This window comes from Nicotiana sylvestris, chromosome 3 (assembly GCF_000393655.2).
Source record: "Nicotiana sylvestris chromosome 3, ASM39365v2, whole genome shotgun sequence".
In the NCBI taxonomy this organism is placed as follows: domain Eukaryota; kingdom Viridiplantae; phylum Streptophyta; class Magnoliopsida; order Solanales; family Solanaceae; genus Nicotiana; species Nicotiana sylvestris.
Window position 1 is genome coordinate 70,683,935 of NC_091059.1, and position 72,089 is coordinate 70,756,023.

The 72,089-nt window shown below is 41.6% G+C and overlaps 2 protein-coding genes across 3 annotated transcripts; both read right to left on the reverse strand.

The window, feature by feature from the left end:
* Positions 1–18,258: 18,258 nt before the first annotated feature.
* On the reverse strand, positions 18,259–29,004 carry LOC104239922 (proline transporter 1-like). 2 transcript variants are annotated; one of them, XM_009794670.2, is made up of 7 exons: positions 28,690–29,004; positions 26,577–26,801; positions 26,374–26,468; positions 25,825–26,014; positions 19,588–19,712; positions 18,816–19,031; positions 18,259–18,661 (listed from the first exon to the last, which is right to left on the reverse strand). In XM_009794670.2, exons 2-7 carry the CDS (start codon positions 26,767–26,769, stop codon positions 18,284–18,286), a joined length of 1,197 nt encoding a protein of 398 aa, XP_009792972.1. In that variant the 5' UTR covers positions 26,770–26,801; positions 28,690–29,004; the 3' UTR covers positions 18,259–18,283. The 2 variants fall into 2 exon arrangements, with proteins under 2 accessions (XP_009792972.1, XP_070026910.1); XM_070170809.1 differs by having other exon boundaries at positions 28,680–29,003.
* A 38,183-nt stretch (positions 29,005–67,187) lies between these two features.
* Positions 67,188–67,727, reverse strand: LOC138887512 (uncharacterized). Its single transcript, XM_070169271.1, has one exon. The coding sequence runs from the start codon at positions 67,725–67,727 to the stop codon at positions 67,188–67,190; it is 540 nt and encodes a 179-aa protein (XP_070025372.1).
* Positions 67,728–72,089: the final 4,362 nt, after the last annotated feature.

Genomic DNA, 72,089 nt, shown 5'->3' on the forward strand with positions numbered 1-72,089 from the left:
TGGAATAATCCAGACAACAAAAGAAAATCAAAACCCACTACCAAGACTCCCTCCGGGTAAGAAGAGGAGTAGTTTCCCAGTTGTTGACTTTTGCACGTGGTCCCACGAATTGAACATCTTCCATGTTGGACCCTTCCCCAGCCTGAACCATGTTAACCTCGGCGAATAACCTTTCGAACCCCTTCTCCAAGTCTCCATCGGCACCAATCAGTGTTCCAGGAACTTTTGACAACAGTTGCTTTCTGATACCCGGCCTGACGAATGATCTAGACAGACGCGGGATTGGCTTTGGCAATGCCCATGCTTTCTGTTTCATTTTTATAGCTCTTCTCACGTCTGCAACGGTAGGCTTGAACCCCAGACCAAAAGTATCCAGATTCTTCGGAAGAGAAACTGGCTGCACAATACCTTGCATAGATGCACCCAAACCCTTGCCCAGTACGAAACCATTTTTCAACATTTCAACAACTACCATAACTGATGCCGCAACCATCTTTGGAGTTGGAACGCACTTTCCTTCCGAAATTTTCTCTATCGATACTGTGTCGAAAACTTGATAAACCTATGGTCCCTTGTCATCGTCAACCTCTATGAACGGAACAATGGCACCGTTGGGCACACACAAATTATCTTCGCTGTGTACAACAACTTCCTATCGCTCCCATTCAAACTTGACCATTTGATGCAGAGTAGATGGGAATGCTTTGGCAGCATGGATCCAGGGTCGTCCCAATAGCAGATTGTATGAAACAGCCACATCGAGCACCTGGAATTCCATAGTAAATTCAACTGGCCCTATTGTGAGCTCAAACACTATGTCCCCGACTGAATCCTTCCCTCCACCATCAAATCCCCGAACGCAAATATTGTTCTTGTAAATTCTCTTTTCCTCCACTTGTAGCGTGCTCAATGTGGAGAGAGGACAAATATTCGCGCTAGACCCATTGTCAACCAGTACCCGAGTAACCACGGAATCTTTGCATTTCACCATTAGATAGAGGGCTCTATTGTGCTCGGTACCCTCTACGGGCAACGCATCATCAGAAAATGTGACTCTGTTTACCTCAAATATCTTGTTAGATATCTTTTTCAAGTGGTTTACTGAGATTTTGTTAGGAACGTGAGCCTCGTTCAAGATCTTCATCAAAGCACGACGATGTTCGTCTGAATGGATCAATAATGTCAATAATGAAATCTGAGCCGGTGTTTTCCTCAACTGCTCCACAATGGAATAGTCTTGCACTTTCATCTTCCTCAGAAACTCTTCTGCTTCTTCCTCAGTCACTGCTTTCTTCACCAACACTGGATTATCTTTTGAGGTCTTAGCTTTTCTCAACTCTTCGGGGGCAAAGCATCTCCCCAATCGAGTCAAACCATGAGTCTCACACACTTCTTCTTTAACCTCTTTCCCTTTGTAAGTCACAGTCACTCGTTCATAATTCCATGGGACTGCCTTGCGGTTGACTATCGGTAATTGAGTTACCGGTTTGATAATGACAGGATCTGCGGGGGTGCCTTTCACAATTACCATAGGCTTGTCCGTCACTCCTGGAACAACCACTTTTTCTCTTTCATGTTTTCCTGCGACGTCACTGGAGGACCCCTTCTTGACCTCCACAGATTGTTCATTATTTGCCATGTTCAACTTGATCACATACTTCTCACTTGTTGACTTTTCAAATGGTCTGGCTTCACTAGCCCGAATCATCATGACGGTTTGTGAAGGCTTCTTAGGCTCCCCTCCCTTATGCACTATCTCAATCACATTTGTTTCATGATGGGCTGGCAAGGGATTCTGATTGATATTGGGCGCCTCCAGAGCTTGGACCTCAATCCGATTGGTGTCAATGAGTTCTTGGATGGCTGTTTTCAATTTCCAGCATTTCTCTATGTCATGTCCCGAGGCCCCTGAACAATACTCACAACTCACCGAGCGGTCAAGATTTCTGGGAGGGGGATTCGACAATTTAGCCTCGATCGGATTCAACATACCCAACTGTCTCAGTCTGTGGAACAGACTAGCATATGATTCTCCCAGTGGAGTGAAAGTCTTTTGCTTCTGCAACCTCTCATTCTTAAAGGCTTAGTTGGGTCGAAAACCCGTTTCAGGAGGATTTCTGTAGGCTTTTGGGGGTGGATGGTTATTTTGTGGAGCTTGGTATGGGTTTTGTTGAGCTGGCGCACACCATTGCGAGTGAGCGGGCGACTGGGTATAGGTTTGTGCGTGATGGACAGAAAAATGGGGATCTGGTGGTGGGTAATAGTGTTGTGGTGGGTTATATGGAGTGTGGGGGTAAGTTTGGAGATAGGGTCGCGACTGGTTGTAGTAACGGAGAAGGTTCCTGGATCCAACCCAAGCTCCTAACTCAATTGTCGTAACATCCTCCCCCTTCATCTTCCCAAGCACACCCCCAGTACCGTTTTGAATGGCCTGAGTGGTCGCCTTGATTGCTGAATAACTCATGATCTTGTTGGACTTGAGTCCCTCTCCAACCATGCCTCCTATTTTCATGACTTCATTAAAGGACTTACCTACTGCTGACACCAAGTGACCGAAATAAGTGGGTTCCAAAGCCTGTAAGAAATAATCAACCATCTCGCTTTCTTTCATCGGAGGGTCAACCCTCCCTGCTTGATCTCTCCAACGGAATCCATATTCCCTGAAGCTCTCACCAGGCTTCTTCTCAAGCTTTGTCAACGACAGACGATCTGGGATAATTTCGAGGTTGTACTGAAAATGGCAGGCGAAGGCTTGGGCCAAGTCGTCCCATGTGTACCACCTGTTGTGATCTTGTCTGGTGTACCATTCTAAGGCCGATCCACTCAGACTTTGGCTGAAATATGCCATTAGCAATTCATCTCTTCCACCTGCTCCTCTCATTTTGCTACAAAATCCTCTCAAGTGTGCTACTGGGTCACCATGCCCATCGTACAGATCAAACTTGGGCATTTTGAACCCTGCTAGCAACTGAACATCTGGGAACAGACATAAATCCTTATAGGCTACACTCACTTGACCTCCCAGCCCCCTCATAACTCAGAACGATTGCTCTAAGCTTTTGACCTTTCTGATCATCTCTTCATGCTCGGGATTTTTGGGCGGTTTCTCGTTCTCTACCGGGATATCAAGATGAAGGGTGTAAGGATATGGTTCTGGAACTTTGAAGGTGGGTTCAGGGGGATAGTACTGGTTGTCATGAGTTTGGAACAGGGGTTCACTAGAAGATCGGTGTAATGTAGCAGGTGGAGGTGCCACAAAAACAGGTGTAATTGGTGGGGGAGGGTATGGGACTTGTTTGGGTGGTGGAGCTTGAGAAGTATGGAAAGTGGCGTCATGGCATTGTTGGTAGAGGGTAAAGGCTAGAGATGAGTTCACAGTGGGAGGCTCCAGAGGTTGGGCTGATAGTGGGATATAAGCAGGGTTGGCGGGATAAACTGGTGGTGGATGCCCCTTCGCCCAGGCTTGGTACATTTCAGCCATCTGCTTCTTCAGCTTATACATTTCTTCCCTCATCGCATTAACGTCCATTTCTTCCACCTCTTTCGATGGGTCAACAATACTTGTTTCTGGTTCCTGGTTGGCCATATTCAGCCTGTCTTTCGATTGGGTATTGTATGAGTGAGTTGACAGAATGCCGATCAACTAACCACCTGCTTGGACTTAATACATCAAACAACAACCTTGTTAGCGATTAAGCTTTAACAGATTGGTAACCGCACATTGGGCATGAATGCACCTAAACAGTTAACTGACTCTATTATGTATTTGATTGGTTGCATGCATCATCCCGACCTTTTCTTTCTTTCGATTGCAAACTTCCCCTTTTCTTTCTTTTCTTTTCCTTCCTTTCGTTCTCTCTTTGTTTTTTATTCTCTCTTGATTTTTATTTTCTCTCTTTTCTTTTTTGTTTTTTCGCTCTTTCTGTCTCTCTTTTATTTGGTTACGGTCAAATCCTATGGAGATTGCCTACGTATCATAACCTCGCATGAATCAGATCAAGCGTAGTTCTTGGGGATGAGTGTGAAGTAAAACATTTTGGGATTTTCAATTTTCATATATATATATATAAAAACGCTATTACAAAGACTGAAACTAACAGACTCGAAAGAAACTAACAGACTCGAGATACAGACTCAAAAACAAACAACCCACATACTCTGATAACAAAAATACAGACTCTAAAACAACTGGCAGACTTTAATGGAAAGAAAATAAAGACTCAAGAAATCACGAATAAACAATGCCTCAATTGTCCCCAGGAACCGCGGGGTGTCATTCGGCCTTGCTGCGGGCTGACTCGCTAAATCCCTTTGAAGGTGGTAGAGATCTTCCATTACCCGGCGAACAAAAATCATCACAGTAGCGAAGAACATAGATCTCGTCATATCCTCACAGCTACTGCACTTCATTGCGATATAGTTGGCGACCTTTTTGACTCACTCTCTTATGACGCCCTTCTCTGGAAACAAACGCCCAATTTTTTCGGTTCTGGCTTCCAAAGTTCGTTCGGCTACCTGGTTCTGCTCTTGGAGTTGTTGCAAGTCTCTTTCTAGCCGTGCCATTAAAGCATAACAATGTTCTCTTTCAGCCTAAAATTTTTTGGCTTGTTTAGCCATTTCACCCTCGAGGTTGCCAATTGCCTTTTCCCAACCTGTGATCCCTCTTTCATATCTTTCTTTCATTTGTCGAACGAAAGTTGCACGCACTTCGGCGCTTTTAGCCAACCTTGCCCGTGCTTTTGCTAGTTCAGACTCAGCTTTCTGTAGGTCATCTTCATAGTCACGTACCTTTTGAGTGAGGTTGTAAATGAGCCTCTCATCTTTCCTGCTTCGGCCTAGGTTTTCGGCTTCAATTTTTATCTGTCAAACCTGAGCTCTAAGGGCTTCATATTCTCGCACCAATCTTTTCCTTTCACCTTCGGCCTCTTGTGCCTGCAAATCATTGTTGAAGGTAACATTTCTCAATTCTTCTCGTAGACCATAGATGATGGCCTTATATTCCTTTTCCACTTATCCCCCCAAGCTAACCTCTCTTGAATTTTATCATCAAAGGCTTGAACATGAGGCCTTTTGGTGGGCCTCTCGGGCTCTGGCTCATTGTTTACATAAGACATTTTCTCAAACAAAGCAGCATAATTTGGATCTACTTCCCCCTTGGCGATGTCTGGTACCTGGGTTCCATTTTTTAGATACCGACAGCTACTCCAATCCTGCTGAACTACAGCCTCAGGCAATGCAACTTCTAGATGTAACTCTATGACCTGGGTGCTAAGATCTTCATCTTCAGGCACAATCTGATACCTTCCTAATTGCCTCAAGACCCTCTGCGGCGCATATGGCTGAATACTCGTTACGCCCATTATCCTCAAGTATCCTTGGGTAGCAGTCATATAGATGGCCTCTGTCCTTGGAAGCCATCTTATAGTCCACTCGACCTGACATGCGTCAAGAACTTTCAAATGAGAAACACATGCTTCAAATCCTTCTGGTGTGTTCTAATCTTTTATCCTCTTCTCATAACTAATGATGAAGTTATTTGGGCTTTAATCGTAACTTATGAATCTAGGATGATGGCGAAGATGCTCGATCAACCACATTTGCAGAATGATGCTGCAACCCTCAAAAAATTGAGCCCCTGCTTTGCATAAAGTCAATGCGCAATAGATATCTGCTAGCACCAACGGGGCAAGTGTATGATCTTCCTTGGTAATAAGGATTTGTGCAATTCTAGCCATATGAATATCCACCGTTCCTTTCTCATTTGGAAAAACCATGATCCCCAAGAATGCCACAATAAATGCGAACCGACGATGAATTTGCCAAACGCCCTTGTTTTGTTTGTTGCTCAGACCCTTTTCATGCGTTTCAAAACCAGCAGAATGCCCGAACCTGAAGTATAAGAAATGGAAATCACAACACCCGTTGCTCACACGTTCCTTATTTGTCTGTTTACTAATATTCAGGAGGTTAATGAACTTGTGCACTGATGGAGCCCTTGGAAATATAAGTTGTTGCTTCCTCAAATCCTGTCCGAATTCAATGTACCCGGCTATCTCCTCCAAAGTAGGGGTGATCTCGAAATTTGAGAAACGAAAGACATTGTGGATAGGATCCGAGAAAGTTACCAAAGCTTTGATCAGATCTTCCCGGGGTTTGATTTCAAAGATGTCTATAAGAGCACCCAAGTGCTTTTTCACCCATTTCTGACCATCTTCGTCTAGATCATTCCACCACATACGCAAGTGTAGCCGAGCCTATTCCCTAACCACTTCTGGCAGTTCCTGGATGGTATTCATTTGTTCCTGTGGAAGATTAAGGTTAGGGTTGACTCGAGTTGACCCTTTTGTAAACAGTTTTTTGAAGCAGAAAAGAAAAAAGAGAAAATAAAAGAAGAAAAAAACCATAATCTCTTCCCCTATATGCCAACTTTAGCCAAATGCCTATTTTTGCAAATGCGGCGCCTTTCCAATTTCACGCGAATTTTGAGGCCGGTGGGAATTATTTTATGACCCCTCACAAACTTGTCCATTCTTTTACGAAAATAGCCTTTCGACAACTGAAACATACTCTGAGGCTACCTCGGCAAGAACGGTTTAAGACATAGCCGAAGCTAGATCGGCTTGTTTTGACCAAAAATCAAGATTGCATTCACTCGATCACCGACTCTCTTTTCTTGTTTTTCTTTTCTTCTTTTTTTTTCAAAAATAAGGCCGAACCTTATGAAGGTTGCCTACGTATCCCACATCCGGTGAGAATCAGACCTGCGTAGTTCAGTCAATTTTGACACATTTGAAAGAACACAGTGTTTGACTCTTTTAAAATAACTCTTTTTTGAAAAATTTTGGGCAGAGTTTTAGGACGCTTTTCAAATACCGGGATGTTTAGAACCGGGTTTATTTCCTTCCCTATATCACTCTTTGTTTTCCCCTTTTTTGCTTTTTTTTTTCTTGGCCGGTCAGCATGCAAGCCAAAATAAATGTTCACATAGCACATAGAATGCATCAGGATGGTCTGTTATTTCGGGCATACCTGTCCTAGACGGACCCAACCTCTGTGTTGAGTCCCCTAAGTCAAATGCACATGATACAAACAAACATTCCTACTAGAGATCCGGCATGAGGCTGTGTTTTTCTAGGTTTAAATCCTGGGGTTTTGGTCTAGACTTGGGGTACCCGAGCGGACAACTGGGGCCGAGGAGGGGGCGACGTATCGGGAGCACTGAAGTCTACCCGGCCTTGTCGCTTGCCCAGCCTCGTTCTACTTGGTATAATTTCTATAGAAAAAGTGGGCTACGCGAACGTATACACTATTTCCAGAAGACTCAGATGGGTGGCGTAAGAAGACAGTTATATACAATTCAGATAATATTAAAGAGGTAAACAGGTAGCATTTAGCACAAAAGATTCACAGAATACAGTAATATTAACAATAAATAAAGCCAAGTAAAAATCATGTTAACAAGATTGAATTCTTGAACCCTGAACTAGAGATTCTAGGTTCGTTCCCCAGTAGAGTCGCCAGAGCTGTCACACCTCCTTTTTACCCACACCCCGTGAAGGGTATAAATATAAGGGAGTTTTTCCAATTAAAGGACAATCGAAACGGGATTGTTTATTTATTAAAAATCAGAGTCGCCACTTGGGAGGTTTATGGTATCCCAAGTCACTGGTTAAAATCCCGAATCGAGGAAGTTGACTCTTATTTATGGTCCGCGAACACAGAAATCCGGGTAAGGAATTCTGTTAACCCGAGAGAAGGTGTTAGGCATTCCCGAGTTCCGTGGTTCTAGCACGGTCGCTTTGATCATACTTGGCTTATTAAAATGGTTTAATTACTGATTTTAGATCCTATGTGCTTTTATCTATTAACCGTTTTTAAATCACTCGATTATTCGTAGTTAAAGAATTGAGTTACGTGTACGTATACTCTTTTCCTTTGGCGCGTCAAAAATCATGTCACGCGAACGTGTCCATAATTAATAACGCTTTATTTATTTATTAATAAAGTTTAGCCGAAGTTACGCGAACGTATACTCCGATTTATTTTTAAAGAAATCGTAATCGTGTCACGCAAACGTGTCCACAATCACGATAATATTTTAAACGGCTCTAAAGGTTTCTCTACGAACATTTATTATTTTACCTCTACATTATGAAATTAACACAAGAGTCATTTGTTACTAAATGTCTAATTATGGCTTGCCTCAATTTCCTTTTCAAGACCCTAATTATTTAAACAATAAAGTACTTGACGCCTACTTTAGGTGAATAACTCAAACAAATCCCTTCCAATCAACAAGGCTTCATTAAACCATTTTATTAGCAAAAGGGCCTGAATTAAACAGGCCCAAATTTCTGAGAAACACACTTGTCTCAACGAGAGGAAACTCTTTTGACTTAAGAAACTCCAATAATATTCAGGCCCAAGTAGTTTGGCAACGCTGGCTGCAGGCAAGGGCTTCAGGATCGAATCCCCAAAGCCAACATCTAACAGTGACCTTACTCATAACCTTTTTTGACCATTGAGGAGGGGGGGGGAACGAGTTGGGGGCATGGATAAGAACCCTATACAGCAATCAATAATGATCCTTGTTAAACTGAGGCGTAAACTGTACAGAACATCAATTGGCCATAGTTAAAATCAAGCAAACTATACATACATAGCTTAACACATGAATTATAATAAGAACACAAAGGTATAAATAGCAGAAGCTAATAGAACCTAACATTTAAACAAGATTTCTATTCGGATTCCAATTTGAACATCGAAATCTGCATACAAATTCAGTCTGGCTCCAACTTGTGGCACTTCATATGTTAGCAAAGGGGATAAGGAAATACCTGAGAGCACAAATAAGAGAAATGTGGTAAGATCAGCAAAGAGCAGTAGAAAGAGCAAAGGTCAACAGCAAAACCCAATCAACAGAACCAACCATCTGCTCTAAAATTAAGTTTCAAACCCAGAATTTGAAGTAAACATCCAGAAACTACTTCAACCCAAACAAGGACTAGGCAGAACTTCAGCCAAGCTGATTTTAGTTCATTTCTAAGGTCAGCTAGTTAGAAATTGTTGCACCACCAGGAAAATTGCAGAAATTAATAGAAGACTCAATGAAACAGTAAAATTTCTGGCATTTTTTGTATTTTTCTGAGCTTTTCTTCTTTTCAGCTCTTGGGTCTCTTCCTTGAAAGGCAAGAAATGATGTCTTTATAGGCAAGAAACAGGGCAGCCTAAAAGAATTCAGATTTGCACTTCTACCATTTTGATATTTTCATTCTTGCTTAGATATCCCTAAGTTAAAAAACAGATTTTCACATTAATCCCCACCCCAGCTTCCAAGAAGCTTCCTCAATCAGTTATTCAGAGATTCTCTACCTAGACTTCCTAATTTACCCTTCAATACCCCGGTTATTACCCCTGAAGCAAGATAGAATATGGGTCAAATTGACCCAACTCAATTTGGTGTGGGTCTGTATAACCCAGGTCGAATCCCCTCTTGGACTCTCTGACTTCAAAACATAATTCGAGCCCCAATCAACAATCAAAATTTAATGGGCTAAACAGAATTTCCAACAAGAAAAACCAGCAATGCGTTTTTTTTTTAAAAAAAAAATAGACCAAAACAAAAGAAAAAGGGACATAAACTGATTAACAAAACCATTAGGCTAAGCTCGTCATTAAGCTAATTATGCAACCAAAACAAACGAAAGATGAACACATAAGAAAAGAAAAGAGAAAGCAGAAAAAAAGATGAAAATGATCTTAAAAGAAAGAAGAAGAAACATGCAAGAAAAATGATAAGAGACTGAGAAGTACCTAAAGAACTGGACGGGCGTAAACTTGAATTCAATCCTTGAACTTTCGATTTTGACCGAAATGGTTTTAATCATGTGTTCTCAAATGAAAACACATGAATAAAACCAATTTCGACTTCAAATCCTCAAAAAGGTACACTGATTAGGTTTTGGAATTTTGGGGTTCGGATCTTTGATTTGAGATTCGAAGAATTTGGGACAGATTCGAGGGAAAAGAAGTGAAGATTTAGAATGAGGAGATGAAGGGGAGTTTGGGGTGTTAATTTAGGGTGGTTTGGTGGTGGCGCCGCTGGGCAGGGGTTGGGAATTCTAGGGTGGCGGTTAGGGTTTGAGGTTTCAAATCGAGATTCGAATAGTTGGGGTTCGATTTGAGGGAAAAGGGGTGCGGATCTAGGATGTGGAGATGGAAGAGGGTATTTTGTGTAAGTTTGGGGTCGATCGGAGCACCGCCGCCGGCGGAGACGATTTCCGGCTGGCGGTTCCGACGGGGATGATGAGAGGGGTGAAAGAGATTAAAGGGGGGTAGGGTCACGTTTGGACACTTAAATATCACATGACCCGAGCTTCAGGACCGTCCGATCAAGAAACCTCGACGGTCCTGATCTGTTGCCCATGAAACGGCGTCGTTTGGTTTACTGGGAGGGATCAGACCGGGTCGAGACGTGGGTTTGGACTGGGTTTCGGGTACTTTCCGTTTGGGCTGGGGAAATTTGGATTGGTTTCAGCCCAAATTCCCTTTCCTTTATTTTGATTTTTTCCAATTTCCTAATTTCTTCTAAATTAAAATTAAAATTAAAATAAACCTAAATTGATTTCTAATCAAATTATCCTACCAAATTAAATTAACATACTCTAAATAATAATTACCACAACTAATTAAATACCAAATTAAATAAAAATCACCAAAATTCGAAATTAAAATTAAAAAGTGCAAAATAAACTATTTTTGTGATTTTCCCATTTTTTATAAAACATTAAATTACTAATTAATTCAAGAATGAAAAATTAGATCCTAAATGCAAATGCAGTGTATTTTTGTATTTTCATGAATTAAATAAAACAAACATGCACAGACAAATGCAAACAATTATCAGAAAATGCCACAAAATCCACAAAAATTGTAAATACTGAAAGAAATTATTTTATTTTGAATTTGTTGGAATATTTCGTATAGGGCAAAAATCACGTGCTCACATGGGGAACATAATCAGTTCATACAAGAATCTACTAAGTCATCCACCTTACCTTGCATTTATTTGATTCATCATCACATGACCGTCATTGGTTAAAATTTTAACCTCACATCAGTGCATAGGGACTATTGACGCGATGCAAATCATAATAGAGGTCTAAGCGATACTCATTAGCATCGGGGCAGTGCCAATTATAAAATGAATCTTACATAAATGTCCCCAAAAAATTCTAACGTACCAACCTCTAGCCATTAATCATAAACTTACCAAAAACTAACCAAGCACATATAAAAATTGAAAACCCAAATAAATAAGGTTATTTCTCTCCAAGAATCACACATAAAGATCTCCTTCCATATTTCTAAGCGTGATTAGCAACATTAGATGTAAAACAGAAAGGAAATATTATGGATGCGGTAGCAAATAAGGTGATGAAATACAAAAAAAATATCTATAAAAGATTTCAAAAATCTAAGCAAAAAAAGACTTTTTTCAATGGGTATGGTTGAGATTCATTGAAAACATATAGATGAGTCAATATACAAAATTTGAGGAAGATCGAAGGTGATTTGGACTGATTTGATATCAAAATTCGTAGTTAAAATTGAGTTTAATTTTTTTATCTGCGACACTATTATCAAATATGTATCACGCAGGTATACATGGATATACATGTGATACATATTTGATACAAATATGATACATAAGTGTTACACAAGTGATACACCTATCATTTTTTTCATGTTCATCTTCTACATCGAATTTTCAATTCAACTCACCTCAAAACTCTACAAAATCATCCCAAAACTGATATTCAAGCTCCTTAAAGTGTACCCAATCTATTCTAATAATACTCACTCAAAGAAAGCAAAAATTTGATAATTTTTTGTTACAAATAGCTAATTGGCTAATATTGGTAATATTTTATGAATTGACCAATTTTTGTAATAAGTTACTTATAATTGAACATAGCTGATATTTTCCCATTAAAAACAAATAGAAAATTTTATATAGTATATGACATTGAAGTGATACGTTAATGTCATGAAATTCCTAAATCAAGGGTCTTGGGAATCATTAATGCATCTTAGAACAATAAGGCACTAGATCGATTTTGAAACATTCTATCATGGGTATGACGTTGAACGTTAAATCATGAATACCAAGCATTACATCATAACAACAACAACAACAACAACCCAGTATAATCCCACAAGTGGGGTCTGGGAAGGGTAATATGTACGCAGACCTTACCCCTACCCCGAGGGGCAGAGAGGCTGTTTCCAGGAGACTCTCGGCTCAAGAAAGCGACAAAGACGATATATTAGTACTATCAATAGACTCATACTAAAATAGCATAACATAACATAAAATAAAATAACAACAATATAAGAAAATATAGGAAATAAGAAAAAGATGGAAGATATAATAATATCCAGCAGATAAAGCCCTACATTAGTAGCTGACCAGTAGCATCCTAAGACTAACTCCTAACTGGCTAGTCTCACTCTAGTGCGCTGTAGAAATACTCACAACTTCCCCTAGCCTACAACATTAATGCTCGACCTCCACAATTCCCTGTCAAGGGCCATGTCCTCAGTAATCCTAAGTTGCGCCATGTCCTGCCTGATCACATCTCCCTAATACTTCTAAGGTCTTCCTCTACCTCTCCTCGTGCCCACCACAGCCAGTCGTTCACACCTCCTCACCGGTGCATCAATGCTCCTCCTCTGAATGTGCCCAAACCATCTGAGTCTTGCTTCCCGTATCTTGTCCTCCATGGGAGCCACGCCCACCATCTCTCGAATATCTTCATTCCTAATCTTATCCATCCTTGTATGCCCGCACATCCACCTCAACATCCTCATCTCTGCTACTTTCATCTTCTGGATGTGTGAGTTCTTAACCGGCCAACACTCAGTCCCATACAATATGGCAGGCCTAACCACTGCTCTATAAAACTTACCTTTTAGTAACGTTGGCACTTTCTTGTCATACAGGACTCCCGACGCTAACCTCCACTTCAACCACCCTACCCCTATACGGTGTGTGACATCCTCGTCAATCTTCCCAATCCCCTGAATAACTGACCCAAGGTACTTGAAACTACTCCTAGGAATGACTTGAGAGTCAAGCCTCACTTCCACTCCCGCTTCCGTCGGCTCGGCCCCAAATTTGCACTCGAGGTATTCCGTCTTCGTCCTGCTCAACCTGAAGCCTTTAGACTCAAGGGCCTGTCTCCAAACCTCTAACCTCTCGTCGACGCCACCTCGTGTCTCGTCAATTAGAACTATGTCATCAACAAATAGCATGCACCATGGCACCTCTCCTTGAATATGATGAGTTAGTGCATCCATCACCAGGATAAATAGGAAAGGGCTGAATGCAAACCCTTGGTGTAACCCCGTAACAACCGGAAAATGCTCGGAGTCGCCTCCTACTGTCCTAACCCGAGTCTTAGCTCCATCATACATGTCTTTAATCACCCTAGTGTAGGCCACCGGGACCCCTTTAACCTCTAAGCAGCTCCATAAGACCTCCCTAGGAACTCTGTCGTACGCTTTATCTAGATCAATAAACACTATGTGGAGATCCTTCTTCTTATCCCTATATTGTTCCACCATCCTCCTAATAAAGTGGATAGCTTCTGTGGTAGATCGCCCCGGCATAAACCCGAACTGGTTGTCTGAAATAGACACCGTCTGTCGCACTCTCATTTCTACCACTCTCTCCCAGACTTTCATGGTATGACTCAGTAATTTGATACCCCTATAGTTGTTACAGCTCTGGATATCGCCTTTGTTCTTATACAACGGAACTATTATACTCCACCTCCACTCTTCAGGCATCCTATTAGTCTTGAATATAACATTAAACAACCCAGTAAGCCATTCCAAGCCTACTCTACCCACACGCCTCCAAAGTTCAACCGGAATTTCGTCTGGCACAGTAGCTCTTGCCCTCCTCATCTTACGCATTGCCTCCATGACCTCATCGACCTCAATGTCCCTACAATAACTTAATTTATGGGGACTGTCGGCATTCCTCAATTCACCTAGTATAATATCCTGATCCCTTTCTTCATTTAGAAGTTTATGAAAGTAGGTCTGCCATCTCCTCTTAATCTGGTCATCCCCCATCAAAACTTTACCGTTATCATCTTTTATGCACCTCACTTGGTCCAGATCCCGAGCTATCATCTCTCTCACCTTAACGATTCAGAATAACTTCTTATCCCCGCCTTTGTTCCCTAGTTCCTCATACAGACGAGCAAAAGCTGCCGTCTTAGCCTCCGTTACTGCCATCTTCGCCTCCTTCCTAGCTACCTTATACCTCTCATTGTTCGCTATCTTCTCCTCCTCACCAGTGCTCCCTATTAACCATAGGTAAGACACCTTCTTTGCTTCCACTTTACCTTGGACAACTGCATTCCACCACTAGTCTCCTTTGTGGGCACCGGTGCGGCCCGAAGATATCCCTAACACCTCTCTCGCTGTCTTCCTTATACAGTTCGCCGTCGTCGAACACATAGTGTTTGCGTCCCCACTACTTCTCCAAGCTCCCATTACTGATAACCTTCCTTCCAACTCTTGAGCTTTATCCTTAGTCAAGGCGCCCCACCTAATCCTCGGGCGACCTCGTACTGCCCGAGGATTACATCATACATATCTATAAATTTTGGAGTAGCCAAAGTATCTTAAGTTTGACAGTCAATATGTGTTAACCTTGTAAAGATGTACTTAAACATCTTTCTCTTAATATCTTTTAGATACGAGAGACTTTGCGGTCAATATGTCTAGATTCATTTTATTAACATTTAGTGTTTTTATTATCTCATGCAATAATGGATCATTAATTTATATTTGTAATCATTGGACCATTACTCATCCATTATAACCACTTGATTCAACCCACCTATATACACACATATATATATATATATATATATATATATATATATATATATATATATATATATATATATATATATTCTTTCCGGTGTGGTAGATACTAAATATACAGAAAATACTCTCCTTCCTTTTGCTGTATTTTCTACCAAGCTGAATAAATCTTTGTTAATTTATGCTCCTAGTTTTATACTAGAAAGGTTTGTTGAATTCTGGGGGATACATCCAAATTGGGTGAAATATCCTTAAGGATGGTGTCTTTGACACGCCTCAAGCTTTGAAAAATTCCCTACAGATTTCGTGATGAAGTATTTTCCGTAAGATTTAAAGCAATACTATGTTCGCAAACTATTATTCATGTTCTAAAAGGATTGTAGGATCTCTATAATTTTTAAGGACTCAGTAGATAACTATCTTGAGGAATAAGAAAGTGAACCACTAAAGTTGCTTGACATTTTAAAATCAAAATTGGATTGTTGCCAATAAAATAATTTTTGATCCATGTTGTAATTAAGTAAGAAATAGTTCCTAAAGGCCATTAGATAGCTGCAAAGGTCACATATTAATTGTAAGGATCTAAAGATTAGTGATAGACCTTCATGAGTAATCCACTGAAGTTGATTAAATATTTAGATTCTGGCTTTGATTCACGTACTAAATAGTCCATTTCAGAATCATCTATCATGGAAGTACAATTATTATGTGCTATGAGTTTTTTTTTTGTTTTTTTTTGTATAGGCTATTTGATTTTGGACTATTGATCATTGTCGACTCCATTGCTAGGCTTATTTTTGGTGAAAATAGTACGGGTTGGTCAGTTTTCTGACTAGTAATTAAAAAATAGTCAGCATTTGTAAAGTCATTGAAAAATAGCTACTATTTTGCTACTGGACCAGTATATTATGCTAGCAGTGCCGGACCTACATTGTGACTTGTGGGTGCTCAAGCACCCATTATCTTTGACCAAATTTAGTAAATTTGCATAGGCAATTATAAAAATATTTAGATAAATATTGAGTGAACACCCACAATGAAACTCATTTTTTCTGTTCTTTCAAAAACAATTCGGCTAGCACCCATGACTTTAAAATCCTGAATCTGCCACTGTATGCTGGAACTCCAGTATATTATGCTGGAAGTTCACATATAAAAAATTTAAACTTTAGTATATTATGCTGAAATATTTTTTGATTTTAAATAGTATTTTTGTTCAAATTTATTTTTATACGTGAACACATTGGTGCTAATAAGTTTTTACTTTTATCTTACTTCAAACGCTTAAAACTTTATTCAAAGTTAATTTGTTTTTCTCTCTTACAATTTTCAGTACAAAATGCAATTGAATATTTGTTGAAACGATGTATAACTTTCAGTTAAATTTAATTTTGGTTTATATTGAAATTGTTTATTTGTTCTATATTATATTTTTTTGTTTTGCTTATAAGCTCTCTTTACTTAAATTATTTGTATTAGTTTATTTCAGAACTCTTTCGTCTGAATGTTTTTGTTAACAACTCTGTTTTCGTTGTATATAACAAGGAAAGGAATTTAGATATTGTAACATGTTTTAGAGTTTACAAATTTTAAATTTGTTAAACATAATATGTTAAGCGATCGTTAAATTTTTGTGCAAAATTTGTTTGATTAAGTAGATAAATTATTTTAAAGAAAAACTTTTATAGATTTTGCAACTCTTATTAAAAGAATGCCCTATTTGTTAAAAAATAAAGAGCGCCATTTAAAAATGATGGCGAATAAAAAAGAAAAGTTTCTGTCTCTTAGGATTGCGCTCTTATATAGTACGTATTATCTACTGCATGCACTTAAATCATCATAACTAATTTCGCTGCAATTCATATGCATATATGTATTTTAAAAAATGTAACAGCAAATGGGATTTAGAATGCATGTTCCTTAAAGGGGAATCTAGACAAAAATTTCTATGTCAATACGACAGTTGTGGCTTCTGTATCCCTTTCTTTTTCTTTATCTTCAAATATTAATTGCTCTTCTTTTGGCTTGGTCTTTCTAATCCTTTCTTTATGATAATTTTAGGATTGATCGATTGTCTGCTCAATTATGTGGGGTCATTATAAGTTACTTGAAGATATTTTAAGCTGTAATATTGTTATAAGAACACATTAGTTAGTGATCACCTCAGCAAGGAGTATTAAATGGGTGCTCAACCATACCACTTGGGATCTTTTGGTAATGTGTTGTGTTTATCCCTTAATAATTCCCAAGTGGTATGGTTTGACACCCATTAAATATTTTGTTTACCATAAAAACGGATAACAATTGAATTTATATTGTGATTTTAAGGACACGTGATTTACTTAGCACGAATTGAGAGCAAACGTAAATCGACAATGAAATTAACTGCAAAGTATAAGTAAAGCAAACCAACTGAGATGTGTAGCTTTGATCCTTGAGCTAGGTTGCCCTCGAATCAAGTAAATATTTCGCCGGAAAGTATGAATAAAGTGATAAAAATATTGAGAGCTTAAGAGAAAGATAATATAGTAGGGGAGTCCTACTTCTAGTACAATTCTAAATACGGTAAGAAATCTCATGATTAACTGATAAATCGACCTCTCCTTGATGCGTACCGAGATTTTCCCCGTGATCCTCGTTCGATCACGGATATCTCGACTTTCCGTTATTTGGTTCGACATACTTGCCTCGATCTTGCTCGATCTCTTTCCCCGCTCGGTCTCGGTCTTGGCTGATCTCGATCGGTCCTTGGGTCACGAGCCCGACAATCAAACTTCGTGTCACGATCCGATACGACATTGTATCGAACCTTGGCCTGTCACGCCCCGGTCTCGATCAGTCATAAAAAGGGGCAAGCCCGATTTGACCGTATACATATTCCTTGCTGAGGTGATCATTAACTAATGTATTCTTATAAAAAAATTCTAGGAGCCTCCAAGGCTAAAATATCTTGTGAAGTTAACCTGCGACGTTTGAACTGAAACTCATTTATGAAACCTCAACTTAATAATCAAATTTGCATCTTCATATCATACAATGGAGGCTTGGAGCCCTCTATTAGTCTTTCTGACCTACCAGGCCATGAGCGCGAAGCCTTCTCTTAAGCTAAATGAAAAATGATACTAGGATCAAAGGGTAAGAATTGGAACCACATCTTATCCATGTCTCACTCAAAATTTTCAAATTCAATGTTCCTGCAAATGGATAATATTGCATGGCACCACAAGATTCACTAAACCTGATTATTAATCACTTGAATTCTAATCAGATTATCACGGGGAAATGACTGAAACCAAGCTGCATTATTCAACTAATACTAATGTTAAGTTGCTAATAAATAAATAAATAAACATTGAAACCCCACTAAGGAAAACTATATATCAGCGAAAAAATGGTATGTTTCAGTCTTTACAACAATAAGCTTTAAGGCAGCTACAAATGCAGCAGCTGATATACAACTAAAGAAGACACAGTTTAACCAATGCCAACTCTTCTGTAAGCTAGACAACTTGTTTTTCCTTGCAACAAGGTACATGTGGTTTGGGAGTACGAATGTGAGTGGAAATGTGCTGATTGCGCCAGTGAGGCTCATGAAGTCTCCCAGGAAAGGCAGCAAAGCCGACAGGAAAGTGGTCAAGACAAGGTAACCTCCTCTAACAACCACTCTGAATGCAATGTTACGAGGAGCCAAAGCACTTCCTTTGATTCCATATGTCGTATCCAGAAACTCATATGTCGGACTTGCAAATATCTGTAAGTAGCAGCATAAGCGACACTAAGATCAGAAAACAAGATTAGAAGACATGGAAGCTTGGAGGGATTTACATCTCCAAGGACAAGTAATCAACTGTAACGAGAAAATGATTAGAAGGAAATCTCAAATCAAAGTGAAGGGCGATGATTACATGCAAAGTGATGATCGATTGTATGAAAGCAGACATGTGAGCAACGCCCTTCAACCAAACTGGACCATGAACATTGTTCAGTAAATAGGACGAAGTGCTAGATCCATAAGCCCAATAACCTATATAAGTAACAGCATGCAATGGCACAACTCCCACTGTGAACTGAAAGAACAGAGCTTTCAACATGTTCTCAATTACAGGTGGTCTGACTGTAGCCTGTAACAAGACGGATTCAAAGATATTGTATTAACTGCAACAGGGTGAACAAAACTAAAAAGATGCAGAACAAGTGGAAGAGTAACCAACAGCTTTTCTCTCTGGCAAAATAAGTGACTTGCCTTTCTTGGAGCAAATTCTGAAATGTTTTACTTTATTTCAAATGACTGTATCAGTCAATCAGCAAATGAGGTCTTAGAAATGGAAGTTGAGAATGGAAAGGTAAATCATGTTGAATGATTGGTCTATTGGGTCAGCTAGTTTAATCTAAGATAATGTAATTAAAAGACAGAGATCGGATAAACACCCCAATCCTGATTACATGTGGGTAGAAGTCCATGCACTTTGATAATGAGCAAACTGGGAGAATACGAGTTCAGTGTATCAACTAGATATTACCCCTGCAACCACTGGTAGAAATTTCAGGGATGTAACTGAGATAGGCAATAGAAACATAAATCAAGTAAGATGATTGGAAGGAGGTTAATTTATTACTTGCTTTAAAGTCATAACAAAGGATGGCCTGATCACATAAGTTCACGGTTTATTTTCTGACCTGTATCTCTGGTATCATTCCCGTGTTAAATGCAAAAACGACGTTCCCAACCGCACCAATAGTTGCAAAGATCTTGCTTACTTCTGATCCTGGAATGCTGTAGTCCCTAGCAGGAGCCTTCATACCTGGAACATGGAAAAAAATTTACCGGCTTTAGTAAAAGAAAAAAGAAGTCCCTCGGAGACTACTCACGGAAAACTAAATACAACAACAAAAAACCCAGTGTAATCTCACATGTGGGGTCTGGGAAGGGTAGTATGTACGCAAACCTTACCACTACCTTGTGGAGGTAGAGAGGCTGTTTCCGAACACTGAAAATAAAATAACAAACAGTAGCAACAACAATATAATATGAAGAAATGACACAACATGTAATATAAAGAACCAGAAATAAGAAAAAAATACAAAAGTAGTAGGCCTACCCCTACCCTTCCTTAGACCCGCCATGGTCAAACTCTCACACCTCCTGACCAGGGCATCTATGGCTCTCCTCTACACATGCCCGAACCATCTCAGCCTCGATTCCCGCAGTTGTCCTCCACCAAGGCCACACCGACCTTGTACCTAATAACTTCGTTCCTAATCTTGTCTTTCCTGGTATGCCCACACATCCTCCTCATTTTAGCTACCTTCATCTTTTAGACATAGGACTTCTTGACGGGCCAACACTCCGCCCCCATACAACATAGTCAGTCTAACCACCACTCTGTAAACTTGCCTTTAAGTCTTGGTAGCATATTCTTATCACACGGAATCCCAGAAGCGAGCCTCAATTTCATCGACCCGGCTCCAATGAGTTGAGTAACATCCTAGTCAATCTCCCCGTTGCCTTGCATTATAGACCCAAAATATTTGAAACTATCCCTTTTGAGGATGACTTGTGAATCAATCTTCACTTCCCTGCTGCTTCAGATATCCCATCACTGAACTTCCAGTCCAAATATTCAGTGAAAACTAAATATAACATAATAAAGCTGTTTAAATTAAAGTTGCTAGAAATCAATCTAATGGCAAGTTAATGAAAGGGAACCTACATCCTTACCATTCCAGTGAAGGCCAAAAGAACCATCCATCCAGACATTGTTACGACGCTTCCATTATTCATGGATATGCATGTCATGAAAAACCAGACATTCATCATCATGCACTAGTTCAGGCCCAAACAGAAGTCTAAATACTAAATTCAAGTAAACTGAAAAACAAAAGTTAAATACACTCAACTTGCCAGGATGAAAATTCTAGATGCTTTGGGAAGAAAGAGAAGATGAAAAGAGAAATACAAGGACAAGCAACAACAACAACATACCCAGTATTATCCTACACCGTGGGGTTTGGGGAGGGTAGTGTGTACGCAAACATTACCCCTACCTTGTGAGGATAGAGAGGTTGTTTCCAATAGACCCTCGGCTCAAGAAAGCATAAGCACCATATTAATGAAAATATAGACAAGAAAGGACAGCACCAAAAAGCCATATAAAAGCAGAATAAAAACAACAAGATAGTAAGGTGATCAACAATGAAAGAAATTAACGGTTAGTCATAAAAACCTACTACCAACAGAAAGCGTGACTGCGTGCCAATACAACTGTTAAGAACACTCTAGACTACCTACCCTACTACCCTAATCTTCGACCTCCATATCTTCCTATCAAGAGTCATGTCCTCGGTCAGCTGAAGCGGCACAATGTCTTGCCTAATCACCTCCCCCCACCTTTTCTTTGGCCTACCTCTACCTCTCCGTAGGCCCTCCAATGCCAACCTCTCACACCTCCTCACCGGGGCGTTTGTGCTTTTCCTCCTCACATGACCAAAGCACCTAAGTCGCGCTTCCCGCATCTTGTCCTCAATAGGGCTACACCCACCTTGTCGCGAATAACCTCATTCTTAATCTTATCTAACCTGGTATGCCCGCACATCCATCTCAACATCCTCATCTCTGCTACCTTCATCTTCTAGACATGAGCGATCTTGACTGGCTAACACTCAGCCCCATACAACATTGTCGGTCTGACCACCTCTATCCAGAAATACAAGGACAAGAAGTTCATATTCTTCCTCCGTTTGGCTCGGGAAGAAAGTTAGAAATCACAAATGTAATATCTTGTTTGGAGTTCCGTCTGAAACTAGAAGTGTGTCTAATTTTCCACATTTTCAACCCTCATTCAAAATTGAATTTCCTCCAAATTCTAGAAAATTTTCTAATAGGAAATTCTAGACCGAAATACAGATTTTTGCTTCTTTTTTTTTTGGCTTATCAACCTACCCTGCATAATTGCTTCCAGTAATTCTAAACACTAAAATTTTCCAATTCTGCATGGTTCTCGAGATGCTCATCAAGGATACTGATAAAATGGACACTGGACCTAACTCAATCCCAAAAGCTAACTTATGAGGTGAGGATTGCCCAAACTATATAAGGAGACCAAAGACCTCAAATCCCTCCGATGTGGGACAACTCAACACCCACCCCCCCACCCCACCCCACCCGGCCTGCAAACAGGAGCGTGGACAACATAAATGGGGACCCAACATCGGTAATAATAATTGGAATGGGTATAGCTCTAATACCATGATAAATGGACCTTGGACCTAACTCAACACCAAAAGCTAGCTTATGAGATGAGGATTGCCCAAGCCATATAAGGAGACCAAGGACCTCAAATCCCTCCGATGCGGGACAACTTAACAGATACTATCAATGTACAACAACAATAACAACAAAAACCCAGCTTAATCCAATAAATAGGGTGTGGGGAGGGTAGTGTGTACGCAACCTTACCCCTATCCTATAAAGGCAGAGAGGTTGTTTCCGATAGACCCTCGGCTTAAGGAATAGTAAAAATAATACAACAAGCAATAGCAACAGTAATGTAATATGGTAATGGAAGCGAATGACATAACAAGTAATAAAGAACCAGAAATAAGAGAATACAAGAATAGTACTAGTACTACTAGTAAACCTAGGAGAAACCCATAACTACCGGTCAACCTACCGCCTTATTCCTCGACCTCCACACCTTATCATGAGTCATGTCCTCGATAAGGTGAAGCAATGACATGTCTTGCCTAATCACTTCTCCCCAATACTTCTTTGGCCTACCCCTGCCCTTCCTCAAGTCTGTCATGGTCAACCTCTCACACCTTTTGACCGGGGCATCTATGTCTCCCCTTTTCACCTGCACGAACCATCACAACCTCGATTCCCACAACTTGTCCTCCACAGAGGCTACTCCCACCTTGTCCCTAATAATTTCATTTCTAATCTTGTCTTTCCTGGTATGTCCGCAAATCCATCTCAACATCCTCATTTCAGCTACTTCTATCTTCTGGAGAAAGGACTTCTTGACGGGCCAACACTTAGCTCCATACGACATAGTCGTTCTAACCACCACCTTGTAAAACTTGTCTTTAAGTCTAGGTGGCACATTCTTATCGCATAAAACCCCCGAAGATAGCCTCCATCTCATCCACCCTGCATCCTGGTCAATCTCCCGTTGTCTTGGATTATAGACCCAAGCTACTTGAAACTATCTCTTTTGGGAATGACTTGAGTATCAATCTTCACTTCCACGTCTGCTTCATGCCTCCCATCACTGAACCTGCACTCCAAGTATTCAGTTTTCGACCTACTCAACTTGAAATATTTAGACTCCGGCATATGTCTCCAAACTTCCAACCTAAAGTTAACACCACCTCGCATATCGTCGATCAGTACTATGTCATCAGCAACTAACATATACCATGGAATCTCCCCCCTATATGTGTCGGGTCAGCACATCCAACGCTAGGGCAAACAAAAATGAGCTAAGGGCCGATCCCTGGGAAATGTTCCGAGTCTCCTCCCGCAGTCCTCACCCGAGTATTAGCTCCCTCATACATGTCCTTAATCACCCAAATATACGCTACCGGGACATCACTAACTTCCAAACATCTCCATAGCACCTCCCTCGGGACTTTGTCATAGGCCTTCTGAAGGTCAATGAACACCATATGCAAGTCTTATTTCCTCTCCCTATACTGCTCCACCAATCGTATCACAAGGTGAATGGCTTCTGTAGTTGACAGACCCAGCGTAAATCTGAACCGGTTCTCAAAAATAGATACACAAGTCCTCACCCTCCTCTCCAACACCCTCTCTCAAACTTTTATAGTGTGACTCAGCAGCTTGATACCCCTATAATTGTTGTATTTCTGGATATCACTTTTGTTTTTGTACAACACAATCATCAACCTCCACTGCCAATCTTCGAGCATCTTCTTCATCCTGAAATGACGTTAAACAAGCTAGTAAGCCACTCCATGCCTGCCATACCCGCTTCCTTCCAAAATTTCACCGAAATCTCGTTAGGCCCTGTCACCTTACCCCTGTTCATCTTCTGTATTGCCATATCAACCTCCGCACACTTAATACGCCTACAAACCCCAAAATCTCTCCGACATTCTGAGTTCTCCAACACACCCAGCACGGTGTTCATGTCCCCTTCCTCGTTCAAGAGTCTATGGAAGTACTCCTTCCATCTACTCCTCATACACGCCTCTTCCACCAATACCTTACAGTCTTCGTCTTTGATGCACCTCACTTGATCCAGGTCTTAAGCCTTCCTCTCCCTAATCTTGGCTAACTTGTACAACTTCCTCTCACCTCATTTACCCCCAAGATCTTCATACAATATTTCAAATGTTGCAGTCTTAGCCGCTGTGACCGCTAACTTTGCCTCTCTCATTGCCTTCTTATAACACTCCCTACACGTCCTGTTCTCCTCCTCGTTCGTGCTCCCCACTAGCTTCAAATATGTCGCTTTCTTAGCTTCCACTTTTCCTTGGACCTCCCCATTCCACCACTAGTCCCCTTTGTGGCCACCCGAGTAACCCTTCGTGACCTCTAACACCTCCCTAGCAGCTTCCCTAATGCAGTTCGCTGTCGTGGTCCACATACTACTCGCATCCCCACTACTCCTCTAGGCCTCCATAGCCAACAGCTTCTCCCGCAACTTCTGAGCCTTTCCCTTAGTCAAGGCTCCCCACTTGATCTTAGGTTGGCCATACACTGCTCTCTTCTTCCTTGCTCTCTTGACCTCCAAGTCCATTACCAAGAGCCTATGTTGCGTCGACAGACAATCACTCGGGATAACCTTGCAATCAGTGCAAAGGTCCCGACCACCTCTCCTGAGGAGAAGATAATCAATCTGAGTCTTGGCAACCTTACTCTGGAAAGCGATCAAGTGGTCCTCCCTCTTCTGAAAACCCGTATTAGCTATCACAAAGTCAAAAGCTTTAGCAAATCCAATAACGAGGTACCGCCCTCATTCATTAACCCCGAAATTGAACCCACCATGCACCTCTTCATAACCCGTAGCAGCCTCCACCAACGTGACCATTAAAATCACCCCCTATGAAAATATTCTCGGTCTGCGGAATACCATGCACAACCTCATCCAAATCTTCCCAGAAGCACCTTTTGACCTCCTCGCCCAGACAAATAGGATCACCCTCTTCATGAGCAAGTATAATCCAATGAATGCTTCCCCTTATATAATGATAGCGTGGCAATGAATATGATGTCTTTACTACCATATGACAGCTTTCTGAAGATTAAGACAACTTGGAATGCTATTGACTAAGGATAAATGTGACAAGAAATAAGGGACTAATTCTTATGGTGTATAATTGTTATTTCCCAGATTAAGTGCTTATAGTTAACTCTTCTTATATTTTGAGAAAGCATATTTCATTTGAAGAGTATTTTGCATCTTTCTTGAGCCGAGGGTCTATCAAAAAGAGACCATCTACCCTTCCAGGGTAGGAGTAAGGTATGTGTACACACTACCCTTCCCAGACCTCACTTATGGGGACATCACTGGGTCTGTTGTTGTTGTTATATTTTGTTTGAAGAGACTTTCGGATTTTCAAATCACTTTACAGGAAATAACTCGAGCAGAAACAAGGCCACCAGAAAGGCAGGAACAAGGTACACTGGTAAAACCTAGATGTCTTTCCGTGTAAATTTCACATACTGGTGACATTAGATATCGGGATACAACATTGCACTGAACTTTCAAACAAACCATGGATATTTGCTCAAGTTATTTTGCCTATATGGGCAGTAATATTATGCACAAGTCATGAGGGTGATGTTGTGCTCTTTTTGATACATTATTAAATCGATACCAACTTTGGCACAAGCATGCAATGCCCTATGCCAGCCAGTTAAAACATTAAAGAGAGGAAGCAGCATACCATCTTCAAGAGACAACACAAATGCTATACAGAGATACAGTAGCAAGCATAATGATGAAACCCCCAGCCAAACCCTTAGTGCTGATAAATGGGGCGTTGCGATGGCAAAAAGCACGCATGTGAATCCAGCGATCGCTATGAAATGTGGCAGCTTCAGCTGATGGTCATCGCTAAAGAGAAGATAGAAGGCCTGGCATGGCAATCAAGTCAAAAGAGTATGTACTAAAAAAGGTTAGTTTAGGTATTGTATTCACAAGAGATACACAAAGTAATCATACCGTCAAAATCTACCAAGATATTTGCAGCAGAAGAACTAAACAATGAATCAAGCCAACATCACAAAACTGAAAATGTAAAAAAGACTCAGTTATTAATCATCTTTATCTGGCAACTCCTTACACCCCCCCCTTCTTGTCCTTTCTTTTACTCGGAATAATCCTTCTCTTTCATTTTGCCTGGGTAGAGGGGAATGGTAATGGTTCTGCCAAAGTGTCTCATCGAATAAATGAGAAAAGAAGGTTTGGAGGACAGGAAAAGAATATATCTGACCTTCAATGCTGAACCAGCCATGATAATATATCCAATATTTATCAAGAAGAGGCTCGCATATTGCAATGCCCAGACAACCAAGTATGCTGTCCTTCCTGCAGCAACAAAATAAGCTCAATTTTATTCAAACAAATAATTGATCAAGTAATAAAAAGAATGATGTCGGATGCCTGCACATCAGTTGATGTGATTATTATTTGTACCATATAAATATCCTGCAAGGTCTCTATATCTGATATGCCTCTTTCCCCCAACTTCATGGAGTTTGGCAGTAAGAATACTTGCGTACAGTGATACCATTGTCGATAAAATTAGACCAACTATACCACCTATCCAACCTAGAGGAACCATGATTGTGCCAGAATATCCCAGCGCGTATGCACTGTTGATACCCATGCTGATAAGAATTCCCACCTGAAACCATGAATCTGGAAAAAAAAAATGGAAACGCAAAATTACAATGAGTCAACAGCATTGATGCCAATGATAGAGTTACAGAAAAAAAAACAGAGATACAGAAAAAACAAAGAAAAACAGGTTCTTTTATAATATCATAACACATCACAAAGTACTATTTTCTTAATTTTTCAAAAGATAAAATGGAAATAAAGGTGGAGTTTTTCCATGAAATTCTTTTTGAGATCTTGCAATATATTTTTCAAAAAACTTTTTTGTTTTAAGTTTTTGTTTAAAAAAAAAACTGTCTTTTTGAAGAAATGGTTTGAGGTGTCTTTCAAATAAAGGTTCTGCTTCTACTCATAAAACAGTCACAGGTCTTTTAGATAAAACAACAAATATCCAACCACATTTCCTTTTTGCACAAACTTTTTCTTTGAAAACATTATCAATAAGCTTTTTCCAAAAGTTGTCCAAACGGCTCATTCTTTCTCTTCACTTGCCAAAATTCAATAAAATTGGAATCCAAACAGATGCATTATAGTTATGTAACAAATTAAATTCATATAGATAGAGTATACGCATGGATTAATTTAGCCATTTGAAAGAAGGGAAATGGCTGAGGACATGGCCCTTGACAGGGAATTATGGAGGTCGGGCATTAAGGTTGTAGGTTAGGGTAGAGTTACGAATATTTCTACAGCACAATAGAGTGAGACTAGCCAATTAGGAGTTAGACTAAGAATGTCATTGGTCGTCTATTGATGCAGGGTTTTACCTGCTAGTTTTACTATACCAGTCATCTATTTCGTATTTCGTATTCTGTATTTCATATCTCTTATTATGCTGTTATTTTATTATGCATTTTTATGGTACTAATATATCGGCTCCTGTTGCTTTTTTTGAGCCGAGGGTCTCCTGGAAACAGCCTCTCTACCCTTCGGGGTAGGGGTAAGGTCTGCGTACATATTACCATCCCCAGACCCCACTTGTGGGATTATACTGGGTCGTTGTTGTTGTTGTTCTTGTTGAAAGAAGGGAAAAGTTAAAAAATGCATAAACACAATAAATTTCTCATTTTAATTCAGTTTTCTTAATTCTTGCAAGTTACTAGACAAAAGCACCTGAGTCAAATGTAAGTCTGTTCTATTGGATCTTTTATAAAGTGAGCTTTATGTGGATTCTACAAATTATCATGTATACTGAATATTAATGACAACTTTACAAACATAGGGTGAGGTGCTGTTCACACACAAATTACTGAGGCAAGAAGTTGAAATGTGCCAGCTGAAATTAACAGATCAATGGCCTCAATTTGTAATTGTCATCCTTTTTTCATCGAATTATATTCAGAAAGATCATTTAACAAAAAAAAAAAAAAAAAAAAACTGTCAATACAAGGCCCTCCATGTTAACACCATGATGCACCAAAACTACAACGAGTTAACAGCAATGATATCAATGATACAATTGCAGCAAAAGACAGGTTACTTTATCTACTAAAGTACAACAGATCAAGGAAATGACTTCTTCTTAACTTTTCAATGAACAGAATGGAAAAGTTAATCATTTCTGATCACTTGTCACAATTGAATGAAAGAGGAATTTAATCAAATACTGTAGGTATGGAACAAATTAAATTCTCATAGATAGAGTACCCACATTAAAAGGAAAGGGAAAAGTTCATTTAAAAGGATCAAATAAAACAATGTATCCAACACCAAAAGGATGAAGAGTTTATTGAGGTGAGAAGTCAAGGAATTTAAAGATTCAAATGGGCCAGCCGAAAAACAATGGGTCAATGGAATTTTCTGTCATCAATTCAAATAGTAACAATTATTCGACAATATAAGAAAGCAGAATAAGGACTTCAAGTAAATGAAATTGAAAATTGGAAAAGCGTAAGAGACCGTTGCTGACTTGGTGGGCGGTATGAACAGGGTATTGATCGTCCACATTTTCTTTCCGAGAAGGGTCATCGTTTCCCATTTCAACTATCTCATTCTCCCGTCCGGCCAAGAGCAAGATGCTCTCCTCCTCCGCCCCATCCCTAATTATGCCGTCGTCGAACGCCAGCTCCAATTGCTTCTCAGCTGAAGCTAATTCAATCGGAGCCAGCTCTGCCTAATTTCCAGAGGACCAGCCAACACAATAAACAAGAAAATAATTTCGCACTCTTGAAATGTCTTTGCCTTGTAAAGTCAACCTCTAATTGGGTTGGCCAAGTTTCTCAAAATCGTGACGCCTTCCGTCTCCTCTTCATTAGTTGTAAAAATAGCAGGGTATTATAGCTAGTTTTTGGACTGGTCATTCAGAAATAGCCAACGTTTATAAAGTCAATGAAAAATAGCTACTTTTTTGCTGCAACAGAGACCGGTCCAGCATAATATACTGGAGTTCGGTGCACCTGTGTATGAACTCCACCGGTATACTTTACTGACTCCAGTATAATATACTGGAGACTAGAGCACCGGTGCTCCAAACTCCAGTATATTATGCTGGAGTTCTAGTGTACTTATGCTGGAACTCCATCATATTATGCTGGAGTTCTAGCATACTTATCCTGGAACTCCAGTATAATATGCTGGAGTTCAAGAATACTTATGCTGGAGTTCTAGCATACTTATCCTGGAACTCCAGTATAATATGTTGGAGTCCAAGCATACTTATGCTGGAACTCCAGTATAATATACTGGCGTGTTTTCCGGGTTTTGAACAATGTTTTCGCTCAGATTTATCTTTACATGAAAAGTGACTAAATTTCGATTACTTTTGAAACTGAGCTATTTTTGAACGACTAGTTGCAAATCTGGCTATTCTTGAATTTCTCCCCCTTTAGTTCCCACATAGGTCCAACTCAAGTCTGAAAAGTCTATAAACTATTACAAAGTAACTGAAAAAGAGATAGAAATGAGATAAAGGGGGAGAAACACGGGACTGTGGACGCCAAAGCAGCTACCTCGTGAACTCCGAAGTCTGTCGGGAGCTCTCAACTCGCACTAGCAGGATCAACAACGCCTGAATCTACACACGGGGTGCAGGAGTAAAGGGAGTACTCCAACTCAGTGAGTAATAATCATAAATAAAGATTGAAAGCAAGAAATCACGGAAAGCACATTACAGGTTATAATGAAGCAGTAAAAGCCAGTAAAACAGTGAATCAGTTAAGATATGTAAAAAATCATTTAAGTACAGTTTAAACTTCATAAAAGCCCTTTTTAACATTTAAGCAGGTAAATGACAGGCAGTAAGAAAGATCAACACATAAAGGTTCGCCCCTCAGGCACAATGTCAACAAATCCGCCCCTCGGGCAATATCTCAGAACAATACTAGCCCCTCGGGCTATATCTCACAATCACAGTGGGTACCCGCGCTCACTGGGGGTGTGCAGACTCCTGGAGGGGCCCCTTATGGCCCAAGCGCAATATCAAATCATCTCGTGGGGGTATATATCTCAGGACCTCGGCCTCATAATCATAATCAGTGTTTCCTTACAACATAGGCCCTCGGCCTTACTTAGTCAAAACTCCTCACAAGCCACTCGGGCAATAGTAAAACATGATTCTCAGCCCAAAATATCATTGAAAGATCATTTAAGTGTTAAAACAGAGTAATCATGGCAGAGTTATGAAAACATTGGAATATAGCATGACTGAGTTCAAGTATAAAGTCAAAACAGTGAGGAAGTATCAATAAAAATCCCCTAAGGGTTCAAATAGTTGGCACGAGGCCCAAATATGGCATTCAGCCCAAAACATGATGATAGCAAATAGTTTTCAGTCAAATACGTGGTAAAATAGCCATTCGGGATGGACCAAGTCACAATCCCCAATCGTGCACGACCCCACGCTCGTCATCAAGCGTGTGTGTCACCTCAATATAGCACAACGATGTGCAATCCGGGGTTTCATACCCTCAGGACATCATTTACAATCATTACTCACCTCAATCCGGTCAAATCTCTAGCCCGCGATGCCTTTCCCCCTTGAATCGGCCTCCACTCGCGTCAAATCTATCCAAAATCAGAATCATGGCATCAAAATATGCTAAGGGAACGAAGCCCAAGCGAAAATAATCAATTTACAACTTAAATCCCGAAAATACCAAAAGCATCAATGGATTCCTTATCACTCCCCGAGTTCATTCATACCAAAAGCATCAAAATCCATCCAGAAACGACCCCTGAAATCCCAAATTCTAGGTCTCCAATTTCAAGCCCTAGTTCTTCAATTTTAGGCTTAAATTCCATGATTAATTAGGTAGATTTCACATTAGAATCGAGTTTTAAGTCCATGAATCTTACCTCCAAGTGGTTCCCCTTGAATCCCTCTTCAATCCTCTTCAAAAAGATCCAAAAATGCTCAACAATGGAGGAAATAAACCCCAAAATCACGGACAAGACGACTATTTAAACCTTCTGCCCAAGCCTGAAATCCTTCATTGCGATCGCGAAGCACAAATTCTCATAACCCAATTTTTACTCTACGCGAACGCGTCATATCCCACGCGAACACGATGCTCAGGCATCCCACACCTACGCGATCGCGGACAGGGGACCGCGTTCGCGATGAACAAACTCCAAGTCAATCCCCTGGTCCACTTAACTCTACGCAAAAACGACCTTCTCTACGCGTTCGAGATCAATAACCTCACCACCTTATGCGATCGCGTCTCCAACTTCGCGAACGCGAAGAACAACCTAGGCTACCCCCATCACTGCCCAACGCGATCGCGAGACTCCCTACACGATCGCGAAGAAGAAAACTCTGCAACAGCTAAAGCTAAAAAATCTGCAACTTTTCCAAAGCATGAAATGGTCCGATTGACTACCTGAAACTCACCCGAGGCCCCTGGGACCTCAACCAAACATACCAACATATCCCATAACCTCATTCAAACTTGTTCCAACCTTCGGAACGCTCAAAACAACATCAAAACACCAAATTTGCATCGGATTCAAGCCTAAGAATTCTAAAATCTTCTAAATTATACTTTTGATCAAAAACTCAACCAAACCATGTCCGAATGACCTGAAATTTTGCACACACATCACAAATGACACAACGGAACTACAGTAACTCTCGGAATTCCATTCCAACCCCTATACCAAAATCTCACCTATCAACCGGAAATCGCCAAAAATCCAATTTAGCCAATTCAAGCCTAAATCTACTCCGGAGCTCCAAAACTCATTCCGATCACGCTCCTAAGTCCCAAATCACCTTCCGAAGCTATCCGAACCATCGAAACTCACATCCAAGCCCTCTAACACATAAGACAACATTCAGTTGACTTTTTGAACTTAAGCTTCCTCAAAAGAGACTAAGTGTCTTAAACCTTACCAAATCCTCTCCGAACCCGAGTCAACCAACCCGATCACATATAGAACCGATAGGCAAAGCAATAAGAAGCAAAAAATGGGGGAAACAGAGCGGTAACTCATGAGATGACTGGCCGGGTCATCACATCCTCCCCAACTTAAACAAACATTCGTCTTCGAACGAGTCAAGAAACATACCTGAAGCCTAAAACAGGTGAGGGTATCTACTCCGCATCTCCCGCTCGGTCTTCCAGGTAGCCTCCTCCACGGGCCGACCTCTCCACTGCACTTTCACTGAAGCTATATCCTTTGACCTCAACATTCGAACCTGACGATCCAAATTAGCTACTGGCTCCACATCATAGGTCAAATTATCATCTAACTGAACCGTGTTGAAATCCAAAACATGAGGAGGATCCCTAATATACTTCCGGAGCATAGAAACATGAAATACCGGATGCACACTTGACAAGCTGAGTGGAAAAGCAAGCTTATAAGCCACCTCCCCAATCCTCCGAAGCACCTCAAAAGGCTCAATGAATCGAGGACTCAATTTACCCTTCTTCCCAAATCTCATAACACCCTTCATGGGAGAAACCTTCAACAGAACCCTCTCGCCAACCATGTAGGACACATCCCGAACCTTCCTGTCAGCATAACTCTTTTACCTCGACTGCTATACGAAGCCTCTCCTAAATCACCTTCACCTTTTCTAAAGCATCCTGCACCAAGTTTGTCCCCAATAGCCTAGCCTCACCCTGCTCGAACCAACCAACTGGAGATCTACACCGCCTCCCATACAAAACCTCATATAGAGCCATCTGAATACTCGACTGGTAGCTGTTGTTCGAAGCAAACTCTGCAAGCAGTAGAAAATGATTCCATGACCCTTCGAAATCAATGACACAAGCACACAACGTGTCCTACAATATCTGAATAGTGTGCTCGGACTGCCCGTCCGTCTGAGGGTGAAAAGTTGTGCTCAACTCAACCTGAGTACCCAACTCTCGCTGCACAGACCTCCAAAACTGCAAAGTAAACTGAGTGGCCCATCTAAAATAATGGAAACTGGGACACCATGCAAACGAACAATCTCCCGGATATAGATCTCTGCCAACCGCTCTGAAGAATAGGTAGTACGCACAAGAATGAAGTGCGCGGACTTGGTCAGTCGATCCACAATTACCCAAATAGCATCGAACTTCTTCAAAGTCCGTGGAAGTCCAACTACAAAGTACATAGTGATCCTCTCCCACTTCCACTCTGGAATATCCATCTACTGAAGCAAGCCACCCGATCTCTAATGCTCATATTTCACCTGCTGACAACTGAGACACCGAGCTACAAATCCCACAATGTCCTTCTTCATTCTCCTCCACCAATAATGCTGCCTCAAATCCTAATACATCTTCACGGCACCCGAATGAATGGAATACTGCGAGCTATGGGCCTCCTCCAGAATCAACTCCCGAAACCCATCCACATTAGGCACACATATCCGGCCCTACATCCTCAACACCCCATCATCACCAATGGTCACATCTCTGGCATCATCATACAAAACTCTGTTTTCAAGGACAAGCAAATGCGGATCATCATACTAGCGCTCTCTGATACGATCATATAAGGAAGACCGAGAAACCACGCAAGCCAATACCCGATTGGGCTCCGAGATATCCAACCTCACGAACCGATTGGCCAAGGCCTGAACATCAACTGCAAGAGGTCTCTCCCCAACTAGAATATATGCCAAACTCCCCATACTCACCGCCTTTCGGCTCAAAGCATCGGCTACCACATTGGCCTTCTCCGGATGGATCAGTATAGTGATATCATAATCCTTTAGCAACTCCAACCACCTCCGCTGCCTCAAATTAAGATCCTTCTGCATGAACAAGTACTGGAGGCTATGATGATCAGTAAATACCTCACAAGACACACCATACAGATAATACCTCCAAATCTTTAACGCGTGAACTATAGTAGCCAACTATAAATCATGAACGAGGTAGTTCTTCTCATGGGGATTCAACTGACGAGAAGCATAAGCAATAACTCTACCCTCCTGCATCATTACACAACCAATACCAACTCTCGAAGCATCACAATACACGGTGTATTAACCTGAAGCTAATGGCAAAACTAACACTAGAGTTGTAGTCAAAGTTGTCTTGAGCTTCTAAAAGCTCTCCTCACACTCATCCGACCACACAAATGAAGCACCCTTCTGAGTCAACTTGGTCAAGGGCGATGTGATAGACGAGAATCCCTGAACAAACCCGCGATAATAGCCTGCCAAACTAAGAAAGCTACAAATCTTTGTCGCTGAGGATGGTCTGCGCCAACTCTTAACCGCCTCTACTTTTTCGGATCAACCTAAATACCCTCATTGGACACCACGTGCCCCAAGAAAGCCACTGAACTGAGCCAAAACTCAGACTTGGAGAATTTTGCATAAAGTTTCTCCTCCCTCAATCTCTGCAACACAACTCTCAAATGTTCTGCATGCTCCTCTTGACTACGCGAATACACCAGAATATCATCAATGAAGACTATGACAAACGAGTCGAGATAAGGCCAGAACACGTTGTTCATCAAATGTATGACCGCTGCTGGGGCATGGGTCAGCCCAAAATACATCACCAAGAACTCATAATGACCATAACGAGTCCTGAAAGCCGTCTTAAGAATATCTGAGTCCCTGATCTTCAACTAGTGATAACCCGAACGGCGATCAATCTTGGAGAACACTCTCGCTCCCTAAAGCTAGTCGAAAAAATCATCAATGCGAGGCAAATGATACTTGCCTATAGTCAATGCACATACTCATAGTGCCATCCTTCTTCTTCACAAATAGAACTGGCGCACCCCAAGGTGACACACTAGGCCGAATGAACCCTTTATCAAGGAGTTCCTGAAGTTGCTCCTTTAACTCCTTCAACTCCGCTGGTGCCATACGATACGCCATAATAGAAATGGGATGAGTGCCCAGCACCAAGTCAATACCAAAGTCAATATCTCTGTCCGGTGGCATACCCGGCAGGTTTGCAAGAAACACATCAGAAAAATCCCTCACAACTGGAATAGAATCAATACTGGGAGTCTCAGCACCGACATTCCTCACAAAGGCTAGATACGAAAGACAACCCTTCCCAACCATACGATGGGCCTTCAAGAATGAGATCACTCTACTGGGAGCATAATCAATTACACCTTACCACTCAATTCGTGGCACACCCGGTATAGCCAATATGACTGTCTTGGCATGACAGTCCAGAATAGCACGACACGGAGATAGCCAATCCATGCCCAAAATGACATTGAAATCCATCATACATAATAATAAAAGATCCACTCGGGTCTCCAGACCCCCAATAGTCACCACACACGACCGGTACATACGGTCTACAACAACAGTATCGCCCACCTGGGTAGATACATGAACAGGTAAAGCAAAAGACTCACAGGGCGTACCCAAATAATGAGCAAAGTATGATAACACATAAGAAATGGTGGAACCGGGATCAAATAATACAGACGCATCTCTATGTCAGACTGAAACAATACCTGTAATAACAACATCTGAAGCAATAGCATCGGGTCTAGCTGGAAGTGCATAGAAACGGGCCTGACCGCCACCTGATCGACCTCCCCCTCTAGGGCGATCCCTAGTTGACTGACCTCCACCCCTAGCTAGCTACGCGGATGGTGGTGAAGTAACTGGCCCTAAAGCCGATGACTGGCCCCTCTGCTGAGATGAACCCGCAAGACGACGAGGACACTGCCTCCATATATGACCCATCTCTCCACACTCATAACAACTCCCAGGTGCTGGAGAAGGGGACTGAAGGGAACCCCTTGCACCGGAGTGGTTAGTAGATGCACCTGGCATATAAGAGCCCTGAACTGATGGAGAACGAGATGAACTTTGAGCTGGAAGGGCACTAAGTGATGACTGGCCCTGATGAGAATTGTGAGAACCATGACCCGATGATGCCCCATAATAACCTGGGCGAGTTGGTTGAGCATGCCTGAATGGACGGCCTCTGCCGTGCTGAAACTGACCCCTCGAAGGAGCACCATTATAACTACCAGATCCTCGAGGCCTCTTGGCCTCCCTCTCCTCTCGCTCCTAGCGACGAACAGACTCAATCTCACGAGCAATATCCACAACCTCCTCGAAAGTAGCACCAGTCACCCTCTCCCTGGTCATGAGAATATGAAGCTGATAAGTGAGGCCATCAACAAACCTCCTAATCCTCTCTCTATTTGTCAGAACCAACCAAATAACATGATGAGCTAACTCAGAGAACCTTATCTCATACCGCGTCACAGTCATCTCTCCTTGACGCAACCACTCAATTTGCATATGTAGCTCCTCTCTACGAGACTACGACATATACTTCTCTAGAAAAAGAACGGAGAACTACTACCAGGTAAGGGTTGCTGCACCAACAGGCCTACGCCTCTTAAAAGCCTCCCACCAAGTGAAAGCAGCTCCAGAAAACTGATAAGTAAGGAAAGTGACCCCGCTGGTCTCCAAAATACCCGCTGTATGAAGCATCCTCTGACACTTATCCAAGAAACCCTGGGCATCCTCGCCCTCTGCACCACTGAAGGTCGGAGGCTGAAGTTTACCAAACCTCTCCAACCTACGCTGTTGTCCTCTTGCATGGCAGGAACTACATAGTCCTGAGGAGCTGCAACCGGTTGGGCTGGATGTGCCCCCGTTGTCTGAAGTCCCTGCACAACCTACTTAGGTGTGCGAGTAGTGGGAGTCTGATTGCCTCCCCCGGCTTGAGAAGTAGCTGCGACTGTAGTGGCTGAAACCGCCTGAGCTAGGGTAGTGCAAACTGATAAGATCTGAGCCAAGGCCTCCTGAAGACCTGGAATCACAATTGGCACAGTTGGGGCTTGAGTTGGTGTCGCTGGCTCATCCATAACTAGGACTGATCCTGAACTGGGGTAGCTAGTGGATCTGCAGATGCCGCTCTAGCTGCTGTGCGGGCCACACCTCTAACCCTACCGCAACCACGACCGCGTCCTCGGTCTCTAGTAGCCACAACTGGTGGTCGTCCATCCTGACCGGTAGCGCGTGTCCTCACCATCTGTGAGAGAATAGAACGACAGATGTTTAGTACTCGGATCAACAAATTTGCACGACAAGAATTTCAAGAATATGAAGTTTTTCTAAAGGTTCTACAGCCTCTCGAGGATAAATACAAACGTCTCCGTACCGATCCGCGAGACTCTACTAAATCTGCTCATGACTCGTGAGACCTATGTAACCTAGGCTCTGATACCAACTTGTCACGACCCCAAACTCGGACCCGGACGTGATGGCACCTCTCGTGAAGGCAAAGCCAGCCGACACATTTCCAATTCATTTTAAGCAATTAAGAGATAAGCATTTCGTCTTAAACATGATAAAAATCCGAAAGTAAGTAGTGACAATACAGAATAATTTGCGGAATACAACCCAACACAGCCCAATACCGGGGTGTCACTAGTCATGAGCATCTATCAATCCCAACACATGTCTAAAAAGTCTATAAATTATTACAAAGTAACTAAAAAAGAGATAGAAATGAGATAAATGGGGGAGAAACACGGGACTGCAAATGCCAAAGCAGCTACCTCGTGAACTCTGAAGTCTGCCGGGAGCTCTTAACTTGCACTAGCAGGATCAACAACGCCTGAATCTACACACGGGGTGCAGGGAGTAAAGTGAGTACTCCAATTTAGTGAGTAATAATCATAAATAAAGACTGAAAGCAAGAAATCACGAAAAGCACATTACAGTCTATAATGAGCAGTAAAAGCCAGTAAAACAGTGAATCAGTTAGGATATGTAAAAAATCATTTAAGTACACTTTAAACTTCATAAAAGCCCTTTTTAACATTTAAGCAGGTAAATGACAGGCAGTAAGAAAGAACAACACATAAAGGTTCGCCCTTCAGGCACAATGTCAACAAATCTGCTTCTCGGGCAATATCTCAAAACAATACCAGCCCCTCGGGCTATATCTCACAATCACAATGGGTACCGGCACTCACTAGGGGTGTGTAGACTCCTGGAGGGGCCCCTTATGGCCTAAGCGCAATATTAAGTCATCTCGTGGCGTACATATCTCAGGCCCTCAGTCTCATAATCATAATCAGTGTTTCCTCACAACATAGGCCCTCGGCCTTACTTAGTCAAAAATCCTCACAAGCCACTCGGGCAATAGTAAAACATGATTCTCAGCCCAAAATATCATTTAAAAGATCATTTAAGTGTTAAAACAAAGTAATCATGGCTAAGTTATGAAAACATTGGAATATAACATGACTGAGTTCAAGTATAAAGTCAAAACAGTGAGAAAATATCAATAAAAATTCCCTAAGGGTTCAAATAGTTGGCACGATGCCCAAATATGGCATTCGGCCCAAAACATGATGATAGAAAATAATTTTTAGTCAAATACGCGATAAAATAGCCATTCGGGACGGACTAAGTCACAATCCCCAACTGTGCATGACCCCACACTCGCCATCAAGCATGTGTGTCACCTCAACATAGCACAATGATGTGCAATCTAGGGTTTCATACCCTCAGGACGTCATTTACAATCATTACTCACCTCAATCCGGTCAAATCTCTAGCCCGCGACGCTTTTCCCCCTCGAATTGGCCTACACTCGCGTCGAATCTATCCAAAATCAGAATCACAATGTCAAAATATGCTAAGGGAACGAAGCCCAAGCGAAAATAATCAATTTACAACTTAAATCCCGAAATTAACAAAACCTGACCCTCGAGCCCACATCTCAGATTCCAGAAAAATTCACATCAATGGATTCCTTATCACTCCCCGAGTTCATTCATACCAAAAGCATCAAAATCCATCCACAAACAACCCCTCAAATCCCAATTTCTAGGTCTCTAATTTCAAGCCCTAGTTCTTTAATTTTAGGCTTATATTCCATGATTAATTAGGTAGATTTCACATTAGAATCGAGTTTTAAGTCCATGAATCTTACCTCCAAGTGGTTCCCCTTGAATCCCTCTTCAATCCTCTTCAAAAAGCTCCAAAAATGCTCAACAATGGAGGAAATAAACCCTAAAATTGCGGACAAGACAACTATTTAAACCTTCTGCCCAGGCCTGAAATCCTTCATCGCGATCGCGAAACCCCTTTCTTGATCGCGAAACACAAATTCTAAGAACCCAATTTTTATTCTATGCGAACATGACAATGATCGCGGCCTACCCCGCACTACTATTGAGTAGCGAGAGAGGGTCAGAGCAGCTTTTACCCGATTTAGGGTCGGGATCGATTTCCACAGAGAGCTAGAATTTGGAATCGAGTATCTATCTAGTTTAGGATTGCGTATGTGTTCCAAATTTACACTTCTAATCATTTTTGGGGTTTTTATTTTACTTATACTATTATCAACTACAAATGGTAAATGCAACTAGATTGAGCTAAGAATTAATCTAAAAAGGGTTGTTCAAATGATTTAAAAGGCACTAGGGTAATGACTTCCACCTAGGTGGTTAATTGACCGATAATTGAATCTAAGACATGATTGACATAATTAAGGAGTATGATATAACCGTTGCACGATATTACCCACTCTACACCTCTCCGTGGTTCGAGTGATTTTGCCCGAATTGATTTTCTCAAGACCAATTAGGTATGCAAATTTGCACAAGCAACTAGGGTTCAAGTTGGGTATTACTCTCTCGAGAGTTATCCCTTTAATTGGGGCTATCAATCTCTTGAGTACGCCCCAATTCCTTGTTGGACCAATTTCGGAGATTTAGGCTCTCTTTCTCAAGAAGAGCCCTAGTTAACTAAACACAAATTAGTGTTTGCAACCACTAATTCAGCAATTAACCATGAAATTGGACCAAATATCAAACACCCATAGTCAATCTAGCCCTAAAATACAAGACCCATAAATTACCCACACTAGGGTTGAGCCACAACCCTAGCTTATGGGTCTAGCTACTCATAACTAAAGAAGAAAAGCAAGAAATAGATGAAGAACAACTCATATTAATTAATCACTAAGGTAAATAACAAGATTCAATGATGAAAAGTAGATAAAATTGCCCAAAATGGCTAAGAAAGTCGAACCCACGAGCGCAACTACGTTACAAAACTATCTGATACCCTAAAAATAGGAAAAAAGCTATTTACACTAAGTTGAAAATTCTGGACAAAAATGCCCCTGCGGGGTCATTGCGGACCGCACAAAATGGTGTGCAGCCGCACTAGGGCTCTGAACTTGAAAATACATCTCTCTGCACTTGGGCAATATGGACCGCACATAATGCACTGTGGCCGCATAGGCTTCTATTGCGGTCCGCATAAAATTGACCGCGGACCGCATAGGCTTCAATCCTCAAATCTGGCACCTCTCTGATCTTGGGTTCTGCGGATCGCACTAAATCGAGTGCGGTCGCATTGCCTTCAGTGCGGTCCGCACAAAACCTAGTGCGTCTGCATTGCATATTTGCCTGGAAATCAACCTCTCTGAATCTCCTAGTGCGGACCGCACAGAATGGTGTGCGGCCGCATTGGGCTTGCTTTGCATAAGCTTGTCTTGTCTTTGGCACTTGTGCAAGTTTCACTCTTTTTGAGCTGATCTTTGACATCTTGTCACTTTGTTGATCAAACCTGCAATCAAGTACAACTTGTGAGCCTTTGGGACTATTTTGTACAAATTTCTAATCAAAACTTAAGCAAGAAGGAGTATAAAATGCATTAAAATCCCTAGTTATCAACTCCCCCAAACTTAAGCTTTTGCTTGTCCTCAAGCAAACAAAATAAGACCCACCCCTTAAGGGAAAATCCAAGAAATTTTCAGTTGTCCTAAAGTAACCTCATCTAGCATCAATTGGGACTAACAATTGCCCTCAATACAAATGAATCATTAACAACTTTTACTCCTTTAAACACCATGGATTAAGTGCGACACAAGAGCATCAAGAATTGACTCAACACATCAAAGAGCTCTTTTCTATTACTTCGGTCATTGTGGAACCCAAACTCACACATCCTCAACTCTTCCTAAGCAATCCTTACCTTTAAGATAGTGGCACTCAGAACGAGGATAATGGAAATTCACTCATCTTTCTCAAGAAAAAGCCACAAGTCCGGCTCTAGGTACCATATGCTTGCCCCTTATGTGAGTATCCACTAATGTAAGCTTCATTTAACTCAAGATCATATAGGGCTTTTGTGGAGACATTGTGAAGGCTTTTGGGTCATGGTAGGAAATGTTTTGGTCTAAGTAGGTTCCATCTTCCCTTAAGCATTTCTTTTGATTCATTTAGCACACATTCACTTGACTCTTTGAGTCATTTCTCTTCTTTCTGAGGGATTAGAGAGACACAATGTCACTCTTTCTTATACATTTCAAACCCTTTCTCCTTTTTCAACTTTCTACACCTTTCTTTCTTTGCTTTTCTTGAATCCCTTTTTGTTCTTTTTCATATTAAACATTCTATTTGCCATTTTTACTTTTCTTTCTTTTTCATTGCCTTTCTTTTTCTTCATTTTTGTGCCTTTTTACCACTTTGTTGCAATCCTCGTCTCTCCCCCCAAACTTATACTTTTGTCATGTGCTAAAGGAAATATCAGGTTCTAAGAGAAGGTAACTTTCAGAACGGGTATAGGCTTGTATCATGGTTCTTGAAGGAAACATGTCTAAGGCTCAAAAGGGTTGCCTAGGGATCTTATCATTGGCAGGTTATGGGTGTGTTCAACTATCATTTGGTTCAAGGAGAGCCTATAATCATGTCTTAAGTCAAAATTCACTTAGGATTTTGTCTCAACAAACATTTAGGGCAAGTTCTAGACCGATGGCTCGGGCCTTGGATTTGCAATGCGATTACTCACCACACAAGCTATGAGATTGCTAAAGACGCAGAGTCGGGGGCCCATAACGACCTTAGATAAGATTTAAGCACACCATGGTTCCGAAAAACCACTTGATGATTATCGATCAACAAAAGAGTCTCAAGGTCACTACTTTCACCATCCTAAACACAACAATTTATTTTTGACCATAAGATCAAAGGCAAATGTGCTAGGCCCAAGTGAAGCTTTGCTTGAGGCACCCTTATCTACTAACTACTAAAAACAAAAAGAAAAATAGACTCAAACCCTTAAGAAGGTTGTCACGTCATCCATCATTGGGAAGAGCCACCCCGTTCACACAACACTCCACCTTTGGAAAGAACCATGGCATTAAGAAAACCAAAGGCTTATTGCAAACTTTCAAAACAAGAAGCTACGAATCACAAATAAGAAGCTATGGAAAGAAAAATTGTGGAAAGTAAAATGAATATATACAAGAGGGGATTTGTCGAATATATAATAGATGGGATGAATATGTACAATGTAACATAACTTTATATACAGACCCAAAGCAAAATAAAAGTGCGAGAAATGTAACGAAATGTTAAAATTATATACAACCCAAAGATGAAAAGATAAAGAAAGCATAAAAAGGTATCAAATATATATACAGTCATCCAAATGAATAAAAAGTAGGGCCTACCCCCTCAAATGAAAGCTGGCATTGTCCCCAATGCCAATTAAACCAAATAAAGCATCAAAAGAGAAAGGAAAAAGGATATAAAGACTCCCTATGGCCTATCTGTCTGCATAGGCTCCTGAGTGGTCCCAGGGTCCTCACTATGCTCGGGAATCTCATACTGGTTCCCGATGGCCTACTGCTGTGCTGCTGGGACCTGGGCCTGGACCTAGACAGGCTCCTAAAGTGCATCCTGTGGCTGACTAAAGGAAGCCTCCAGTGGGTCGGCCAACTGGATTACTGCATCATCCGCTCTAGGAATCATTCTCTTCCTTTTGGGAGGCCTCTATGACTGATCTGGCTAGGAATGAGCTGCAGGTACTGGGTCCTAGAAGTAAGTCTAAAGGCAGCTGATATGCCTTCAATCTGTCAACATCAGCTCTCAACTGCTTCACGGACTCCTTGGATGCCCGTGTCTTCCTCAGCTTCTTGTGCTCCCGAGCAAGCTCCTTGAGAGCCTTGCTATGTGAATCAACTGCCTCAGTCAGTACCTTCTAAGTGTCGAGGATTTTCTTTTGGTTGTCTAGTATCTCCTTGAGAGTATCCTCTATCGACTGGGGAACCTGTGGCGGTGGAGGTGCCGACTGAGCCTCTACCGTGGTAGTGAGTGTAGACAACTGGGAGGACGCACTCAACATCCAGTTGTTTATACTAAGAAGTGCCTGGCTTAGTCGGTGGGCAGTAATAGGATGTGCATGGGAGGATGGAATCTCCGGGTTCGCTGAGGTGGATGGACCAGGAGGGATAGCAGTGGAAGTAGACGCAGGCTTAGCAGGAGTCACTACCACAACTGGCTCTTCATACTGGTCAGTTGGAGCAGTAACTGTACCTTCGAAATTCTTGCTCTTAGGGTTATCACCCCCTACATGTTGTACCAGGAAAAAAGGGCCTTCGCTTTGACTTTAATGTCGAAGGGCCTCTTTTCCACTTTCAGATCCCGGAAGTACATAGTGAGAAAACTGGGGAACGGGTAGTTTCTATCATGCTCAACACCCATAATTGTAATAATTCTTGACATCACATTCCCTGCATTTATTGGGTACCCCGCCATGATCGACGCCACTAAAATTGCCCGGTGAAGAGGTAGGGAGTTGTCATGTGTCGTAGGGTCCAACCTGCTACATACAAATGTCTCCCACCCCCGTGCCTCAAAATTCAGACTACGTCTCATAATCTTGACGCCTGCAGTCAACCAGTCAGGGGTGGTACCCAGGATTGCCAGGTATTGTGCTAACCAGGGACGGACCTCCTCGCCCATTTCCATCTTTGCCATGTATAGGGTCTCATCCTCCTCATTGAAGCCAAGGTAATCGTTTATTGTCTTCCCGTCAAACAACACTTTCAGGTTTCGAACCTTGGTCACCTTGGAGCCCTTTTTGATGTGGGCAATGTTGGTGTAGAATTCCTTGACCAAGTGTTCTTTGGCATCCACACACTCATCCAAAAAATGTTCCCAGCCTACTCTCGCCCTAAACTGCCTCCTCACATTGGGGTTGTGAGGTAGTAAGTCTCTATCTATAAAACTCCTCTCCGGGATCAACTTCCTCACCGGCCACCATTCCCGGAATTTATGATATGCTACCTCACTAACAAACCGGTCTTGCCACACCTCCGGCTTCCTAGTTCTAGCAATACCCCCTACCTGTGGTTCACCTCCTTCTCCCACTTCCTCTTCTCCCCCTATTTCCTCCTCATCACTTATTGCACCCTTTCCAGATAATGAAGTTGCGGGAGAGGTGGAGTATTCATCCCCACTACCTGCTGCTGAGCCCTCAGACGACCCAGAAGATACATTCACTGACATTTGGGCAGTGGGGGAAGCTGGAGTTGTGTCTCTTAGTCTATTCCTCTCCAGCTAGTCAGGGATGTATTCTGGCATGGAGTCTGAAGAAATTTCCCGGGAGGGCTCGTACTCACTCCCCGACATGTCAATGGCTCTGTCAGCAGCTTTTATCATCTACCTCATTTTTTTGATGTTTTGCCTAGCTTGGGGAGTGAGTCTTATCATTTTCTGCTTCCCTCCCCGGGAGGATCCACCTCTGGCAGGTTGTTTAGATTCTTTACCCTATTGTTTCACCATTGTGTGCAACCACAATCAAGTAAACTTGCTAGAATAAGTAGACAGTGAAAAGTAGTGTTGCAGAATAGGAGAAAAAAATTGCTGACATGTTGCAGAAGTCACCCAGTGCGGACCGCACAAAATGGTGTACGGCCGCACAGGGGTCAATGCGGACCACACAAAATGGCCATGTGGTCCACACAGAGGTGGGGTTCAGACTACCCACTCTCTGTATCCCGGCAGTGCGGACCGCATAAAATGTAGTGTGGCCGCACAAGGGGCAATGCGGTCCGCACAATATGTAGTGCGGCTGCATTCCCTAAGATTCAGCTTTCATAACAATAAGTAGTGCAGTCCACACAAAATGGTACTATGGACCGCACAGGGGCACCGCGGACCGCACAAAAACGACCGCGGTCCGCACTGAGTGCCCAGCTGTGGTACTAAATTAGGGTTCATAGATTTTTGATTTTAAGCTTAATTAACACCTGAGTCCTGTCCCTACGTGATTTCCCATTGTTTTTAACTACATGAACCTACTCTAATCAAGAAATTAACAACCCTAATCTAATCAAATGAGGAAAATACGGGAAACATAGAAAAGGAAGCAGGAAAAACAAAAATTAAAAGAAATTAACAAAATTGAACAAGTAAAAGGGATGTAATGGTACCAGCTATGAGATGAAATGAAGGATAACGATTCCAAGCAGTTAGTTACGAGGAGAAAAGATGATGAACAATGCTTCTATTAGTTCTAAGAGTCAGGGTTTGAAAAGGGTAAAAGGAGAGCCTCAGGCCCTATTTATAGAAAAGGACCTGGGGCCCAGTCTCACCAACCAGTGCGGACCGCACAAAATGGACCGCGGTCCACACAACACATCTATTTTCAAGCTTGAGGAGGCAACATACTGCGGTCCGCACAAAATGGACTGTGGCTGCAGTGGTCCACTGCGGACCGCACAAAATGTAGTGCGGCCGTAGTGACAAACTTTAGAGAGGTCTACATCTCACCCTTACCAGTGGGGTCCGCACTAAATGTAGTGCGGCCGCATTAATAACTTCAGAGACCTAACACTTTTTTTCCACTATGTTCTGCATTGCACCAACACAATCCTGTAACATCTCACAACCAGTTAGCCCAAAAAAATAATCCTACTCTACAAATGAAAATAAAATAAAAACAAGAAGAAAAACACATGGGTTGCCTCCCAAGAAGCGCCTAATTTAACGTCGCGGCACGACGCAGGTTACCATCACATCATTTGAAATGAAGAAGTGCCACCACGTGTCTGTCATCAATATTTCCAAGATAATGCTTGACCCGGTGCCCATTAACTCTGAAAACTTCACCATTTTTGTTCTTTAAATCAAGAGCACCAAACGGGGTCACACATAGCACTTCAAAAGGTCCACTCCATTTTGATTTGAGCTTTCCTGGAAACAGACGTAACCGGGAGTTGAACAAGAGAACCAAATCACCTACTTTGAATTCCTTTCCACGAGTATATTTATCATGAAAGTACTTCATCTTGTCCTTATACAAGGACGAACTGGAGTAGGCATGGAATCTAAATTCATCAAGTTCATTGAGCTGCTCCACACGAAGATTGGCTGTAATATCCCACTCAAGATTTAGCTTCCTCAAAGCCCACATGGCCTTGTGCTCTAACTCAACCGGTAGATGGCAAGCTTTCCCAAACACCAACCGATACGGAGACATACCAATTGGAGTCTTGTAAGCAGCCCTATAAGCCCATAGAGCGTCATCCAACTTCTTTAACCAATCGGTCCTATTTGCATTGACCGTCTTTGACAATATGCTTTTGATTTCCCCGTTGGATACTTCAACTTGACCACTTGCTTGAGGATGATAGTGAGTAGAAACTTTGTGATTGACACCATACTTTGAAAGTAAAGTCTCGAAAGCTCTATTGCAAAAATGAGACCCCCCATCACTTATGATTGCACGAGGAGTACCAAACCTTGTAAAAATGCTCTTTTTGAGAAATGCAACAACACTCTGGGCCTCATTGTTGGGCAAAGCCACGGCTTCAACCCACTTTGAAACATAGTCCACCGCCACAAGAATGTAAGTGTTCCCACAAGAGCTAACAAAATGGGCCCATAGAATCAATGCCCCACACATCAATCATATCAACCTCAAGGATGGTATTGAGAGGCATCTCATCTTTCTTCGAAATTCCACCCGCTCTTTGGCATTCATCACATCTCTTCACAAAATCACCCGCATCTTTGAACAAAGTTGGCCAATAAAACTCACAACTAAGAACTTTATAAGCCGTCCTCGCCCCGCCATGATAGCCACCATAGGGAGAGGAATGACAAGCCTCCAAGATACTCAGTTGCTCTTCCTCTGGGACACACATTCGGATCATACCATCCGTGCAAATCTTGAACAAGTACGACTCATCCCAATAGAAATCCAAACTATCCTGCTTGAGCTTATTCCTTTGGTTAGAAGAGAGCTCACAAGGGATTATACTAGTCCCAGAGAAATTAGAAACATCGGCAAACCATGGCATATCATTCATTGACACCGAAAGGACTTGTTCGTCGGGAAATGAATCATTGATCTCTAGGCCATCACGAGGCCTCCCCTCCTCCTCCAAGCGGGACAAGTGGTCCGCCACTTGGTTCTCACTACCCTTCTGGTCCACAATCTCCAAATCAAACTCTTGAAGTAACAAGACCCATCGTATTAGTCTAGCTTTGGAGTCCTTCTTCGTCATCAAGTATCGGAGTGTGGCATGGTCGGTATGAATAATAACCTTATCACCCATAAGATACGACCGAAATTTTTCCATTGCAAACACAATAGCCAAAAGTTCCTTCTCGGTCACCGTATAGTTCACTTGAGCATCATTCATTGTCTTGCTCGTATAGTACACTGGATGAAACATTTTGTTCACTCTTTGACCCAAAACCGCCCCAACCGCAATATCGCTCGCATCATACATGAGCTCAAAGGGCAAGCTCCAATTAGGTGCAGTAATGATAGGAGTGGTGGTCAACTTATGCTTGAGAAGTTCAAAGGTTTGCATACACTTGTCATCAAACACGAACTTAGTATCTTTTTCCAACAACTTGCACAAGGGATTCACTACCTTCGAAAAGTCTTTGATAAATCTCCGGTAGAACCCCGCATGCCCAAGCTCCCTTGACGGATGTAGGGGGAGGGAGCCTTGAAATCACATCAATCTTTGCTTTATCCACCTCAATACCATGCTTCAAAATTTTATGCCCAAGATCTATTCCTTCTTCCACCATAAAATGGCATTTCTCCCAATTGAGGACAAGATTGGTTTCTTCACAACGTTCCAACACCTATCAAGATTCTTCAGGGACTCATCAAATGAATCCCCCACAACACTAAAATCGTCCATGAACACCTTCAAAATGTCTTCCACCATATCGGTGAAAATGGCCATCATACACCGCTGAAATGTAGCTGGTGCATTACGCAACCCAAAAGGCATCCTAGATAAGGCAAAAGTGCCATATGGACAAGTGAATGTGGTCTTATCCTAATATTTTGGAGCAATCAAGATTTGGTTGTACCCAGAATACCCATCCAAGAAGCAATATAAGACACGCCCAACAAGTCGGTCTAACATCTGGTCAAGCAAAGGTAAAGGGAAGTGATCCTTGTGGGTCACTTTATTCAACTTGCAGTAGTCCATGCATACCCTCCAACCAGTGACTGTTCTTGTAGGAATCAACTCATTTTGAGAATTTGTAACCATGGTTATGCCACCCTTCTTCGGTACACATTGCACCGGTAAAGTCCAAGAGCTATCAGAGATGGGGTATACAACCCCGACATCCAACCACTTGATCAACTCTTTTTTCACAACTTCTTGCATTGCTTCGTTCAATCTTCTTTGATGCTCCAAGGAAGGCTTTGCATCATCCTCCAAGATAATTTTGTGCATACAGAATGTGGGTCTTATTCCCCGAATATCAGCTAGAGTCCATCCAATTGCCTTTTTCCGCTTTTGAAGAATCGCCAACGTGGCATCAACCTACATGTTAGTAAGGCAAGAAGAAAAAATAACTAGCAAAGTAGAATTTGAGCCTAAGAATTCATACCTGAGGTGTGGAGGAAGTGGTTTCAACTCCAACACAGGAGGCTCCTCAATTGAAGGTTTAGTTGGTAGAGTCTTTCTATTCTCGAGATCAAAAGACAATTTCCTAGGCTAATAAGAATAAGAGCCCATTCCATGTAAAGCATTCACGCACTCCACTCAGCTTGCATCCTTATCAACATCAAGATTCAACAATACGACCTCCGATGGGTCCTCCACATTGATCATTGCACTGGTGTCATCAATTATCACTGCTGTGACGAGGTCAACAAAAGAGCACACGTCGGTACTGTTGGGCTGCTTCATAGATTTGCACACATAAAAGACCACCTTTTCATCACCCATCCGGAAGGTGAGTTCCCCTGCTTCCACATCTACCAATGCCTTCCCCGTATCTAGGAAAGGTCTTCCCAATATGATCGGAACTTCATAGTCTACCTCACAATCCAAGATCACAAAATCAGCTAGCAAGATAAATTTTTCCACCCGAACAAGCACATCATCAATAATACCCAAGGGTCTCTTCATCGATCTATCCACCATTTGTAACCTCATGGAAGTCGGCCTAGGTTGATCAATACACAAAGTATTGAAAACTGAGTAGGGAATCAAATTGATACTAGCTCCCCAAATCACATAGAGCCTTGGCAAAATCCGCACTCCCAATGGTGCAAGAAATGGTGAAGGCACCGGGATCTTCAAGCTTCGGGGCCATTGAATGCACTATAGCACTAACTTGGTGAGTTATATTTATAGTTTCAAAATCCATAGAACGCTTCATTGTGACCAAGTCTTTCATGAATTTTGCATAGCCCGACATTTGTTCAAGAGCCTCCACCAGAGGGACATTAATGGACAAGCTCTTCATCATGTCAATGAACTTCTTAAACTGATTATCATTCTTTTGCTTCGTGAGCCTTTGAGGATAAGGTGGAGGTGGCTTTGGAAAAGAAGCCTTGGCTTTAGGCACAACCGGCTCCGACATGTCTATTATGTGTTCCCTAGACGGGTTCACATTATTTTGAGTTTCCACCTCGACATCTTGAATATCAATCCTCACTTCGTTGTTCACATTTTCTTCAACCACATCTTCAACTACCAAAGGGACTTTATCTTCTGGCAACTCAACATCATCATCCAAGATTTGATTTTGTTTGGAGGCATTCACATCACCGCCTCTCCCACTTCTTGTTGTTACCACCATAACATGATTGTTCCCACCCTTCGGGTTCACTACCGTATCACTTAGTAGAGCACCCTTAGGGCGAGTATTTAAAAACTGAGAGATTTGGCCTAATTGTACCTCCAAGTTTCTGATAGAGGTATTGTGGGAAGCCAACTGTGCATCAGAATTCATTCTTCTTCATCATCTGTTCGAACATAATTTCAATTCTACCCATGTCATTGCCAGAAGAACTAGGACCTTGAGATGGAAATGAGAGTGGATTGTTCGGTTGTTGGTACATTGGGGGCCTTTGAAAGCCTTGCCCCTGGTTTCCTTGGTTTCCATTGTTCCATCCACCTTGATTGTTATTACCACCCCAATTGTTGTTATTACCATTCCAATTCCCTTGATTGTTTTGGTTGTTGTTCTGATTGCCCCAGTTTTTGATTTGGTTGTTGTTCCCCCAATTACCATTTCCTTGTTGTTGATTGCCCCAATTGCCTTGAGGTCTCCATTGTTGTTGGTTGGAAGAGTTTCCCTGTTGGCCTTGATAGTTGTTTACATATTTAACCTCATCACTTTGGTCATCATAACCATCATTTTGAAATCCATCACAGTCATCATCAAATTGCTCAGACTTCCCTTGGTTTTATTGCCTTCTTTGCCTTCTCTTGTTGACAAACATATTGACACCCTCCATGGAATTCACTTGGCGAGGGTTTTGGACTTGTTGCAACTGTGCCTTAGCCAATTGGTTCATAGTAGTTGTCAACTCCGCTATAGCTTGCCCATGGTCATGCAATTCCTTGTGCAAATGAGTAACCTTGGGGTCACCCTGGCACATTTGCTCTACTTTGCCATGTAGAAGAAGTGTCAGCCGTCTCATCAAGTATATCATATGCCTCATCATACGACAACTTCATAAAGTTTCCCCCAGCAAGTTGGTTCACTATGCATTGATTTGTTGTATTGATGCCCCAGTAGAAGGTTTATTGTATCATAGCCTCAGTCATATCATTGTTGGGGCATTCTTTCACCATTATTCTATAATGCTCCCAAATCTCATACAAAGGTTCTGTGGGCTCTTTCTTGAAAGACAATATCTCGTCACGCAATGTCGCCATATGTCCCAGCGAGAAAAATTTAGCAATGAATTTATCCGCCAATGCATCCCAAGTTGTGATGGAATGGTTGGGAAGTCTCTCGAGTCAATCTAATGCCTTCCCCCGAAGTGAGAATGGGAAGAGTCTCAACGTAAGAACATTCTCGGACACATTCGCCTGCTTGCTCCCTTAGTATTTATCCATGAACCCCTTGAGATGTTTGTAGGCATTTTGATATGCAACGCCCATAAAATACCCACGCTGCTCAAGTAAGGTCAACATTACATTGGTTATCTGAAAATTGCCCACCCGAATTCGAGGTGGGACAATAGCACTCGCATAGCCCTGGTTCAGAAGTACTCTGGGAGTCACTCTTGGAGATGGCGGAGGAGGGTCTGGAACATTGTTATTATCATTCGCATTGGCTTGGCGGCCTCTACATTGTCTTTGAGGTACAAGAGGCACCTCATCATCTCTGACATCATCTACCTCCTCCCCCACGATCACATTTCCAAGAGGGTCATTAGCGTTGTTCGCTGCCATTTAGTACCTGAGTTGTGACACAAACAAGTTAGTAACAAAGAAGGAAAGAAGAACAATACACAAAACTAACTAAATAGATAGCCAAAACCATTAGCTCCTCGGCAACGGCGCCAAAAAGTGATTGCGGCCTACTCTGCACTACTATTGAGTAGAGAGAGAGGGTCGGAGCAGCTTTTACTCGATTTAGGGTCGGGATCAATTTCCACAGAGAGCTAGAATTTGGAATCGAGTATCTATCCAGTTTAGGATTGCGTATGTGTTCCAAATTACACTTCTAATCATTTTTGGGATTTTCGTTTTACTTCTACTATCATCAACTGCAAATGGTAAATGCAACTAGATTAAGCTAAGAATTAATCTAAAAAGGGTTGTTCAAATGGTTTAAAAGGCACTAGGGTAATGACTTTCACCTAGGTGGTTAATTGACGGGTAATTGAATCTAAGACACGATTGACATAATTGGGGAGTATGATATAACCGTTGCACGATATTACCCACTCTACACCTCTCTGTGGTTCGAGTGATTTTGCTCGAATTGACTTTCTCAAGACCAATTGGGTATGAAAATTTGCACAAGCAACTAGGGTTCAAGTCGGGTATTACTCTCTCGAGGTTTAACCCTTTAATTGGGGCTATCAATCTCTTGAGTACGCCCCAATTCCTTGTTGGACCAATTTCGGAGACTTAAGCTCTCTGTCTCAAGAAGAGCCCTAGTCAACTAAACACAAACTAGTATTTGCAACAACTAATTCAACAATTAACCATGAAATTGGCCCAAATATCAAACATCCATAGTCAATCTAGCCCTAAAATACAAGACCCATCAATTACCCACACTAGGATTGAGCCATAACCCTAGCTTATGGGTCTAGCTACTCATAATTAAAGAAGAAAAGCAAGAAATAGATTAAGAACAACTCATATTAATTAATCACTAAAGTAAATAACAAAATTCAATGATGAAAAGTAGATAAAATTGCCCAAAATGGCTAAGAAAGTCGAACCCACGAGCGCAACTACGTTACAAAACTATCTGATACCTTAAAAATGGGAAAATAAGCTATTTATACTAAGCTAAAAATTCTGGACAAAAATACCCCTGCGGGGTTAGTGCGGACCGCACAAAATGGTGTGCGGTCGCACTAGGGCTCTGAACTTGAAAATACAACTCTCTGCACTTGGGCAATGCGGACCGCACATAATGGACTGCGACCGCATAGGCTTCTAGTGGTCCGCATAAAATGGACCGCGGACCTCATAGGCTTCAATCCTCAAATCTGGCACCTCTTTGATCTTGGGTTCTGTGGACCGCACTAAATCAAGTGCTGTCGCATTGCCTTTAGTGTGGACCACACAAAACCTAGTGCGTCCTTATTACATCTTTGCTTGGAAATCAACCTCTCTAAGTCTCCTAGTGCAGACCGCACAGAATGGTGTGCGGCCGCATTGGGCCTGCTTTGCCTGAGCTTGTCTTGTCTTTGGAACTTGTGCAAGTTTCACTCCTTTTGAGCTGATCTTTGACATCTTGTCACTTTGTTGATCAAACCTGCAATCAAGCACAACTTGTGAGCCTTTTGGGACTATTTTGTACAAATTTCTAATCAAAATTTAAGCAAGAAGGAGTATAAAATGTATTAAAATCCCTAGTTATCAGTCATCTCCCACACGAACGCGATGCTCAGGCATCCCACACCTACGCGATCGGGAACAGGGGACTACGTTCGCGGTGAACAAACTCCAGGTCAATCCCCTGGTCCATTTAACTCTATGCAAATGCGACCTTCTCCACGTGTTCGCGATCATTAACCTCACCACCTTATGCGATCGCGTCTCCAACTTCGGGAATGTGAAGAACAACCTGGGATGCCCCCGTCACTGCCCTACGCGATCGCGAAGAAGAAAACTCTGCAACAGCTGAAGCTAGAAAATTTGCAACTTTTCCAAAGCATGAAATGGTCCGATTGACCGCCCAAAACTCACCCGAGGCTCCCGGGACCTCAACCAAACATACTGACATATCCCATAACCCCATTCAAACTTGTTCCAACCTTCAGAATGCTCAAAACAACATCAAAACACCAAATTTGCATTGGATTCAAGCCTAAGAATTCCAAAATCTTCTAAATTACGCTTTTGATAAAAACACCCAACCAAACCACGTCCGAATAACCTAAAATTTTGCACATAGATCCCAAATGACACAATGGAACTTTTGCAACTCTCGGAATTCCATTCCGAACCCTATATCAAAATCTTACCTATCAACAGGAAATCGCCAAAAAATCAATTTCGCCAATTCAAGCCTAAATTTACTCCGGACCTCCAAATCTCATTCCGATAACGCTCCTAAGTCCCACATCACCTCCCGAAGCTATCCGAACCATCGAAACGCATATCCGAGCCCTCTAACACATAAGTCAACATCCAGTTGACTTTTATAACTTAAGTTTCCTCAAAAGAGACTAAGTGTGTCAAACCTTACCAAATCCTATCCAAACCCGAGCCAACCAACCAGATCACATATAGAACCGATAGGCAAAGCAATAAGAAGCAAAAATGGGGGAAACAGAGTGGTAGCTCATGAGATGACTAGCCGGGTCATCACAAATTGGCTTGCCTAGATTTCAGTAGTAGGCACCATCACGACTCTCGAGGGTGGGAAATCCTGTCGTGAAAAGTTGGTATCAGAGCTCTAGGTTACTTAGGTCTCACAATTAACGAACAAGCTTAGTAGAGTCTGAAGGATCAGTACGGAGACGTCTGTATTTATCCCTAGAGGCTACGGAGTTAGGAAAAATTTCACATCTATTATTTCCTGTCGTGCGGTTTGGTTTCTCAATGCTAATTGAATTTCTACTCTATTCTTTTGCAGATGGTGAGAACACGTGTTTCCTCATCCACTGATCAGCATCTCGAGCCCCCAGCAGCAGCTCTCACAAGGGATAGAGGGCGAGGCCGAGGCCGTGCTAGAGGCCGAGGTAGGGGCAGAGCTCAACCCAGAGCAGCAGCACCAACGGCAGAGCCTTAGGTTGAGTTTGATGATGAGGTTCCGGCCCAGGTAGTTCCAGTAGGCCCAGCTCATGTCCCAGAAGGGTTCATTGCTACCCAGTACTCCAGGATGCTCTGGTCCGTCTAGTGGGCCTTATGGAGAGTGTCACCCATGCAGGCTTACTTACGGTAGCTTCAGCCATTTCTCAGGCTGGGGGAGGAGCACAGACTCCCACTACCCACACTCTGGAGCAGATGGCTCCCCAGTTTCAGACTCCAGCAGCTCAGCCAGTTGGAGCAGTTCAGCCGGGTATGGTAGCTCAGATCGATGATGGAGCATCTATGTCTGCTGATGCCTTGTGGAGATTGGACAAGTTTACCAAGCTCTTCACTACCACTTTCAGCAGTGCATCTTCTGAGGATCCCCAGGATTATTTAGACAACTGTCATGAGATTCTCAGGAACATGGGGATAGTGGAGACTAATGGGGTCGACTTTGCTGCTTTTCGCTTATCTGGATCCGCCAAGACTTGGTGGAGAGATTATTGTTTGACTAGACCAGTTGGGTCACCAACTTTGACTTGGGATCAATTTTCTTAGCTATTTCTGGAAAAGTTTCTTCCTATCACTCAGAGGGAGAACTATCGGAGGCAATTTGAGCATCTCTAACAGGGTTCTATGACTGTTACTTAGCATGAGACCAGATTTATTGACATGGCCCGTCATGCTCTTCTTATACTTCCTACTGAGAGAGAGAGAGAGAGTGAGTGAGTGAGGAGATTCATTGAGGGACTCGTTCAGCCTATTTGATTGCAGATGGCTAAGAAGACGGGGAGCGAGATTTCTTTTCAGGATGCGGCCAATGTGGCCAAGAGAGTTGAGATGGTTCTATCATAGGGGGGTGGTCAGGGGTCTGACAAGAGACCTCGTCATTCTGGTAGGTTCAGTGGTGCCTCGTTTTGAGGCAGGGATTCATTTGGTAGGGGCCATCCTCCCAGGCCATTTCATTCAGCACTTCAGGCTTCTCATGGTGCTTTAGGTGGCCGTGGTTCTCATATGCAGTATTCCGATCAGTTTCCCTACAATGCACCACCAGCCCCTATCAGTGCACCCCCGCTCCAAAATTTTTAAAATGGTTATTCACGCCGTCAGGGTCAGCAGTCTCGCCACTGAAGGCTTGTTATACATGTGGCGATACTGGGCATATTGTTATAGTTTGCCCTTGAGCACCGAGCAACTCTCAACATCAGGGTTCCCGTGCCATGGTTTAGACACCTAGTGTTCCACCTCCCGCCCAGCCAGCTAGTGGTGGAGGTAGAGGTGCTAGAGGTGGAGGTAGAGGTATTAGAGGTGGAGGTCAGGCTGCTAGACGTAGAGGCCAGCCAGCAGGAGGTCGTCCCAGAGTTGTAGTTTAGAGTGGTGGGGCCCAGCCCCAATGTTATGCTCTTCTAGCTAGACCTGAGGCTGAGGCTTCCAATGCAGTTATCACAGGTACTGTTCTGGTTTGTAGTAGAGACGCTTTAGTTCTATTTGATCCAGGGTCTACATACTCCTATGTGTCATCTTATTTTGAACCGTATCAGGTCATGCCTAGTGATTCTTTGAGTGATCCTGTATATGTGTCTACACCGGTGGGTGATTCTATTGTGGTAGATCATGTCCATCATTCATGCATAGTTGTGATTGGGGGTCTTGAGACTCGAGTAGATTTGTTACTGTTGGACATGGTTGATTTTGATGTCATATTGAGGATGGACTGGTTATCACCTTACCATGCTATCTTGGACTGTCATGCCAAGACTGTGACCTTACCCTTGCCAGGTTTACCTCGTTTAGAGTGGAGATAAACTCCTGGTCATTCTACCTGTAGTGTTATCTCCTATATAAAGGCTTAGTGAATGGTCGAGAAGGGGTGTTTGGCCTATTTGGCATATGTTCATGATTCTAGGGCTAAGTTTCCTTCTATGGATTTTATGTCTGTTGTTCGTGAGTTTTCGGAGGTATTTCCTTTAGACTTGCCGGGTATTCCACCCGACAAAGATATTGACTTCTACATTGATTTGGCTCCGGGCACCCAGCCCATTTCTATCTCGCCGTATCGTATGGCCCCGCCTGAGTTGAAAGAATTGAAGGAGCAATTTCAAGACTTGCCTGATAAAGGCTTCATTAGACCTAGTGTCTCGCCTTGGGGTGCGCCAGTGTTGTTTGTTAAGAAGAAGGACGGATCAATGACGATGTGTATAGATTACCGGTAGTTGAACAAGATTACAATCAAGAACAAGTATCCATTGCCAATGATTGATGATTTGTTTGATCAACTTCAGGGTGCCAAGGTATTTTCGAAGATTGACTTGAGATCTGGCTACCATCAGTTGAGGATTAGGGCATCCGATGTCCCTAAGACAGCTTTCTATACTCGGTACGAGCATTATGAGTTCTTGGTGATGTTATTTAGGTTGACAAATGCCCCATCAACTTTTATGGATTTGATGAACCGAGTGTTCAAGCCTTACTTGGATTCGTTCGTGATAGTCTTCATTGATGATATTTTGATCTATTCCTGCAGCCGGGAGGAGCATGAACAACATCTGAGAGTGGTTCTTCAGACTTTGAGAGATAGCCAGTTGTATGGTAACTTTTCGAAGTGTGAGTTCTGGTTGAGTTCGATTGCATTCTTGGGTCATGTTGTATTAGTAAAGAGTATTCAGGTAGATCCGAAGAAGATAGAGGCAGTCAAGAACTACCCTAGACCCGCATTAACTACATAGATCTGGAGTTTCTTGGGGTTCGTAGGCTATTACCATCAGTTTGTGGAGAGGTTTTCATCTATTGCAGCCTCGATGACCAAGTTGACCTAGAAGGGTGCCCAGTTTAGGTGGTCGGATGAGTGTGAGGTGAGCTTTCAGAAGCTCAATACAGCTTTGACTATGGCGCCGGTGTTGGTTTTACCCACAGGTTCAAGGCCATATGCAGTTTATTGTGATGTATCTCGTATTGGACTTGGTGCGGTGTTGATACAGGATAGTAAGGTCATTGCTTATGATTCACGGCAGTTGAAGATTCATGAGAAGAATTATCCAGTTCATTATTTGGAGTTAACATCCATTGTTCAGGCATTATCTGTATGGTGTGTCATGTGAGGTGTTCACGGATCACAAGAGTCTGCAATACTTGTTCAAGTAGAAGGAGCTAAATTTGAGGCAGAGAAGGTGGTTAGAACTATTGAAGAACTATGATATCACCATCTTATATCATCCGGGAAAGGCCAATGTGGTGGCCGATGCTTTGAGTAGGAAGTCAGCTAGTATGGATAGTCTTGCGTATATTCTGGTCAGTGAGAGACTGCTTGCTTTGGATGTTTAGGCTTTGGCCAATCAGTTTGTGAGGTTGTATATTTCTGAACCCAGCCGGGTGTTAGCTTGCACTGTTGCTCGTTCTTCTTTATTGGAGCATATCCGAGATCGGTAGTGTGATGACCCTCATTTGTGTGTCCTTAGGGACACAGTGCAGCACGGCGGTGCCAAGCAGGTTACATTAGGAGATGGTGGAGTATTGAGGCTGCAAAGTCGAGTTTGTGTGCCTAATGTGGATGGGCTTAGAGAGTTGATTTTAGAGGAGGCCTATAGTTCCCGGTACTCTATTCATCCGGGCACCGCTAAGATGTATCAGAATTTGCGGCAACATTATTGGTAGAGGAGGATGAAGAAGGATATTGTTGCATATGTGGCTCGGTGTTTGAGTTGTCAGCAGGTAAAGTACAAGCATCAGAGACCTGGTGGTTTGTTCCAGAAGACTAAGATTCCTGAGTAGAAGTGGGAGCGTATCACTATGGACTTCATTGTTGGACTCCCACGGACTCAGAGGAAGTTCGATGTAGTGTGGGTTATTGTTGATAGGCCAACCAAGTCTGCACATTTCATTCCTATGGCAGTCTCCTATTCTTCCGAGAGGTTAACTGAGATCTATATTCGGGAGATTGTTCGTCTTCATGGTGTGCCCGTATCTATCATTTCGGACCGAGGTACGTAGTTTACCTCACATTTCTGGAAAGTAGTTCAGCGTGATTTGGGCACACGGGTCGAGTTGAGCACAACATTTCATCCTCAGATGGACGGGCAGTCCGAGCGTACTATTCAGATTTTGGAGGATATGCTCTGAGCTTATGTCATTGACTTTGGAGGCTCGTGGTATCTGTTCTTGCCTTTAGCGAAGTTTGCCTACAACAATAGCTACCAGTCGAGTATCCAGATGGCTTCTTATGAGGCTTTATATGGTAGGCAGTGCCGGTCGCCGGTTGAATGGTTTGAGTCGGGAGAGGCTCGGTTGTTGGGTACGGATATAGTATAGGAGGCCTTGGACAAGGTCAGGATCATTCAGGATAGGATTCATATAGCTCAGTCCAGGAAAAAGAGTTATACTGACCGTAAGATTCGTGATGTGTCATTCATGGTCGGCGAGCGGGTGTTGCTTCGGGTGTCGCCTATGAAGGGCGTGATGAGATTTGGGAAGAGGGGCAAGCTTAGCCTTAAGTTCATTGGTCCTTTTGAGATTCTTGATTGAGAGGGAGAGGTGGCTTACAGACTTGCGTTGCCGCCGAGCTTATCAGCCGGTCATCCAGTGTTTCATGTGTCCATGCTTTAGAAGTATCACGACGATCCATCCCACGTGTTAGACTTCAGCACTGTCCAGTTGGACAAGGACTTGTCCAATGATGAAGAGTCGATAGCTATTCTAGACTGACAGGTTTGTCAGTTGAGATCGAAGCGTTTTCTTTCTGTTCGTGTTCAATGGAGAGGTCAGCCTGTTGAGGCAGTGGCTTGGGAGTCTGAGTCCGATATGTGGAGCCGATATACCCATCTTTTCTCTGACACAGGTACTTCCTTCTTATGTCCGTTCGAGGAGGAACGGTTGTTTTAGAGGTGAAGAATGTGATGACCCAAAAGGTTATCACTTGTTTTACAAGTCGGCTCTGTGTTTCGAGGCCTTAAAAACCTTTTTTTGTCTCACCTCAATTTGCGTGTGCAGTCCGGGCGTGTATCCGGAAAGCTATTATGTAAAAATCTATGAAAAAATGATAAATTTTTCTTTTAAAATGAATTTAACTTGACTTCGGTCAATATTTTGGGTAAACAGACTCGGACCCGTGATTTAACGGTCTTGAAGGGTCCATAGGAAAATATGGGACTTGGACGTATGCTCGGAATTGAATTCCGAGGTCCCAAGCCCGAGAAATGAATTTTTGAAGAAGATTGTTTAACTGAAATTATAAGAGTTTTCAAAAATCTAAATATGTTTGAATTTGATGGTATCAGGCCCGTATTTTGGTTCCGAAGCCCGGTACAGGTCTTATATGGGATTTAAGTTGAGCCTGTAAAATTTTGTAAGAAACGGACTTGATATGTCGTGTATGTTTTCTTTGAGAGTGTTAATGCACGAAGGGTGATGTTGTGCCGATATTGTGAGGTAAAAGCACGAAGGGTGATACCATGCTGCACGATGTACAATTCCGTGCCATGATATGAGTGATAATGCACAAAGGATCATTCTATGCCATGATTATGTGAGGTAAAAGCACGAAGGGTGATGCCATGCCTATTTTATTGATTTTATGGTGAGGATGAGAGTAAAAGCACGAAGGGTGATGTCGTGCACTTGTCTTTTATTTCTGATTCTTGTTGATAATTGGACTTTGGTGTTCCTTATATTTATCTGTTGTTCTTCTGTTAGTTCTTGATGTTCCCCGCAACATGTTCCCCCTCTTATCTTTAACTATACATTTCTGCCTTTAGCTTCCGCTGTATGTGATTTAACTGCACAGGTTTATTTGGTAGTCTTGTCCTAACCTCGTCACTACTTCGCCGAGGTTAGGCTAGGCACTTACCAACACATGGGGCCGGTTGTGCTGATACTACACTCTGCAGTGTGTGCAGATCCCGGTGCAGCAGCTTTTGGACCGCAGTGAGGGTGTTGTTTTTAGTCCATTCAGGCGGCTCGAGGTAGTCTTGCAGGCGTCCGCAGGCCTTGGCGTCTCCTTCTATCTTTCTATATTGTTTCTTCTATGTATTTCTAAAACAACTTGTATTTATCTTTCGGACCCTTATTTGTAGTATTCTTAGACAGTTTGTCAAGTTGTGACACCAGATCTGAGTAGTTTTTAGTTTATGGAGTTATATCAGTATTAATATTAAACTATTACATTTCCTTTTCTTCCACTTATTTAATTCCACTGTTTGTGTGACGTTTGTTCACCATTGTTAAAGGATTGAAAATATATGAAAAAGGTTAAGTAATTGGCACAATTAGCTTGCCTAACTTTTACTAGCAGGCGCCATCACGACTCCCGAGGGTGGGAAATCTGGGCCGTGGCAAAAATATCTCCAAAAGTATTATTCTTCCATTTGATGATCTCATTCCTAAAATAGTTTTGAGCAGTAGTAAGATCATTATCATTCCAACAGTGCTTTACTATGTTAATAAAATCAAGATGCCTACACCAAAATTGTTTCCAAACGGAAAGGTCTACTACAATGATTCACATTCTTAGGGATGAGGTTAATTAACAAGGGATTAATATCAGAATGAGTCTTGGGATATATTGATAATCAATCTTTATTAACAAAAATTCTATTTAGTCTTTCCATAATTAAACCCCTAGACTTTTTTCTATGGTTAGACCAAGTGTATTTACACCCCTTGTAACCTAAGTCTAGTAAATTACAATTATTAGTGTTATTCCATAAAGAGTTACTACGCCTACGGTTGATGGAGTTACCACCAAGTTTGTCACTAAAACTGAAAATATCATTAAAGTCTCCCCCTAATAACCAAGGACCCTTATAACAATTATGAATATTTTCTATATTGTTCCATAACTCACGTCTTTTTTCAAGTTTAGTGCTAGCATAAATAGAGGGGAAAAAAGCCAAGTAGTTTGAGAGGGAAGTACCTCAATAGTGGCATGAATCTCCTGATTTCTCCTATCGAAGTTATGAACTTTGACAATGCTGGAATCCCAAAGGATAACCATACCTCCAGATTAGCCCTCACTTGGAACCTCAATCATTTCTGAGAATGCAAAATCACTAAGGAGGAAAATGTGATTTTCCATTCTTGTTTCCAACAATGTTACCATGCATGGCTTATACGTATCTACTATCTCTCTAAAGTTAATACAGAAATTGTCATTGTTACCACCACAGATGTTCCATATTATTATGTTAGTTAGTCTATACATTATTGCATGATTGTTTGTTGGACCATTCTCCATTTGTGTTTGCAGCACTGGGTTCCTCCTTAGTGAAGGGACCAAAATCATCGTATGGTTTTCTACTATTGGGTCCTGTGGAGGCCGAATGTCCATTGAGCATTTGTATAAGGCTGGTGGGTAGCTGAGAATATACCTCTTCTCTTGCACTTCCCTGAAGAGATATACCTTTACATCGTTTAGACTTGAAAATTCGACTATTTGTTTTGACCCTAGCAGGTTCATTCCTTCTACTTGCATTTCTCGGTGATCTTCTGGTTCTTGAGCATTGGGGTGGATTTGTGGAGGGGGTAGATTTACTGGAGGAGGTTGAAATGCTTGGTTCTGTGCTTGGCTCTGGGCTACACTCCATGATATGAAGACTGGATTCATGAGTGAGATTTCTCCTTTGTGGGAAGAAAGGGAGATCCATTATCATATTTTGTGGAGGAAGAGGATTGAAATGGTGAGGCAAATTCCACTGACTCCTCATTGCATGTGCTTGGTTTGCACTCATTGAGGGAGCTAGTGGATGAAGGATATTGTTCAACCAAACATGGTTTTGGTAGTTGTTCATAGCCATGTGCATTCCCTCGGATACTAGTTGGGCCAGGAAGTATGAGTTTTGAAGAATTATTAATGTCTCTTGGCCGTTCAATATCATATTGAATGATATTGCATGGTCTATTATGGCTTGTTCTATCCAGGATAGTGGTTTGTGTTCTTGAGGAAGAGGGGGTTGGATGAAGAAGATGGTTTGATTTTCTGTATGATAGGGTGGGTTTGGTTGGAGATTTGCCATTTTGTGTGCTCTTTGGTGTTGTAGGATTTGGACTAGCCTGTATCTTTTCCTTTGTGTGGTTGGTAGTCTTGGCATTTTTCTTGCCGGAAGTCTGGTTTATAGGGGTAATTTGAGGCTCGTTGGTGGAGAGGTTACTGAGTTGAGGTGCAGGGTTGATAGGTTTGTAATTATTGTGTCTATTTGCATGCCTTGGTTGCTTGAGGGGGGAGAGATTTTATTCAGATTTGGGGAGTTCATAGGGTTAGGCACGTGTACTGTTTCATTGGCCATTTGTGTATCCAATGAAAGGAGATGGGCCAAGTGTTGTGGGTCCAAATCTTCTTCCATGCAAGAATTAGTAATATCTAAGGGAGAATTAGGGTAGTTTTCTTTTGCTGATAAACCCACTACCTCGCGTTGGAGAGAAGAATTTGCGGGGGGATGGCATTTAAAAAAGCTTTTGACACGTGGCTATTGGTTGCATGCAACAATGACACATCCTTAGTAGTGTAATCTGAAGGGTTGTTCACATTTTTAGTTTTTTTGGGTTGTGGGCGGATTCACCAAAGCTAAATATCTATTTGCATTAATGACATCATTAGCTGGAGAAAAAGACTGGTTATTATGGGTAATCTTATCTTTGGAATAATTTTGATTACTTATAGCATTATTGTTTGTATTGATGGTTTGAGAAGGAGTAGACGTACCTGGAACCCCATGCGAAGTGGTTTTAACCATACCTTGATTTTGGCCTGCCACATTCCTTTTGTCATTTGATCTTTTTTTTCTTGTAAAACTGACTGTCTGCCGCACCTCTTCATTCATTGCTTGGGTATTAATGTCGGCACTGGATTGGGGAGTTGAACAGATTGGCAAAGCTGGAGTTCTTACTGGCATGGTTTTAATGTGTGGGCATTTAATTGAAATGTGCTCTAATCGCACACAATCTTTGATAAAAAAAATTCATCCTAATATTGGACCACTTGTTTATGGTTTCCAATGTGGATAAGAGGGATAACTGGATCCTCAAGAGGTAGTTCAATGCATAATCTTGCATAACGACCACGTAAGGTCGAAGATGTACATGCATCTATTTTTAATAGTTTCCCAAGAGTGTTACCTATTTTTTCTAAAACGAGGCCATCATAGAATTCAGTTGGTAATTGTGGCAGTCGAACCCAAATGGCTGTTAGAGAATTATTTTCATCCTTTGCTACAAAGTTTGGTTTCCATCTTTGGACTGAGAGAAAATGTCTAAAGATGAACCATGGACCATAATGAAGGACCCTAAACATGTGTTCCTCACAATTGAACTTAGTGATGTAATAGTCTGCTCCTAAATCAATGAAGAGAAAATTTTCATGGATTTTCTAGGTTTCTTGAATTTTTCTTTTTAGAATATTATGTTGGATTCTTTTACCATGAAGTTTAATAATAAGTGAGAACCTCTATGGTTGATAGATACGGTTTTGTTCTTCTAAAGATAGATGAATTTGATGACCCTTTATACAAGTATAGTTGTTTGGTGTCTGGTTTGGCTCTTGTGCTGTTGAAGGGTAATTTTCAAGAGTAGGGGATAGAACCTTGATGAAGGAGTTATGCTCCCCCGCTATTAGTTTCTCTTTGAAACTAGAGCCAAGATCATTTGATATAGTTTGAGTGGTTTTAGGACCAATATCAGGTGGTTTGAGAGGGATATGGTTTGATTGGGTTGAGATTTCCATAGTCATTAAAAGTTGAGGTTGAAGAAGAAATGTTTTCTTTTAGTCAGCGGTTAGAGAGAATTTCTTAGAGAGAGAAACCAAGAGGAACCCCGACCATAAAGCTAGGACTTCTGCTTGCTCTAATAATTATTCGAAATAACTGAATATTAAGCTGAAACTCAAACCTCAACTAGTCCGCTTCCACTATTCTCCTTTCCACATGTTTTCCTTTTTCAGTTATTTGAAACATAGAGAATTAGGTAATCACTACTCCTTCCGTTTCAATTTAAATGAGGCAGTTTGATTCGGTACAGAGTTTAGAAAAAAAAACCTTTTAAAATTTATGGTCTTAAAGGGTAAAAGTTTTATAGGGCCATAACATTTGTGGTTATAAAAGCTTCTCGTTAAGAGTAAAATGAGTAAAATAAAGAGTTTAAAGTTAAATTATTTTCAAATTTAGAAATGTGTCATTTATTTCGGAACATAATAAAAAGGAAAGTACCCCATCTAATTTGAAACGGAAGGACTAATATTTATACTAACCAATAAATAGATGACAAAATCATATTATTAAAAATATGGTTATTACTAAATTATAATTAATTAATATAATAGTTTATTATTTAGTTATAATAAATTTTATAATTTAGTATAAACTCTAGGTTAGGTTAAGTTTCGACTGAGACGTTACTCCTAATCACAGAGCTAAAGGGAAGCAAGGGTTTAATTAAGTGGGCGTCTGGACCAGTGTTTTAAAAGGCGTGTGCGTAAAGCGAGACGTTTTATATATGCCTCAGTGAGGCGTAAGCCCCAAGGCAAGGGGCGTAAGCCTAATTTTTAATATATTATAAAATAATATAATTACAGTAAATATTTATAAACAGGTAAAATTGCATAAAAATTGAAAAATAAGTGAAGCATATATGTGTGTGTGTGTGTGTGTGCGCGTGCGTGCACGCGCTCCATCCCACAAAAAACTAGTCAAAGCAATCTATTATACACTACTTACAAGCACAAGTAGCTTGAGTCGAAAAGAATAAAATTTTCTATATGGAGAAACAAAAAGAATGACTAACGTGCAATTTGAACTTTGAACTTGTTGCTATGAAAGAGAATGAAGTTCTCTTTATATTTGTAAAAAAAAATCGAATATTCGTTGCTTTTGGAAGATATTAATAGACTAGCGGACAAGATAAAGAATTGGAAAAGACTATAAATTAAGACTTCAATCATTAAAAAAGGTCTTGACTTTTAAATTTAATACATTTCAGTTCTTTTTTAAAACTTTTGAGTAATTACATGCTGACTTTTGAGAATTTGAGTATTATATGAAGGACTCTTGAGACTTTCGTCACACACCATCGCCTCGGGATATTTTTGGCACGCCTTGCCCAAGGGCTCGCCTCGAAAATGCCGTTTAAAACACTGGTTTGGATATAAGAATTGTAAAAAATATACGAATAAACGTTAGTATTTTCAGAGAAAAAAAGGAAAATAAACAAAGTTAAATCAATAACTCAATATTAACTTTTAATGCAATTTGAGAAAACTCTGATTACGATACAAACAATGCCAATTATTTTTAGGTTGTCATATGATTTAAAAACACGAAAAACTTAAGTCATATTAATACACATGAAACAATGATTGTGCATTAAATAAAGGTAACTAAACACAAAAGTAGGCAATAAACTGTATAAACGTTAAAAACAGGACCAACGTTCATAAGGTATATAATAAACAAAATGATAAAATATTGTAGTCGTATTAACGAGTTACGATAAATAATTTATTATACAATAGTTAAGTAACAAAAAGATTCCCTCAATTAAATATGCTAAATAAAAATGGTCAAAGTTATACATGTAGCCTCCTAATTGACATCCTTTTCGAAGAAAAGGTCAATGATGCTTTATCAGATTACTGGGCTTACAAACAATTTGCTTGAATACAAATATTAAAAGTGTAGCATATTTTTCCGAACTACTATTGACAGGAGGGGCTGCTCTGATAGTAAGCAATCCTCACTTTCAACCAAGAGGTTGTAAGTTCGAGTCTTCCCAATAGTAAGGTAAAAAGTTCTTGGAAGAAAGGATATCAGGGATCTATTTGAAAATAGTCTCTCTACCCCAGGGTACTCCTTTTGGAAGAAGAATAGAACCAATCAAAATTTGGTACTACTAGTAAATATTGAAAAATTTGTTTGGTAGTGACCAAACTGTTATTTTAATGAAAGAGATACATTTAAAAAGTTGTACATGTTACCGTCTTTAAGTTAAATACGAAAGTTCGAGTCTTCCCAAGAGTAAGCTAAAAAGTTCTTGGAAGAAAGGATATCGGGGGTCTATTTGAAAATAGTCTCTCTACTCCAGGGTACTCCTTTTGGAAGAAGAATAGAACCAATCAAAATTTGGTACTACTAGTAAATATTGAAAAATTTGTTTGGTAGTGACCAAACTGTTATTTTAATGAAAGAGATACATTTAAAAAGTTGTACATGTTACCGTCTTTAAGTTAAATACGAATGTATAACAGAAATAGACAAGCTACAAACGTTAGTTTATGATGTTTAAGTTTTCGTCCTCTCATACAGTTAATGTCAAAATAATAACTTGACTATCCTTGAAAACTAAGCAACTGAAATGTTGTTTAAAACGAATACTAAAATTATATTTAATCAAAACGAACTAACATTATCCCATGAAACAAATAATACTGATTGATACTAATAACTACTAGTCATGTAAATAACTGTGACTACATGATGTTTATTCACTAGCTACTACGGATAAGAAAGAAAAAAAATGAAACTACTCAATCATCTTTAACCACGGATCCATCACCGATCAAGTGGTCTATTTTTCCCTCGGGGTGCTCAAAGAAGTATGTCACATCCAAGTGAGTGATGTCAAATTCATTGTCAGAGACAAAATTAGCTTCAAGGCCTTTATTCTTTAGAGATGCTTGATAAAGCTCAATCAAATGTCTTGGTGTACGACAAATATTTGTCCAATGCCCTTTTTCACCGCAACGATAACATTCAGTTTCTGAACTCTTTGCCTTTGGCTTCTCATCTTTCCCTTTCCACTTTTGGTGGTTATTTTTCTTTAGGGAATGATTAACACAAGGAAAATTTCTTCCATGGCCACGGCTACAAATAGGGCCACGACCTTTTCCACACTTAGTATAATGGGAATACACCTCATCCACTTCAGGCAATAGTATTGACTCATTGGGCCGATTATCGTGATTTCTCATGAGCAAGTCATTGTTTCGTTCAACCACAAGGAGAAGAGAAATCAACTCAGAGTACTTCTTGAAATCTTTCTCTCTGTACTGCTGTTGCAGGACCATATTGGAGGCATGAAACGTTGTGAAGGGTTTTTCAAGCATATCTGTCACGACCCGGATTTCTCACCCTCGGGGTCATGATAGCGCCTACTCATATAAGCTAGGCAAGCCATGAAATATAGAAATTCTAACTCTTTCATTTTAATCCTTTTAACAACTTGAATCAATAGGTAATCAATAATTTAAAGATTAACGATAACAGAATAAGCAGAAGACTTAAACAACTAAAAATGATCAAAATCAGTACTACAGTACCAATATACTCCTCTATCCGGAATCTGGTGTCACAATATTCATGGACTGTCTATGAGTACTACATACAAATATCTGAAAAAGGAAATACAGTCTGTCTCGAAAACAAGTGAAAACAGAACATATAAATGGATAGAAGAGAACGTCGGGCCTGCGTACGCCTGCAGGACTACCTCGGGATCTCTGGATGGACTGAAGGCTGGCTCCCTAAGTGCTACTGTCCCAATGCTGCTCCGATATCTGCACAGAGTGCAGAGTGTAGCATCAGCACAACCGACCCCATGTGCTGATAAGTGCCTGGCCTAACCCCGGTGAGGTAGTGACGAGGCTAGGACCAGACTCCAGATAAACCTGTGCAATTATATATATATACGGCGGAAAAGAAATATATATATATATATATATATATATACAACGGAAATAAATAATTTAAATGGGAGGGGGTACATGCTACGAGGGAAATATCAAGTCCAGCAGAAACTAAAGAGAAATATGAGAGAACAACTCAAAATCTAAAACAAAACAATAATAACACTGTTGCGGCGCGTAACCCAATCCCTATCATGTAACACTGTTGCGGCGTGCAACCCGTTCCATTTATATTACTGTTGTGGCGTGCAACCCGATCCAATATAACATTGTTGCGACGTGCAACCCGATCCAATATAACATTATTGTGGCGTGCAACCCGATCCATATATTTAATATTATTTTAGAAACAACCACACCAAGAGTTCCAGCAAGGGATCAACAACAAACTACACTATCCCGGCAAGGGATTCAACAGTAAAAATAAATACGTCCCGGCAAGGGAGAAAAAACTATACCCAATCTCAACCCAACTTCTAATCATCTTAGCTAACACCATTACTTAATCATAAGTAAATTCCCACGAAATCAAACTAAATCCTTGCTCAATATCGAGAATTATCAATTAAAGCATCCATAATATCATTTAAGAACACAACAAACTCCAATTTAAGACTCACGGTCATGCTCGACACCAACGTATAGATACTCGCCACCATGCCTATATATCGTACTCAACAAGAAGCAAATAGCAAATAGGACACAACTCCTAATCCCTCAAGCTAAGGTTAGACCGAACACTTACCTCGAACTTCCACGGCCAACTCAAGCCTCAAACACCGCCCTTCCTTTCGAATTCGGCTCCAAATCAATTGTATCTATACATAATCGACTTCATAACATCAATAAACGCTAAACAATCCAATTCCAATGCTTAATTATAGTTTTCTAATCATTCTTCCCAAAAAGTCAAAAATTAACCCCGGGCCCGCTTGGTCAAAATACGAGGTTTGAACCAAAATCCGATCACTCATTCACCCACGAGCCCAAATATATAATTTATTTTCAAATCTGACCCCAAAACGAGGTCAAATTCACAAATAATCAAAAATCCCTAACTCTACCCAAATCCCTAATTTTCTACCCTTAATCATATGTTTTATGCCTAGAAATCTGGTGGGTGTTGATAAAAATGGAAGAAAACAAGTCAAAGATTACTTACCCAAGAGGTTATGGTGAAGAAGTTCTTCAAAAATCGCTCAAGAAGTATAGAGAAGATGAAGTTTATGAAAAATTGTGGAAATCCTGTAATGTGTTCTGTTTTTTAAACTTAAAATAACTGGGCGAAAATGGTCTTCGCGTTCGCAACAGGCTCATCGCGTTCTCAATGAGTCAGGCCTGAGAGACTTTCGCGTTCGCGTAAGTGGTCTCGCGTTCGCATAGGGTATAGTACCCATCCCCCTGTCCCGGCTATAAGCCTTCGCGTTCGCGATACCAGGATCGCGTTCGCAAAGGGAAGACCCCCCAATGCTTTGCGTTCGCGACCTAGGTTACGCGTTCACGTAGAAGGTATTTTCCTTCAGCACAAATAATACATCGCGTTCGCGAGGGTCCTCCCGCGAACGTGAAGAAGAAAGTATCAGTACCCCAGAAACTGGAAAAACCTGCAACTTTAGAGTTCCAAAAACCTTACCCATCCGAAACACACCCGATCCCTCGGGGCTTAAAACCAAACATACGTACTAAATCAATAATACCATACGAACTTATCCGTGCGATCAAATCGCCAAAATAACCTCAATAACAACGAATTAAACCTCAAAATCAATGAAATATTTCAAAACTTCTTAAAGCATCAAACTTTGCATTTACGGTCCGAATCATGTCAAACAGATTCTGTTTCTTACCAAACTTCACAGAGTTATCGTAAACCACATATAAGACCTGTATCGGGCGCCGAAACCAAAATACGGGCCCGATACCAACATGTCCTAATCAAAATTTATTTAAAAATCCTTTAAACAATTTCAGAAAATAATTTTCTTTAAAAATTCATTTCTCGGGCTTGGAACTTCGGAATTCGATTTCGGGCATACGCCCAAGTCCCATAATTTCCTACGGACCCTCAGGGACCATCAAATCACGGGTCTGGGTCCATTTACCCAAAACGTTGACCGAAGTCAAATTAATTTATTTTACAGTCAAAACTTATCATTTTTCATGGATTTCCACATTTAGGTTTCCGGCTACGTGCCCGGACTGCGCACGCAAATCGAGGCGACACTAAATGAGGTTTTCAAGGCATCGGAACATAGAATTTAATTTAAAAGCAACTGATGACCTTTTGGGTCATCACATTCTCCACCTCTAAAATAATCGTTTGTCCTCGAACGGACAGAAGAAGGAAGTACCTGAGTCAGGGAAAAGATGGGGATAACAGCTCTGCATATCGGACTCGGACTCCCAGGTCGATGCCTCAGGAGGCTGACCTCTCCACTAAACATGAATAGAAGGAAAACTCTTCGTTCTCAACTGACGAACCTGCCGGTCTAGAATAGCTACCGGCTCATCCTCATAAGACAAGTCCTTGTCCAACTGGACAGTGCTGAAATCTAACACGTGGGATGGATCGCCGTGATACTTCCGAAGCATAGACACATGAAACACTGGATGCAAGACTGATAAGATCAGCGGCAATGTAAGTCTATAAGCCACCTCTCCCACTCGATCAAGAATCTCAAATGGGCCAATGAACTTAGGGCTAAGCTTGCCCTTCTTCCCAAATCTCATCACGCCCTTCATAGGCGACACTCGAAGCAATACCCGCTCACCAACCATGAAAGCCAAATCTCGAACCTTGCGGTTGGCATAACTTATTTGCCTGGACTGATTTGTACGAAGCCTATCCTGAATAATCCTAACCTTGTCCAAGGCCTCCTAAACCAGATCCGTACCCAACAACCAAGCCTCTCCCGGCTCATACCATCCAACCGGAGACCGACATTGCCTACCATATAAAGCCTTATAAGGAGCCATCTGGATACTCGACTGGTATCTGTTGTTGTAGGCAAACTCTGCTAAAGGCAAAAACTGATCCCACGAGCCTCCAAAGTCAATGACACAAGCTTGGAGCATATCCTCCAAAATTTGAATAGTCCGCTCGGACTGGCCGTCCGTTTGAGGATGAAGTGCTGTGCTCAACTCAACCCGAGTGCCCAACTCTCGCTGAACTGCTCTTCAAAAGCGTGAGGTAAACTGCGTACCTCGGTCTGAAATGATAGACACGGGCACACTATGAAGGCGTACAATCTCCCGGATATAGATCTCACCTAACCTCTTAGAAGAATAGGAGATTGCCACAGGAATGAAATGCGCTGACTTGGTCAGCCTATCGACAATGACCCACACTGCGTCTAACTTCCTCCGAGTCTATGGGAGTCCAACAACGAATTCCATAGTGACCTGCTCCCACTTCCACTCGGGAAGCTCAATCCTCTGAAATAAACCACCAGGCCTCTGATGCTCGTACTTAACCTGCTGACAATTCAAACACCGAGCCACATATGCAACGATATTCTTCTTCATTCTCCACCAACAATAATGTTGTCGCAAATCTTAATACATTTTTGCGGCGCCCGGATGAATAGAGTACCGGGAGCTATGGGCCTCCTCTAAAATCAACTCCCGAAGCCCATCCATATTTGGCACACAAACGCGACCCTACAATCTCAAAACTCCATCATTATCTAAGGTAACCTTCTTGGAACCTTCGCGTTGCACCGTGTCTCTAAGGAAACACAAGCA

Bases quoted from the DNA above. Each gene is read 5' to 3' on its own strand.
- LOC104239922 (XM_070170809.1), bottom strand. From the start codon at position 28,758: ATGGGAAACGATGACCCTTCTCGGAAAGAAAATGTGGACGATCAATAC. The intron at 19,713-25,824 runs GTATGCTGCTTC...TCCATGTTCCAG, and splicing joins TGTGTTGTCTCTTGAAGATG to GTATGAAGGCTCCTGCTAGG. The intron at 18,662-18,815 runs GTAATCATCGCC...TGCTACTTACAG, and splicing joins AATCGATCATCACTTTGCAT to ATATTTGCAAGTCCGACATA.
- LOC138887512 (XM_070169271.1), bottom strand. From the start codon at position 67,727: ATGGTCCTGCAACAGCAGTACAGAGAGAAAGATTTCAAGAAGTACTCT.